The sequence below is a fragment of the Magnolia sinica genome, chromosome 8, assembly GCF_029962835.1.
Source record: "Magnolia sinica isolate HGM2019 chromosome 8, MsV1, whole genome shotgun sequence".
In the NCBI taxonomy this organism is placed as follows: domain Eukaryota; kingdom Viridiplantae; phylum Streptophyta; class Magnoliopsida; order Magnoliales; family Magnoliaceae; genus Magnolia; species Magnolia sinica.
Genome location: NC_080580.1, coordinates 23,748,865 through 23,820,953, shown reverse-complemented (window position 1 = coordinate 23,820,953; position 72,089 = coordinate 23,748,865). Strand labels below are relative to the sequence as shown.

At 40.4% G+C, this 72,089-nt stretch overlaps 1 protein-coding gene and 4 long non-coding RNA genes across 31 annotated transcripts; 1 reads left to right on the top strand and 4 right to left on the bottom strand.

Annotated features, from left to right (window-relative positions):
• Positions 1-7,967: 7,967 nt before the first annotated feature.
• On the bottom strand, positions 7,968-9,404 carry LOC131253095 (uncharacterized). Its single transcript, XR_009174908.1, has 2 exons — positions 9,218-9,404; positions 7,968-9,141 (listed from the first exon to the last, which is right to left on the bottom strand). It is a non-coding gene; the product is annotated as an uncharacterized LOC131253095 (long non-coding RNA).
• Positions 9,405-10,185: 781 nt separating this feature from the next.
• On the bottom strand, positions 10,186-15,559 carry LOC131253096 (uncharacterized). The gene is made up of 2 exons (XR_009174909.1): positions 11,527-15,559; positions 10,186-10,424 (listed from the first exon to the last, which is right to left on the bottom strand). It is a non-coding gene; the product is annotated as an uncharacterized LOC131253096 (long non-coding RNA).
• A 26,867-nt stretch (positions 15,560-42,426) lies between these two features.
• On the bottom strand, positions 42,427-69,835 carry LOC131253092 (uncharacterized). 27 transcript variants are annotated; one of them, XR_009174884.1, is made up of 7 exons: positions 63,812-65,775; positions 60,539-63,565; positions 55,634-57,804; positions 53,703-53,749; positions 50,738-53,580; positions 45,348-45,978; positions 44,488-45,265 (listed from the first exon to the last, which is right to left on the bottom strand). XR_009174884.1 is itself a non-coding variant. In XM_058253925.1 (4 exons), exons 1-4 carry the CDS (start codon positions 56,519-56,521, stop codon positions 53,460-53,462), a joined length of 453 nt encoding a protein of 150 aa, XP_058109908.1. In that variant the 5' UTR covers positions 56,522-57,782; the 3' UTR covers positions 52,020-53,459. The 27 variants fall into 27 exon arrangements, 2 of the variants coding, with proteins under 2 accessions (XP_058109909.1, XP_058109908.1); XR_009174881.1 differs by having other exon boundaries at positions 50,738-53,930; XR_009174882.1 differs by having other exon boundaries at positions 50,738-53,749.
• Positions 46,336-46,803, bottom strand: LOC131253093 (uncharacterized). Its single transcript, XR_009174906.1, has 2 exons — positions 46,505-46,803; positions 46,336-46,396 (listed from the first exon to the last, which is right to left on the bottom strand). It is a non-coding gene; the product is annotated as an uncharacterized LOC131253093 (long non-coding RNA).
• On the top strand, positions 59,506-59,858 carry LOC131253094 (uncharacterized). Its single transcript, XR_009174907.1, has 2 exons — positions 59,506-59,635; positions 59,681-59,858. It is a non-coding gene; the product is annotated as an uncharacterized LOC131253094 (long non-coding RNA).
• Positions 69,836-72,089: the final 2,254 nt, after the last annotated feature.

Here is a 72,089-nt window from a genome sequence, read left to right as displayed (position 1 = left end):
TTTGTGTGATTGGCTTTAATATTTTCATATCTGAATATCTAAGATCACACCTCACACATATACACAGTCATATCCATCATAAACTAGTTTGCGTATGGTTCACTTATTAAATAGTTTGTGATTGGATCCTCTACCGGGCTTGGAAGCTAGTAGAGTTACTTTTGAGTAATCCTAATATGAGCTTGTTGTTAGGATTAGTGCAATAAAATTTTAAATAAACCATAAAAACTTTAAAAGTTCTATTCACCATCCCTCTAGGACATATTGGCATATTCCTACTTTAACTAAAGCGGTCTTTACCGCAATTTCAGGAAGAGCAGATCTTCATGAAGCAACCAGAGGGCTATGAAGTTAAAGGGGTAAAGAAAAAAGTTTGCAGGTTAATGAAGTCGTTGTATGACCTGAAATAGTTGCTTGGCAGTGGTATAAAAAAGTTGATTCTTTCATGTTAAATAAGAAATTTACTCAGAGTGAATACGATCACTGTGTCTATTACAAGACACTAAGTGATGAAAAATTCATCATCCTAGTATTGCATGTTAATGATATGTTGATCGCTTGTCATGATATGTCTGAAATCAATGTACTGAAGACTCAGTTATCAGGGACATTCGAGATGGAAGATTTGGGGGCTGCAAAAAGGGTTCTCGGCATCGATATTCATAGAAACAGGAAAAGGAGTAGGCTTTCGTTATCACAGGTAGAATACCTTGAAAAGGTGCTGATCAAGTATGGGATGGACCAGACAAAGCCAGTGAGCGTTCCCCATGTGGCTCACTTCAAGCTTTCCTCAGAACAATATCCTAAATCGAATGAGAAAAAATAGGTTATGTCTCATGTGCCTTATTAGAATATTGTTGGCAGTTTAATGTATGTCGTAATCTGTACGAGACCAGATATTTCATAGGCAGTCGGTGTTGTGAGCAGATACATGTCAAACCCCGGCAAGCAACATTGGGAAGCAGTGAAATGGTTACTTCAATACATTGGAGGTACAAAAGACTTCGTCTTAACTTTTAAGAAGACAGGGGCAAAGTTGGTAGGTTATGTGGATTTAGACTACGCAGGCAATGTGGATCCAGAAAGTCAACTTTAGGTTACTCATTTGTATTAGCAGGTGGACTAATTAGTTGGATGTAAAAACTTCAGTCCATGGTGGCTCTTTTCATGACCGAAGAAGAATATATGGTAGTGACAGAAGCGTTTACGGTGTTTAGTTAAGAGGCATAATAAATCGGTTGGGGCTTCAGTAGGAGACTGTGCCGGTTAATTGTGATAGCGAGAGTGCTATCAATTTGGCTAAAAATTCTGTTTTATCACTCACGTACTAAACACATTGATGTTCGTCACCATTTTATCCGATAAATGCTTAAGGAAGGAGGTGTAACACTAGAGAAGATTCACATTAGCATAAATTCGGCAAACATGCTTACCAAGGTCGTTCCTATAGAGAAGTTCAAGTTTTGTGCAACTTCTTTGGGCTTAGCGATGGTGTAAAAGGAGGATGGAGTGTGCACGAGAAGCATTGAACTTCATTTGTTATCTTGGGTGAGCTCATGTCAAGTAGAGCTTGAATTTTGTCGGGGTTCTCCTTGATTCCTCTCTGATTGACCAAGAATCTAAGGAATTTCCCTAAGCTGACGCCAAAGGCGCACTTGCTTGGATTCAATTTCATTTTATACTCTTATAGGATTATAAACATTTCTTTGAGGTCAGAGATGTGATCAACAGCCTTAATGCTCTTGACAAGCATGTCGTCGACATAAACTTCCATGGAGCATCCGATTTGGCTGGCAAACATCTTGTTGACGAGCCTTTAGTGTGTAGCTCCAGCGTTCTTCAGTCCGAAAGCCATGTCCTTGTAGCAGTGGAGTCCTTTGTCTGTAACGAGGGTCATCTTCTGCTTGTCATATGGGTGCACAACAATTTGATTGTAGCCTGAGTATGTGTCCATAAAGCTAAGGATTTCATGTCCAGCCGTGTTGTTGATATGCCGGTTGATCCTGGGGAGAGAAAAGATGTCTTTGGGGTAGGCTTTGTTCAGGTTGGTGTAATCAACACAGACCCACTACCTCCCATTGGGCATTTTAACTAAGATGACATTGGCTATCCAGTCCGGAAAGTAGATCTCCTCAATGAAGTCGACCTTGAGGAGTTTTTCAACTTCGTCTCCAATTATGGCGTATCGTTCGGGCTCGAATGCTCTTCGCTTCTGTCAGACTAGTTGATAGTTAGGATCGACGTTCAACTCATGGACTATACTTTCGAGCTGATGAGACTACTAGAATACATCGGCATATCATTGGAGGAGGCCCATAACTTCGTCTCATAATGGTGGTGTCAGGGACGACCCGATATGCACTATTCAGGTTGGGTCAGAGTTGTCAAGTGGGACGAGTATGAGGTCTTCCATCAGGTGCCCTCTCTCAGTTGAGTCTTCTCGAGGATTGAGGGAGGTGATGGCCATTGCTTAGTGTTGGGTCCTTAATGCCATAGAATAGCATTACTGAGCTTCTTATTGGTCTCCCCTGACTAGTCTGGCACCATGCTCGGTAGGGAACTTCATTGCGAGATGATATGTTGACACGACAGCCCAAAGAGCTTTGAGTGAGGGTCGTCCGAGAATGACATCGTAGACGGAAGGACAATCTACCACTAGGAAATTGATCATGGTCATCGTCTATTTTTACCCTTCTCCAAGATGACTGGGAGCTGAATTGATCCTTCTGATGTAACCTTATCTCCTGCAAATCCGAGCAAGGGAGTTTTGACAGCTTGGAGTCGAGGTAGTCCGACTCCCATTTTGTCGAACGCTTCGATGAAGAGGATATCGGCCGAGCTTCCAGTGTCCACCAAGATCCGGAACACTTTGCAGTTAGCTATATATAGTCATAATAACCACAAGTGCATCGTCATGGGGATGGTGAACTCCTCGGGCGTCCTCTTCGATGCAGGTTAGATCGCAAGGCATTACCTTCTGCTCTTTCGAGGGTTTGCTGGTGACACGGATCTGATGTTCCGAGTTAGAGTGACTGATACTTCGGGCATGAGCTCTTCGAGCTCGATTCGAGTCTCCTTCCCCGGCAGGTCCTTTGAAAATCGTGCGGATTTCCCCGGTAGGTTCATTATTGATGGGTTGCTCATTCTTCGGATCAGCTCGCTCTTCCCTTTTGTTGACATATTCACACAGGTGCCCATTGCGGTTGAGGGCTTCAATTTCCTCTTTAAGGTCAAAACAGTGAGTAATTGAGTAGTTGTGGTCTCAGTGTAAGCGACAGTGTTTTCGCTTATCTCACCTGTCGGTATCGGATTTCATCTTGTTCGGCCATTTGAGGATCAGTTTGTCTCGTACTGCCATGAGGACCTACTCAGATGTCGTGTTGAGAGGGGTGTAGGAACTGAACCTGTTGTCAGGTCATCTGTTCGGGTGTTGGCTCCTTGGTGGCTCATTGTCTTTTCTTTTCTTGCTGTCGTTGGCGGATGTGGGTTCCTCCTTAGGTAATCTTTCTCTGGCCGAGCTTCTCTTATTTCGAGCAGCTTTCTGTAGGTTGAAGAGTTCTTTGGTGTTAGAGTACTCTGGAGCTCTATTGAGGAGGTCGGTCATCGTCGTTGGAACGTTTTTATCAAGTGAGAATAGGAACCTTCCTTCTCTTAGGCCTCCCATCATAGCAGTTAGAGAAATTTCTTCTAAATGCGCTTGTTCTTGCATCGTTTCTAGATTGAAATGCTTGATATAATCCTTCAACAGCTCGCCTTCTTTCTGAACAATATTGAGGAGGTGGAAAGCCGGTTTGAGGCTTTCTTTCCTTCTAATGAAGTTAGTGATGAAGGCTTTACTAAGCTACATGAAAGAACTAATCGATTGTGGCTTCAATTGTCAGAACCACTTTTGAGCTACTCTTACCAGGGTTAACAAAAATGCATGGCACATGACTGCGATTGATGCGCTGTGCAACTCCATCCAAGCCCTGAAGGATTTCAGGTGCTCAGTTGGATTAGTAGTTCGAGCGGTAGGCCCGCCGTATGTTGCCAATCTGACCTCGCAGGTCATTGGGCTCGGCTTCCCATGGGTCACCACTTTTAGTCATAGCCTCGACCATTGTTTTGGGTGTTATGCCGTGCTTCTTTCTATCTAACTCATGGCGCAAGTCGGAAGCGGCCAGCGCGGAGTGCTAGAGACATGAGAAGGTGTCAGCCTTAACATTCCGAGTTGTCGGCTCCTACGGGAGGTAGTAGGAACGTCGGATGGTTTAGGGAGCTCTTGAATCGTTGGTTCTGCCACTTGCCCAGCCCCCAATGCGGGACGGGGCTATAGCTGTTCCAACATCTGCTTGATGGAGTTCAGATTGTTGTTCAACATTTCAACTTGTTGTTTGAGGGATATAAGTCGTCCTCCTTGATTCCGGGATCGTTGCATCGGCCCCACGAGCATGAAATCAGCCTGCAGCTGGGAATAAGATCTCGGTAGCTGGCAGACTATTCCGGTGGTAAGAGGTCAAGTGCAATAGAAGAGACTGGAGCTTTCTTCTTCCCTTTCGCCATTGTTGAACCACGGTGAGATGAGAATGACTTTCGATGTTGTTCCTAAAGACGACGCCAAACTTTTGATGCATAAATCTGGTAAGCCCTCCTTGGGCCCATGAACCTGCACAAAGAACAAGCAAAGAAGACCCTGGCTCGTGCAGGGGATCCTCCGATGCCTAAGTCAAGTATGGATATGGGTTTAGTCGGATAAGGGGTTTTGGGCCAGAGATTGTGTACCTTTCACCGCTGGGGGTGCTCCTATTTATGGATGAAGAGAGACGGTAGCATAGGAGAGATTTTCCTATTTGGTAGGATATCTTGTAATAAGATTACAATCCTATCGGGAGCCGTAATAACCGCCTTAGATTCTCAGCTGAGATCTCGGGCGAATTCGTATCGCGATAGGGTTCCTACATCTTTGGCTAGGATCTTGGGCGGACAAGGTCGGATTTTGATAGGATGCGGTCCGTGCTGACCTGAAGTGTATTAATCGGGATGTGTTGACTTGGGTCTTACCAAGCTGGGGCATTCCGAGCTGTCTCCTTAGTTGAGTATTCGTATTCCCTTCATTGAGGTTTGTGATCCCTCCAGCTTGTTGGTAAGGCGTCAAGCTCGACCTCGTCTCCTTCTTGGCTTTGGAGTTAGAGGTCGGTTCTAGGATTTTTTGCATGACTCGGTCGAGCGTATAAGGTTCCGACCTGACCTATTCCCATTGGTCGGCTCGTTTTTCATGGTGACTATGGATCATTGCTTCTCACTAAAGCATGTAGTTCAAAATTTGATTGATAGTCGAAAGATTAACATCTCGACACCCGAGACTCCTGCTCTAGCAAACATTCTCCAAAATTCTCTGCCACAACATCAAGCAAACCCAACTCATCAAGCAGCACCGCCATTAATAACATCAAGGAGGAGTGTCCTGAACACTTCTTATCTCCCATACATCCATACACACCATCATGTACAACTTGACAAATGTGCCACCAGTCCTGTAAGGGGCACCTGTAACCCCTCCCACCATGAATTGTGGAAAAACAAACCTCCAAACTTGTGATATCTTAAAGTGTGGGAGTGCCTAGCAAAGGTAGGGCTACCTTTACCCAAGAAAATAAAATTAGGGGATAAAACGCTTAATTGTGTTGTTATGGGGAAAAACAGACCGACCAATGGGAATAGGTCAGGTCGAAACCTTATGCGTTCGATCGAGACGTATAAAAAAAATCCCAAAACTGACCTCCAGCTCCGAAGCCAAGTAAGAGATGAGGTCAAGTTCGACGCTACCACAAACCTCAATGAAAGGAATCCGCAGACTTGACTGAGGAGACAGGTCGGCATGCCCCAACTCGACATGCCCCAGCTTGATAGGCCCTTGGTTAGCATGTCCCAAATCGATACACTTCAGGTCAGCACGAACCTCTCTTATCAAAATCTGACCTTGCCCACCCGAGATCCTAACCGAAGATCTAGGAACCTTATTGTGATACGGATTTGCCGGAGTTCTCAGCTGAGAATCTAGGGCAGTCATTACAGCTCCCAATAAGATTGTAATCCTACTTCGAGATATCCTACAAAATAGGAAAATCTCTCCTATGCCACCGCCTCTCCTCATCCATAAATAGGAGCACCCCCAGTCATGAAAGGTACGCACAATCTCTGGCGCAAAACCCCTTATCCAACTGGACCCAGATCCATACCTGAATTAGGCATCGGAGGATCCCTTACATGAGCCAACGTCTTCTTTGCTTGTTATTTATGCCAGAGTGGCTCATTACACCATGTACGAAGACATTTTATATAAAAAAAGAATTCTCTCTCCCCTACCTCAAATGTCTCCGACCTGAGGAAGTCGAGTACGTCCTAAGAGAAACTCATGATGTTATTTGTGCCAAAGCGGCTCACTACACCATGGTCAGAGACATTTTGTATCAAAAACAATTCTCTCTCCCCCACCTCAAATGTCTCTGACTTGAGGAAGTCGAGTACGTCCTAAGAGAAACTCATGAAGGCATTTGTGGAAACCACTCTGGCGTTCAAGCCCTCGCCTACAAAATCATCCGACAAGGATACTTCTAGCCGACCATCCAAATGGACGCTCGACGATACACTCAAAAATGTGACAAGTGTCAACGATTCACGACAATACCTCGACAGCCTCCCGAGCAATTAACTCCTATGGCCGGACCATGGCCGTTCACCCAATGAGAATCAACATCATCGGCCCTTTACCAACTGGCAAAGGGCAGACTAAATTCGCATTTGTCGTAGTTGATAATTTCACCAAATGGGTCGAGGCTGAAGATTATGGACTTCATCTGGAAGAACATTGTATGCTGGTATGGAATCCCCCCCACAAGATCATCTTAGACAATGGGAAACAGTTGGACAATAACCAATTCTGAGGCATGTGTGAAAACCTCAGAATCTGGAATGTTTACTCATCACCTCGGCACTCGCAGGCTAGCGGACAAGTCAAAGCAATTAACAAGATCATCAAAAATCATCTCCAAACGAAGCTCGAGAAGGCCAAAGGATCCTGGGCAGAAGAGGTCCCCCACGTCCTTGGGCATACCGGACTACTGCCCGAACGGCTACAGGAGAAACCCCTCTCTCCCTATCCTTCGGCGTTGAAGCCATTATCCCAGTCGAGATCGGGCTACCGACAGCTCGAACTCGCTTCTACGACGAACAACAGAATGCCGAACAAATGGCACTAGATCTCAACCTGATCGAAGAAAGAAGGGAACAAGCCCGGCTTAAGGTCGCAGTTCGGCAATAGCAAGTCACCTGTTTCTACAATTCTATGGTAAATAGGAGGAGGTTCCAAGCTGGAGATCTAGTCCTCTACAGAACCTTCTAAAACACCAAGGAACTCGGCTCAGGAACTTTGGGACCGAACTGGGAAGGACCTTACGTAGTAACAAGTATGAGCCAACCAGGGTCATACCGACTCGAGGACTTGGAAGGACGACTCTTGCCACACCCATGGAATACCGAGCATCTAAAAATCTACTACGCATAGGGACCGGCCTGGCTTAAGCGCAAAGTCTACTTTCTTGTTGTTTTTAATTTACAATGTTGGGACCATTGCAATAAAAATTCGGAGGTCGGGACAAGTTTGCTCCCTACTTCCATGTCTACAAACTTTCCGCCTACTAAAAGTCTACTAAGGGCTTCTCGCAATACAAGGGAAGAATAACCTTCACGAATGGGCCGACCCTTCAAGAAGAGGTCGGGCCATGAGCTATCGCCGCTATTAGAATCGCACGACTTGCAGTAAGGACAATACTTTTAAAAATACAAAAGTATCCAACCTACGAAAGCACTCGACCAAGAATTATATATTCGCAAAATAAAACAGCTAAGGGTAAAAGCTCGGCACAACCTAAGGAATGTCGACCTACCCATCACAAGACCGACTAAACTACCTAAGACAACCATTGCAAAAAAAAAGATCTTTTCATTAAAAACAAATGAAGAGCACATTGCAAAAACATAAATTACAACAAAAGGGTAAGAGGAAGAAATTACGACGCCGAAGAAGGCGGTTTGGGAGGTGAGTCTTTGAGAGGCGCCTCGGAATCAAAGTCGACCTCCTCAAAGGCTAAGAGGTCGAGCTTGGGATGCGCCCCTTTAACGTCCTCAAGGCACTTCTCATACCCGAGGCCATACAGAGCATCCCTACCCTCCATGTACTCCTTGGAGGACTTGAACACTTCCACAGCTGCCGCCCGAGCCGAAGAGATAGCCGCCTGGGCCTCCATCTTCACATCATGGGAGTGCTTCAGCTCCCTCAGGTTTGACTTCCACCGAGTGCCTCTCTCCAAGGCATCGGCAAGCATCTTCTTCAACACCTCCAGCTCGGCCGTCGACCCATCTTCCTAAGCTTTCAGGGCAACATTTTGAGAACGAAGCTGGATGACCTTCTCACGAAGTTGCCCAGCTTTAGCACAAAACCGCCCGATTTCGATATGAAACCGCTCAGCCTCGGCCCCCTTCTGCAGTAGTGTCGCCTCCGCTTCCTTGCATTCCGCCTAGAAGTGCAGCATCTCATGATGCACGTTAAGAAGGGAGGGGGTGTACGGCAAAAATAATAGTATCAAACCAAGCCAAAAATAGTAATAAGGCTATGAGGAGCCTACCATCTCAAGTAAGATAAACTTACCCCAAAGAAAAGCCTCGCCAGCTGGCCCACAACTCCATCTTGCAGCGAGTCCATTGTACTGGTGAATTCGGCATCGAGGACATGTCGATCCACCCAAGGCAGAAGGCCCTTTATTGTGGCATAAGCCGACATGAGAGGCATCTAACCTTCACTACCGCAACCGCTAGCTGGACCCCCCACCTGAGGTGAGGGGAGTTCGGTCTCTATATCCGCGACCGCTCGGGCCCTAGCAGCCTGAGCTTCGGTAAGAGAAGCTACCCCAACGACCACCTCGGCTGTATCGGAAATGGTGGCAGTAGGAGTCGAGGCAGGCATCTCATCCACGACCTTCCGGCCTACAGAGGACGAAGGGTCGACCTTCCTTTTGCTCTTGGAGATCAGTTTTTTCTTCTTCTTCTAAGCAACCTCAGTAGTAGGAGGTGCCTTGCGCTTAGAAGGTCTCGACTTTGGCTTGTCTGCACGAGAAAAAGGAGTTAACAAAATACAGCAAAATAAATGAAATTCCTGAGTAACCTACAGAAAGAGCCATACCTGTCAAGACTAGATCAAGACATGATTTAAGCAGAAGCTCGGGCGTGATAAGCTCCCTCCAAGATCTCAGGTCGGCCTCCACCGATCTAGCCCCAGCAATCCGAGCAAGAGCTTCTACACGGATACTTGGGAACAATTGCTAAAGAACGCATGTCAGACTAGAAGTAACGATTAAGCAAAAAAAAAAAAAAAACTCCAAGTTTCGATATACCGACCTTGCATAGAGAAAGAGGTCAGAACGCATGAACGTAGCCTGAAAATTCCTAGTGCCTCCCACTCTCCTGACACTCAAAACCACTAGTTCTTCTAGTTTTTATTCAAATTCGGGATGTCCGTGATTAGGGCCTTGCCAGTTCCCTGCCAGGAAGAAAAATAATACCAACCCTCATGAAGAGGGTTGGCTTTTACCTGATATAGGTGGAGAAACTCATCCACGGTCAGCTCGGGCTGGTCAAGCTCAGACCAGAAGATGAATGACCCCACCAACGCCCTCCAGGCATTTGGGATCAACTGCCCGGGAGCTAACCCTAAGTGCGCAAGCACCCGCCTCACTATCCTCTAAAGGGGAAGCTTAAGGCTGCACTGAAGGGAGACGTGGAAGATGACCACAGGAGGCTTATTAGGAAGCTCGCTTGGTGAGGGAGTTCAGAGTATTACAGAATCTAGAATGTGATACCTCGACCTGATCCACGTCAGGTCGGCTTCCGTCAGCATGGACCCAATTAGCCCCCTCTCCTCTGCCTTGACGAGGACTCGCTAGTCTCCTCTATCGCCAGGAAAGTACCCTTCGCCTCCTCTGACCACTCCGCCGGGGACCGCACATGTAACGCCCCGACTTTTCAGGACCCGAGTATGTGACCCATTTCTCAAAAAACCCGAGTGTTAACTTATAAAGAGCCAAATCCCATATATAATATTTTTTTTCTTCAATAGAGTTAACAGATAAGCGTAGAATGGACAAGTCAGCATAACAGAAAATTTGTATTTTATTTAGAATGTACAAGAGGTTGCCCATAATGACTTATACAAACCAATGTCTCAACATTAACAATTACAAGATTTACATACATGAGAGATAACAGAAAACATCAAAATGTAAGCCGCAAGACCGCGTGGCTCCTCTTAGCAATATAACCGTGCATCCCTGGCACTTGTATCCGACTCCTCATCGGTTTAAACCTGACATCACTTAAGCCACCTGTGCTACCTGTATGGGTATATATTTGATGGATGAGTGGTCAACTCAGTGTGAATTTTCCTCAAGATTTCACACCGCCACATTAGGTAAGCATAGTTATAAAAACATACAAGGCATACAAAACAATACATGATGCAGTCTTATTAAATGTATAGATGTATGAGTGCACATCAATTGGGGATGCTCATCCAGTTGGCTTTTGGGCAAAATCCATGCAATGTAGCCGGTTACCAGCGAAAGTACGTAGTACATGCATAGTACCAAACTCACCAAAAGTGAGCCGATAGTCGGTGGTCTAGGAGCTAGCGAAACGATACCCCAACTAAATCCTATTAGGTACGTGCTACAACATCTAGAATTAGCCACCCGTCATCGCCCATATGCTATGAATGAATGATTAGCTCATCCGTTATTAATCCATTTACAATCAGCCAGTTTAATAAGCTCAAAGGTCACTACGAGGGGTTCATCACCCAGTGTAGGCCAACAGCTCGGGTATAGGTCACATACCACCATCCCCGGCTCATGAGGCTACCACTTTAGGATGTTTAATGGAAACCTGTCGACTAGTGGCTAATCATATTTTAGTATATGGGGCTTACCATCGCATGGTTGCACAAAGTAAAACATCGAACCCATCTAGGGCAAATACCAAAACAAAACCACCTGGGGTGAATTTCAAAATTAAGCCACATAGGGCCGATATCAAACCATGCGATAAAAGACCATCATTAAAAACCACTTAGACACAACAACCCCTAGATGGTAGGCCCACATCAATATTCAATTTAAACTATCATTCAATAACCATTAAATCGAAGGTCCATTACAATCAAAATCGGTCAAGTTACATCCTAAGTATGGGTGTACATTTATAGGTGGGGGTTTCCCACTAATGTACCAGTTTAAGTCCCACAAGCAATCCACAAATAATCTACAGTCATGAAATAAATATGCAAGATAAATTCTAAGCATGTAATATAATAATTTAAGTTCAACAATTAACACATGTTATTACAAAATGAAGATGACAATTATCAATCATAATTAAAACAAAAACTATCACTTAAGCTAATGGGAAAATGGAAAGCTCAAGGGGAAGAATGATCACCTCATAGTTCACATTATCTACCAACATCGCTATGAAATACGTGTTCCCTTAAAATCAAATCCTACCATAAATCAGGATATACAATTAGATCCAAGTTCTACATACTACCTAGGGTTTAAGATAATAGGCTAGGGTTATCTTTTAGGGTTTTAGTGTGGAATTTAGGGTTTTCATCCTAGGGTTTAGCCCTAGACTTAGATTTTAGGATTTAAATTGTAGTTAGTGTAAAATAAGTCACAATGTCGATTTAATAGTTAGAAAATAATTATTATCCTTAATGTTACGATTGATATTAGCACGCATAATAATGATAATCATTATGATAATAATAAATACCTTGACCTACCATGAATTATGAAATTTTACGATTAGATCCAAATCTTAACACACTATTTAAGGTTAAGGTCTTAACCTAGGGTTTATATCTAGGCTAGATTTTTAGGATTTGGACTCTAGTCGGTGTATTAGTTATAATTTAAACTTAATAGTTACAAGATAATTATTAGCGTTAGTATTATACTTCATATTAGCTAACATGCTAATGATAATCATTATGACGATAATTAAGTTTTGATCTAAAGAGTGATAAAACAGTATACCAGCATTTAGTAATGATATTATTTTATATGTAATAACTAATATCGGTATAGCTAACTTACCAATGGCTATTCATTCCTAATATTAAAAATCCTAATGATCGTAGGGACGGTAACCATGTTGATAGTGTTAATAATTGTAAAATCGTCATTAAACTAGCAATGAAATTTTTATTTAGCTAACTTGACAACCTTAACCCTTTTGAGGATAATAAATATTATGATATACTATTAATGATAATGTTTGAGGGAAATAGATAAAATACTCCTAGTTAGTAATTGCAACTCTGTCTATAATAACTAGTTTTAGCATAGGTTATCCACTAATGGTTAAACATACCTAATGTTAGAAATCCTTATAATAAGAGTGGTAACAATTAGTGTGATCTACTATCAATGAGAGTATTTAGGAATGATAAGTAGATACTAATGTCTCATATCTAACAGTTGTAGTTTTATTCATAATAACTAAGATACGTAACTTGCTAACGGCTAATCGTATTTAATAATCACGATAATTATGGTAACATCGATTTTTATACTAAATCAACTATTTGCTTTGGCAGAGGAGGCTTACTCACATTAGTCGGCTTATCAGCGAGTCAGTCTTCCAAACCCGACCCGTCTCCAACAGCCCATAACTGCGACTCAGGCGAGTTGACCCGGCAACTCATGCTCTCTTCTTCTTTCTTTCTCTTCCTTTCCTTCTCCCTTTTCTTTCTCTTTTCTTCCTTCCTCTCCTACTGTGTTGGAATATTCAGCAATGCTCGAACCATGCCCAACCTGATTGGGACAGGCCCAACTCAGACTTGGCAGCCTAGCGAGTGCAAGGGCTGCACTCATTCCCTCTCTCTTTCTCTTTCCTTTCTCTCCTCCCTTCCTTCTCTCTTTCTCTCTCCTTCTCTTTTCTCTCCCTTTTGATTTCCTTTCTCTTCTACCTCACTCAAACCTGCACCAGCAGGCTTGCTGGACCAAACTAGGCCCGGCCTTACCCAACGCAGCTCGACTCGGTTCGAGTCAGCAGCCCAGTCGGGTCGGCTCGGAGGGTGCAACCACCCAACTGCCTCTCTCTCTCTCTTCTTTCTCTATTCCCCTTTTTTTCTTTCTTTCAACCCTGACCAACAACAGCCCAACTCGACTAGGACTCGTTTCGAATCGACGCGACTCGGTGTGGTGCGACTCGAGGAAGATGCTCAGGCTTTAATGGCGGATCTCGAACAACAGCTCATTCCTTCAAAATGAAGTCGGTGGACTGCCTCCGAACTGCCAAAAAAGCTTGGGAAATCAACAGATCAGAGCTTTGCATCAGTTTCCTCGTGGTTCAAACGAGAGAAGGTTTCGGGCGTTTTTCTATGGGTTGGCGCTGGAGGCTGCGAAGAGGCGCAGCTGTCCGAAAATTTCTCTCTTTTATCTCGAAACCTAGCTCTCCTGCACTGTTGGATGAGCAATGAACGGATGGGATTTGGTTTACCTTGCAACAGCCTAAAATACCACCGGTAAGACTCAAACCGGCCGTGGTTTTGGTTTTCTATGGGCGGAAACCTTCTCCCACATGGAGAGCCACTGGATGGCTGGGATTTCCCCTTAATGAATGGCCAAGAATTGAGGATGAGGACGCATGCGGATTGCCAAGCTGGCAGCAGTATGGCAGTTTCCGTTTTTGGAAATTTTTGTGCGCAAGTCCTATTTGGCCGAGAATCGTGTGCCCATATGTATAGAGGAACCCGAGAAATAACTTGGGTTTTGGTCGAGCCCACTTTCTGAATCATTTGGACGGTTTGGATTGGATCTAGGTGGCCCACATTGATCTTAACGGATTAGTTTTGGCGTGCCCGGAAACACATCTTTGCTTGTGCGCCAGACCGTTTACGTCTACTATTGTATGCATACACATGTGCGTGGGGCTTTACAAGCACTTGGTTTAGATCATCTTCGACGGGCGCACACGATGGACAGCTCCGATCATCTTGATGATCGATCATAATGGCCTACCAATCCGACGCACGGACGGCCCTATTTCAAACAACCTGAAGGCGGGAAAGAAAGAGAGGATTCTCTCTTTTTCGGAAAGCCTCGAGCCAAACAACGTTTGACCGAGCTGGCGGTCCGGTGTACGTCTGGTGCAACAATACCAGTGTGCACACCACTCCTGTTTGGAGTCCACTGAGGTGCCTGGACGAAATCCACTCCGTTCGTTCGATTCCTCTACTCCTAACAAATCATCATACAAATTTCCAGCCAGACGCAGCGACCCGGTGGGCCATGAACTTGGATTTTCATCTTTAAATTGTAAGTTTTCATCGATCTGCTGGCCAGATTGCGTTCAATCTGATCATCCACTGTTTTAAGGGTCTTGGGGCCTACCTAGATAAGATTCAACGGGTGAAGTGGTGGCCTGATAGCCTAGGTCCATTGATCAGGTGGCGGGACCTCAATTGTTGGGCTACGTCAATCTAACGGTCAGATTCTATCAATTTTTTTTACCACCAATGGTTCTAGAATTTGTGGGTTAGGTGGTCACTTAGTGCATATCATCTAATGGTTCGTTATGAGCCTAATGGACGGATCAGATTAATTCCAAAACGATCATTTGATGATTCCCAGGATTCTTAGCCCAGCTTAGGTGAAAATCACCATTAGGTCTAGTGATCAAGTCGCCTAAAATAGTTTTCTCTAACGATGTGGTGGTCCATCTCGAATAATAACGGATGGACTGTTTAATATATAAGTGGGGATTTCATTCAACGGTTGGATGTTATCAAGTTTAATCATTGCTGACAAAGGTTCCTAGTGCGTGTTTTAAGTGAAGTCCCGATAGTCGATTAGTGTGTCCCAAGTGTTTTAGGCCCTGATGAATGGTGGATCTTGCGTCCTAAGATTGATGATAACCTAATGGCTAACTTATTCAATTAAATGACTATTCGTCCCATTAGAGTCGTGGATCTGACCATGATGTGCGGTGATTAATCCAATGTTTCCCCTAATGGTGTAGTGGTTCATGGATGAAGATTATGATGAATAATTTAAATGGATGGGCTGACCTTGATGTTGATTGCATGACTGGCCTTATTGTATGGTTATGATGAAAATTGTTTGCATTGATGTAGGGCCAAACTCGATTTGAGGCATTTTAGGTGCGATGTCATGCACCTCGATTGCGAGTCGAATGATCATTAATGGCACAATCTCCTGCTGAGAAGTCAAGGGCCATTCAAGGGAAGGTTGAGCTCGAATGAGCTGGTTAAGGAGGGCGAATCATGGGTAAGTAAGCGATGTGTGGATTATGATTTTTTCTTTTCTTTTTATGTTCTTACACGTGCTTGTGCTAAATTTGATTTAAGTGGTAACACCCGAGTATTAAAAAGTACGGGGTGTTACAGCTCAACCACCCGCAACGCATGGGAAGCCCGAAAATCCCTGTTGCTCATCATCATCAAAGGTGAACCACCATCACGACTAGGGGTCCCCTCTCGCTGACTTGAAGTTTCCGGCATGGTTGTGGGCCCAAAAGATGCCAAAAACTTAGAAGAAAAGAATAAAAAGACGAAGAGGGAACTGAGGAGCAATGCTCACCCCAAGAGATAGCCCGCCTAAGAAAACGTCGGAGAAATGACCGGGAATGCGCTGACAATCGCCAGACGCCAGCGGGAGAAGAATGCAGTAAGAACAAAGGGGTAAATAACCCCACCCAACATTAAGGTGCCCCCTTTTATAGCCAAGTCATCCATATAGCATTCAATGTCACCTTCAATGCAGCAATCAGGACGGCTCCTCGACGCCCGCACCTGAACACGTGGAGCCTTATCATTCGTCGCACGACTCGGTGACCAAAGCGCATGCCACGTGTTATCACCCCATTGGTCGGACGCCGAAAAAATGTTCTAATAGCGCATGTGACCTCGACCTGCTACCATACCATCTCTATAAAGCCTGTATCCTTGATAGTACTGTTTCGTAGACTCTCGCGATTCTCCCCATCAAATTTTGGCAACCTGCGATCTGTATATAGCGTTAACGCGTGACCTTGAGTCGCATCCCATATATCTGAGTCGACTCGACCTAAGACTTGTACCCTAGCGACCGTGCTATCGTCGCGGTTCTAACGTTGCGTCTTACACACCGATGCGATACCTAGGCCAGGAGATATAGGCCCGCGTTTATCTTGAAGAAACGCTGCGCATTTATAATCCCGAGAGAATCTCTACAACCCATCCCATCAATCAATCAAGTCGAGTTAAGTACACATCCCATCTCTAGCCCATGCTTTTTTCTCCCCAAGGCAAGCAACCTACCTAAGTCAACTCTCAAGTCAAATACATCCATCACTCACACCCATCACCTTTCTCTTACAACCACCCTCTCTCTCTCTCTACTCATTTTCCCATGCACCAAGAGAGGTGGACGTCCAAGCCATTCCTAAGGAGAGAAAGAGCCAAGTGTGGCCCACTTCCCATCCTCTCATCTCCCATCTTAACCCTCCAACCTTGATCAACCTCCATTAAAGAGAGAGCCAAGGAGTTTGGTATTCCATCGGACCAAGAAGATCCAACGGTGGGTGTTTATAGGATTAGTTTTGTATTTTTTATGATGGGCTAAGTGGGGCTTACCTATCGATGGTATGGATCTCACCTTGGACTCTAGGTGTGGCCGATGGCCCACCATGACTCATATGTTCATTCCATGATGGGGCCATTCTCCATGGACCCCATCATGATGTTTATTTTCCTAGTATGTAAAAGGTCATCTAGACCTTGCATTTTGGTGGAGAAGAAATCTCCACCGTTGATTTTGGTTGGTGGGCCCACATGTAATGGGACCCACTTGATGTATGTTGTAATGCATGAAAGGGAGGGCCCATAGTGCCTGGGTCCCTCCATCGCAAGCCGTCTCTCTCTCTCTCTCTCTCTCTCTCTCTCTCTCTCTCTCTTCCCTATTTTGCGACCCACCATGATGAATGTATTTTATTCATGTTGTCCACCAAGTGAGCCTACTTGGTAGTCCGTTTGGACGGGCCTAATTGGAGGAAAAACACAAATATCAGCTCTATTCAAGGATGGTGGGTCCCACACGTGTGGGCCCACCTATGATGTATATGTTTCATCCATGCCATCCACCGTCCAGACCCTGGACGATGGAGCTACCTTGATGTATCTGTTTTATATCCACACCATCCAGCGTTCCTGGACGGTGGGAACCATCTAACCGTGGTACGTGGCCCCCTCAATGATGTATGTGTGGCGTCCACACCGTCCAAACCTTGGACGGTGGGACCCACCTAAGATGCATGTATCTTGCATCTACACCTGTAACGCCCTGAAAATCGGAGGTCGAGCAGAAGCTCACCTCCCGAGTTCCAACGCATCACTTATGCAACATAGATAATGATGATTGAATGTTGTTCATATTAGTGCATTAAACATGAGTGGAATTATACCAAAACAGCATATCATACTCCAGAGACAATTAACTTTCGCAAGCGGAAGACTGTGATAAATATATAAAATATATAAACTGTTGTAAGTCTCTAGAGTGTGAACATGATTCCAGGTTAAATATATACATGTATACTCCAAAAATGAACAAAATAAAGATACATGGGTGTTCCAAAGGTGCAAAATAGCAAGTGTAATGGCATCTAATCAGCATCTCTGTAACCCCGTCAATCAGAACATGGTCTACATAGACCCGCCTGATAGCTGCATATAGGAGAAACCCTCCTCATCATCATAAAAGTCCGGTTCCGCTTTGTAAACATCGCCATCATCTGAAACTAAAATAGGGTCTGGTTGGTATTTAAAACACCGTCCCGTAACGTGGGAGTGGGTGATCAACTCAATGGAACAATAAAGCAAAGGTTAACATGTTATCAATTTAGTCAAGCAGTAATGATAACACAATACAACAATCAGGTCCTAAGTACTCTTGTTAATGCAAGAATGATATGAAATAATGATGCATGCCCTTGCCTGCGCTCCCTCAGTGACTTCATCTCACGATCGCGGCATGAAACACTTCCTCAGTGTTTGACCTACTACGCCAAAGGCACACGTAATGTGGTGCATGAGCGTACTTACTAAGTTCTTATTAGTCTTTTTCATACAGCAGGATTGGGAAGCTAAGGTACCTCCCTTATATCAATTCCCAAATAATGATCCATTCTAGGGTCGTCAGTCCTAGCAAATCTCATACGATGTTGCGGTTCTAGGTCACTACAAAGGGCTCGTCACCTGATCAATGTAGGCCTAGTTTATACTCTAGTTGATACGGAAAGACTCCTCGCCTCTGCGCAGTCTTAGAGTATGCTCGAGGTCACTACGAATGGCTCGTCACCTAGACGTAGGCCGACAGCTCGAATACAGTATCTCATACCACCGTATTTGGTTCACGAGTTTGGGTTGCTCACTGGTCACTACGAGGAGGCTCGTCACCCCAGCGTAGGCCAACAGCTCGACCACGGTGTCCCATACCACCCTTCCCGGCTTATGAGTCTTAGCGGATCTAGGTACCAAGGTTAAAGGGGTTTTTCACTGGTGAGTTTGGTACCTTAGATTTAAGCAGTAGCGTCCATACATAGTGAACATACATCGAGTCAATCGGGTTACTTGATGAGCTCGACTGGTACGAGTGCACGTTGACTTGATTGACATGGAGTGCGTAAGCATTCCGTATGGTCTAACCACTGCCATCAAATGACGTACGACTCAGATTCGTCGAACGTATCCATCGTGGCTAAATCAATTCAGCCACCCATCGTAAACCATTACTGATTGCTTGGACTACATCGAAGCCCCACTCACATTCCAAACAATCGCACTTACATATAATAATCCAAAACAACATGTGACAACTAGTGTAAATATAAATCTTACTTAAGCAATTAAACAACCACATCATACACATGTTATCACACATAAGCTTTTCATCTATAATCACATAGAGAAAGATAGGCTTCACACAGGAAGCTGTAACTACGTATGAGGGGATCGAAAATCCTATCTCAACACCCTCATTAGATACATTACATCAAGCATTTTCTCATTCAAGCATTTTATTAAACACTTAGACTACACATATTACATAATGTAATATATTAGTTATAACACATATTATAGCAAATCCTTCTATATAGGATTTGCCATATGTACAACAATCAAGTATTCCCAATCAGAAATCATGACAAGCACAAATCATAATTCCATACTCATTCAGACATTTCAACAAACACATGAACTGTATTTAAAATCAACATAGTTCACATATATGTGTATTATACGGAAACCCTCGTATCTAAGCACATGTGATAGCAATCAAACCAGTCATAAATCATTACTGACATTGAAAGCCTTGAAAACCATAACCTAAACATTTATAGTCTGTACCTTACGCCGGTAAACGTGTAACGGATTCGTTTTAGACACTTAGTCTTCGTCAACGGCAGAATGGCAACCTATAGCATGAATTAGGTTAGCTATTTCACCACCAACACTATATGATACCCTAAAATAGATTTGGGTTAGGTTTTCTTACCTAAGAACGGAATTGAAATCGCCTGTATAGCGATAAAGGAATGGTGGTTAAGCACGTGGAGCGGCGGGAAGAATCCTAGGAACGAACTCCAACTCTCACCCTCACTTTCTCTCTCTTTCCTTCTCTTTTCTCTCTTCTCTCCCTTAGGGTTTTCCAAATTCGTATGAAATACGAGAGAGAGGGTTTAAGCCCTTTATATAGGCTCAGAAGTGATGGGAATGACCTCAGGGCCAAGGTATACTTAGGTTACAGCTAAATAATGTCTGTTCTGATCCAACGGAGCACTTCTGGATGCCCCTTTGCTGAATGCGGTCGGACTTAAGCTCCCTCACTATGGATCTAGATCAGGCTAAGTTTTCGGTCCGATCGGGTTTGCAGATAGACCGTAGCGGACCAGTTTCAGTTGGACGGTCACCGATACTCGATCAGGGCCACAAGTACTCTGACCTGTGTTGGCAATTTTTTCTGATCCGAGGGTGTAATTGGGTCAGATTCTGACGGTCAGAATCCTTAAATTTGGCTTGCAAGCGAATCGACTCAATTCACTTAAGTTTCAGTACATTTCATAATGATATTCATGTTTCTGACACACTTCGCTCCGGGCTCAAGTTGTGCGCTTCTAGGTACTATTAGGACTTGATTTCCGAGGTGGTTGTCAAGTCTAGGAAGGCGGTCATAATCGTATAGTTTTGGGGTAATCGGACTTTTGACGTGCGGTCCAGGTCCGATACGGAGTTTCATGATGCTCTCGAGAGCAACTGGGTTTTGAGATTGATCCTATATTTTTAAGTAATATTGAGTTAGTGATTCTACTAGTTTTGAGTCTTGCAGTTCGTATAGAAAGTGGTTCAAGCTAAATCCATCGATTGTTTAGTTTAGTACTTAACCAAACTCCGCCCTAATTATGACAGAATAAGGTCCTAGGGCAGTTCTATGCCCCCTTTTTGGCACTTCTAGTTAGTATATTATTTTAATTATTTTTTAATAGTAAATCATCAAGTTTACTTCGTCTCCACCAAATTTCATGAGATTTCGTGTTGTAGAAAAATTCTAAAAATTCCAGAAACAGCAGCTGTCCAACGAATGATTTTCAGACAGTTGTCACAACGACCTACTTTTAACTATATTAAATATTTTATTAAACTAGACTCATTTAGCTTCAATCTGGCTTTTGAATCACCTAAATCGGAGTTATAATGAGAGAGATATGATTTTTTGAAGTTGAACAAAAAATGCAGAAAAAAGGCAGAAAACGGGTCGCCCGATGCGCTGCGGTTAGTGGTGTGCAAAATGGGTCCGATCCGGCGAATCCAATCCGATTCGCCCCGATCCGCCCCGATTCGAACAGGATCGGTAGGCTGGATCGGTTAGGTTTAGGTACAAAGGGGCAAATCCAAATGCAATTCGGATCGGATTCGGATAAGCAACAAAACCGATCGACCCGAACCGAAATCCGATCCGTTTGGGTCCGAGCTGATTCAAACCTGACAGGACCGGGTATAAATTGACAAGTTTGCCCCTCCCCTATATATATCTCTTTTACCCCTTTTTGTTTTTTTACCCTACCTACCCGCCGCTCTCTCCCCACACCCGAACCCTAAAATCCCTCAAACCCTTCTTCTCCGCCGCCCCTACCAGAACGTTGGTGACTCGCAATCCTCATCCGGTCATTCACAACCGTTCATTAAGTAGGTGGATCCACTCAGCCACTATTTTTTTATTTTTTTTTGTAAGAGATGGCTCGCTCATCAGCCAGCCATGGCCGCTGCCCGTTGGTGATCCGACCACCTAGGATCGTCGGCCACAGTTTGAGATTATTGATCCAGACAATGTTAGTTAGAAGTAGAGTCGAATTAGCAGGAAAAAGAAGAGAAAAATGGAAAACTTAAGAACGAGAGAGAACTTACCCGGAGCTTAAGCTTGTTAGCAAAGGGCCTTGGAGTAATCTGAATGATTCAGATAGCAAGACGGAAGCTAGTTATATATAGCTGGCACATGAGCTTGAGATCCAAGCTATCCATCAGGTGGGACCCACTCGGTACTATCTGAAGATGAAAACAGGGCATGTCGAATGGGAAGGGTTAAAAATAAAAAATCTTGTGCAGGACTCTTGTTTAGTAACATGGGGTTCCCATCCACCTGATGAGCAACCAGGCCTGACTTTTTTTTAGGAAAAATAGTCTCTTTGACGTTTTTCTTGCCACCAGCCACAGTATATATTACATTCATGTTCCCAATGCAAGACGTCCAAATAATGGCCCCATGCGAATGGCCAGAAGTTTTCAGCAGAGCAGATTAGGTGGGCCCCACCTCTTAGAAGACAGTGTGGCCCTTACCGTGGGTCCACCTCAATTATCTATTCTATATCCATTATATTTATTTGTTTTTTCCATCATTTTTGGGCATGGCCAAAACATGAAGTAGATCCAAATCTCAGGTGGGCCGTACTAGAGGAATCAGTTGTGATTGAACACTCCATTAAAAACTTCCTAGGGCCAACGTAATGTTTATTTTCCATCAAAACTGTTGATGAGGTCACACAAACATAGATGAAGGGGCAAAAAGAAATATTAGCCTAATCAAAAACTTATGTGGCCAATAAGAAGTTTTTAATGGTCTATCAGCACTGCTAGCTCCATATGAAATGATCCACTTCAGATATGGATTCGCTTCATGTTAGGATCATATAATCAAATTAAACGGATGGACCAGTCAAGTCACCATCTCCTCTTAAGTGTATTTCATTATTTTATCATATAGTGATATAAGCTGTGTACTCCTTCATTTCAGTTATTAAAAAATAAAAATAAACACACACACACACGCACACACACACTCACACACACACACACACACACACACACACACACACACACACACACACACACACACTCTTTCAGAACTTAAAGGGATCACGTGAATAAGTGACATTCTATTTCTTTTAAAAACTGTATATCTCTATCATTTTGTTCATACAAATATCTCTATCTTAAATATCCACTACCTTAAGGTTAGGAATGTAGATTAAAATATTTAGAGCCCTAGCCACTGACTAAAAAGCTGGGCCATGATGTGAATGTACTGGCCTTGAATCATTCATACTATATGTTCTTTGAATGTATTAGCCTTGAATCATTCATACCATACTAAAAAGCTGAGCCCTAGTCATGTAAATGCTCATTCCATGTTAGCCTGACCACACCAAATGTGGATTAAATCCATCAATTGGATAGTTAGGATTGCATTTTAAATTAAGATGCCATCATTTGATCATTTTAACTTTGGTGAGTCTGCAGGTCAGTCCGGTCACATTCGGTGAGTCTATCGCACACGATTATTCATTTACTGGACGGAAATCTCAACTTACACTACCACTGATGAAGATTATATAACTGATTTGAGGAATTTCAAAGAAGCATGAAACCTAATAATGCCCTAAGTAGACCATGGGACTGGTTTGTTAATTATTTTACTAATTTTTGCATGTGTGATGAGAACATGGATTCAGGTAGATAACTACCTCAGTACAGGCTGCTACAATCTCAGGTCAGTGTGCTGGTTTTGTGCAAACAAGTAATGAGATGGCTCTTGGCACCGTTGTAATACCCATTTCCATCTATGGTGGGAAGCAATTCTCCCTATCCATTCACATATACAACTGTTAAGGTCCAACCTGTGGACAACTTCCAACCATTCATGTATATATGACATCCAACAAATCCATGAGTATATAGGGCTGACCTTTGGTCCTTTACATAAGGAAATCCTCATGGTGGAGCCAACCTTTCGGTTGGACTTGAGATCTCATACATATGTTGGCAATATTAATGGCAGGTTGATTGTCATGGTAGAGAGGAGTGCGGGCCTCAATTTCTGTTTCTTGCAAAAGAGATTGAAGCCATGTGATCTCACAAGTTGTTTTAGTCATTTCCCTATACTTAGCTTCATCAAATGAACCACAGTCTACTTCTGGCTTTTTCATATCACCAGATTTCCTCTTATGGAGGTGTAGATGTGTAGTAGCTGTTGTTTGACCTCCTGCCATTTCAAAGAGTAGTTTTGGGTGCATTTGGATGTCTGCATAACAGAAGTGTTTGCATCAACCCATGATTGAAATGGTATGGTCTTGTGGGCGGCATTGAAAGTGCGATTACCTTTCCGTTTTTCCTGCCTGAAATTGATGCGCAACTCATTTCATGCAAGATGTGAGATGAGTGGGGCATTAGTTGTGGGCGGGGATCAGTTCTACCCGACCACTGCATTTTCAAGGCACCCAAACACACCATTAGCTGAGAAGAAAATGTGTAAAGACTCATATGAAGTGCAATTTCCTTAGGACCTATTTGGTAGACACATTTTAGTTCATCTCTAATTATGTATTAGAGATTATGATGGTTGGTTATCATTTATCAAGATTATTTTGCCAAAAAGAAATATGATCCCTAATACATAATTACAATGAACTAAAATGAGATGAACTCATTGTTAGGTGTCTTCCAAACAGGCAGTTTTCAAATTGAGAGACTTGACTCTGGATATGGATTGTGATTTTCATACTTTCAAGAATTCAATTTCCTAGTTTTTATTTTTTATTTATTTATTTTATATTATGGAAATTGTTGATTTTTCTCCATTCCAAGTCAAGACTACCTGATGGCAGGATATTAACTTTCAAAGAAGTTATTTGATACTCTAGCAGAGAATGGCAATCCATGCATCTATTGGAAAAGTACAATTTTCTCATTGTTATGCAAATTAATGCAGGTTTTCCCTTTGATGATGCAGTGTCTCTCTTTCAAAGAACATGCTTTGTTCATCTGGCAATTCATGTGCAGCATTCCTATTATTTTGTTGGAGGATTTTCAGCCATGGATGATATCCTACCTTTCTGTGGATGAACAGGCTAATATTGTGCATTGTTTGATAAGTTTCAGCCTTCTTTTGATCCAACTCCTAATTGTTGATAAGTTTCAGTCCACCTGTGAAGGTGGTAAATTCCTGGCTTGGTTAGAAGATCCAAACTTTTTATGGGACCTACAATGCAAGACAAAAAGAAAATGAAGCTTCACCCTCAAACTTTTTCATCTCCTAATGATGGCCATCTTCGTCTTCATTTTACATTTATATTTTGCATATGAATTATTTCTTTTTCTTTTTTTCTTTTTGTAGTAGAAGACAATAAATCTACCTGAGTAACTTTCTCATCTTACGATACTGTGGACAAGGCCCAACTATGTTATATGCAGGTACCTACAGTCTCTTATATATTTGTTGTATATGATTACTTGGAACTGAATGTGCAAGGCTTCATTACTAGTTGTAGTTGCTAGATTCATCTAATCAATGACTGAATGGAATGATTTATTTGAATGTAAAACTGTCATGATATGTTCGTGTGATGTGTGGACAGTCTCTTTAGGTATTTCCCACCCTTTTTTGATACAAGTTGAAGGCTTCTCTTCTTTTTAGTATATCTGCATGTAAGTCTGTCATGTTGAGAGTTCATTGATTGCTTGGAATTTCTTATTGCTAGACACTGATTGTCAACCTTTCGGTAAGGGTCGCACTGTATTGTGTGGGGTCGGGGCGACATCAAATCCACTATGCCTATTCAGAGACCGTCTCCATCAATCATTTCATGCGCTGATGTATAGGAGATTGTATGGAAATGCAGGTCGGACTGTACATGGGGCCGTTTATGACAAATCCACTCTGTCCATTTCTTACGGCTCATTTTAGAGGACGAGCCCACAAATTAGGCAAACTTGAATCTCAAGTAAGCCACACAATAGAAAAAGTGAGATTCTAGCTATGTTGTTGAGACATGTTGGGGCCATTGCCAGGCTAATATTCAACTTCTGATCTTTCTCATATTTAATTCCATGCCCTAAAATGAGCTAGGACGGGTAAATTTCCAAAAGCCATCAATCGTGGGTTGTCACTACAATCAATGTCATCAATTCATGGGAGACTTTTAAACTCAGGTTTGGTGGACATTTAAATCAAAAGATGAAAGTTGATTAACTTAGGTGGAGCCCACCATGATATTTGTGACAAATCCAATTCATACGTTTTTTGAAAAATTTTAAAATTAATTCTGGACCAAATCCGAACCGGGTCAAATCCGATCCGACTCGGTTTTGCTGACCGAGTCGGTCTCGGATCAGATAATTCAATGCACTGTTCGGATCTGATCGGATCAGGTGACTCGGATCTGTTCCCGGATCGGATTGGATTCGGGTCAGGATACCCAAATTTTGGATCAGATCGGATCAGTCCCAATCCGATCCGACTTGGACCGATGCCCAGCTCTAGCTGCGGCCCGCCAGACCCGGTGGCCGGCGAGGGCATCACCGCTCTCTGGACCCTGGGGCGATGCCATCCCCCATCCCCCCCGGGGTTGCCGGGAATGTGCAAAACCCACCTCGGGTCCCCCCGATTTGTGTCGTTTGGGCCCCCGACTCCGTTTGATGTGGTTTCGCCGATCCAAGATATGAAACAGTTGCATCTTTCAATCTGGAATGGGTTACGCGACATGCAATATATGATTTTGAGGTAGGAGAAGCTAATCTATCCAAATAACCTATTTATATTGTGAGATTCCAAAAAAGTTAATGGTCAAAAGCCCATTTTATTTATGTATTTACCATTTATAGTAAGTTTTAGTTTAAGTATTGTTCTTCATCATTTAAACTTTAGGATTAGTATCTAATATGAAAATACTTGGAAAAATTTGAAGAATAAGGTGGTGAAAGGTGAGATTTTTGAAGGAAATGGGTTGAAAGGAGATTTGAGGCTTTAGGATTGAGTTCTGAGAAGTCAATTAAGGTGTTATGATCGACTCAATGCCCAAGGACGTCTAATTTCAGGTTGGGAAAAATCCGGGGTGTTACAACACCGTACGTCAGACGTCCAGGGCCTGGACACTGGAGTGCTTAAAAGAAAATTTATATATATATATATATATATATATATATATATATATATATATATATGTATGTATGTATGTATGTATGTATATCTGGGGGCCCCACGTGGGATCCCACCATGATATATGTATTTTATCTCAACCATCCACCTGGACGGTGGGGACCCCACCTAGCTGTGGTATTGACGTCAGCAAGTTGTGTGAGTTTGATCCACATCGTCCATCTGCATGGACCCCACGTGTTGTGTGGGTGTTATCCACACCGTCCATTTATGGATCCCACCTGCAGCAGAAAGTTGTTGAAGACGTCAGCAAGTTCTGTGGGACCCATGCAGCTGATAGCTGCTGTAGACGCCAGCAAGTTCTATGGGTCCCACGCATGAGGTATGTGATTCATCTGCACCGTCCATCCCAACTCCCTGGTGAGATAGATTCAAATATCAGGTGGAGCACACCACCATACAAAAATGTGGTAGATCCAAATATCTAGTGGGCCACGTGTGTGGGACCCACTGTGATATATGTATTTTGTATTCCCCCACTTCCCACCTGTTTTGTATCCACACCGTTCATCCACCTGTGAGCTCGTCTTAAGGCTTAAGAAGAACAATGAGGCAAATCTGTGTATCAGGTGGACCGCACTGCAGAAAACAATGGAGGATTGAACGCCTACCATTGAAACCCATTTGGGATTCCAGAGGTTTTGGATCAATATGAAATTCATTTTCCTCTTAATTCAGGTCTTTGAGACCTTATGAATAGATTGGATAGAAAATCAACGTTATGGTGGGCCCTGTGTATTGTTAACAGTGGAAATCATTATCTCCACTGCTATTTGTGGTTTGGTCCAGATGATCTTTCGATATGATTCTTTTTTTGGGAATGTATGAAGTCCATTGTTGAGGCCCATGTGTTGCGGCCCATCTGGATGTTATGAGGCCCATTGTCGTGGCCCACCTTGATGTATATGAGGCTCATTGTTGTGACCCATTATGATGTATATACGGCCCATGGGATGTGGCTTATTGTGATGTGCATGAGGCTCATAGATGTGTGAGACTCAAATGTAATGTATGTGAGGCCTGAGGCCCATGAGTAAGGCCCAATATGATTTATATTAGGCCCTTGAGTGAGCCATGGGCCCCACTATACGTTTGACTCTATGTGGGCCATTCCTTGGGAGCAATGTTGGTTAGATGTCTACATTGATGGGCAATGATGGTTAAATGTCTACATTGTGACCTTCCCTTAGGCCTTTGTTAGGCCCATTCTCATCCTTCTCTAAGTGGGTTGACCCTAATCATTAAGCCCTATTGATAATTGCATGATCCATCTATTCTTATTGGGTTAACCCAAATCATTGGGCCTCACTGCTGTTGCATGGTCCATCATTGCCGTAGACGGATGGATCCGTGCTATCGGATTTGGTATATCCACAGTTGAGGGCCGATCCTTATGATATAGATTGGTTGTTCATCTATGGACACCCGCCTTACATATAAGCCGATTATCAATACCAAATATCGATGTCGATTATGAGTATGTGACAGCATAGCATCATGATACATGCCCATACGCATCATCTGTATGATTGTTATCAGATGTGCTTGACCATTGCATATGCCATATGACAGGTTGTTTATGAGACTCCTTGATAGGCAGAGTCATCCCACATGAGCGCATGATATGTGCAGGATTGATGCATGATTGGACTGTGTGACTTATGCATTTTGCATTGTGTGATTATGATTATTGTACGCCCTAACGACATCAGGGCTGTAGCCTCCGCAGGCATAGCACGGATGGCAAAGTTGGATAGCGAAAATCTTTTCTCTACATGGGGTGCTATAGATGCCCCTGAGTGAAATTCTCTAAACCCTTGTGGTACTAGGAGGTCGCTCCAATGTCTAGACCGAGTGGATGTATGAGTGCTAAGTGCCGATACCAGGAGCTGCGCTTCCCACTGTGTTGTGGTCAGTTGGAAGGGGGTGCGGCCTTACCCGCCCGAGAGGAGGGGCCAAAGCTAGGCTGAGTTTAACCAGCTCGAGGAATGGGTCCGCTATCGATGAGCCGAGCCTGATATTGGCAGGCGAATAGTAAGGTCTCTTCCACTCACCTTGTTGCGTGCGATGTGGCGGCAATGTGGTTTGGAGTGTACTAGACCCCGGTGATTATCCAGAGAGAACTGTACTAATATATGATGCTCCATAGATGAGCTAGTTAGATATGTGGATTGGTATGCTTAAGCTGCATCTTGCACATGATATTAGCTATGTAGGCCTTGCATTACATCACATGGCCTTGGTGTGGCTGACAACATTCATGCCTTGCATCGCGTAGCCTTGATACGGCTGACAGTATTCATGGAATCGCAAGCATATTCCGCATTACTCTAATATTGCATACTTGCATTGCTACCTTGCGCACACACTTTTACCACCCTCTAAGCTTTCTATAAGCTTATGCACGATTGATGTGTGCAGGTGACGCTAGGTTTTAGCTGAGCAGGAGCAGGAGTGTGCCGCAGAGCTTCTGGAGTTTATATCATTATTATCTTTGTATTTCCCTTTATATGCTTTGTACTTAAAGTTTTGATTATAGTAAATATGTGGTGATGTTTCTGGTTGTTGTTTGTGTGTTATGCTTATGGTTATGCTTCTTGCGAGATAAATGTAGGTAAAAAATCCTCATAGGATCCCAGGATCAGAATCTGGCATATGGGCGTTGGGAGCTGAGAATGGGGTACTACGGAGGCTATCGACGCCGGATTCGGCGATCGGAAATTTTGTGAGCCTGGTTTCCAAGTTTGAGGTGTGACAATCTCGATGACTGCGCATCATGATTACAGGCACGCTTTGAGTCCTACGCACACCGCCTAAACTCGACATCCCAGAAAGCAACAACCCGACCTGACTGGGTCCAACCTACTTCCCAGGCTTACTTCGCAAACTTAGAAGTAGGGGGCTTACTATTATGGAGAAAAACGGACCGACTAATGGGAATAGGTCGGGTCGGAACCTTACGTGCTCGACCGAGCTATGCAAAAAATCCCAAAATCTACCTCCAGCTCCGAAGTCAAGTAGGAGACAAGGTTGAGCTCGACGCCCCGCCAACAAGTTAGAGGGACCACAAAACTCAATGAAAGGAATCTGCAGACTCAACTAAGGAGACGAGTCGGCATGCCCCAGCTCGGTAAGACCATGTTGAGAGGCCCTAAGTCAGCATGTCCCGAATTGATACACTTCAGGTCAGCACAGACCGCTTCTTATCAAAATCCAACCATGCCCGCCCGAGATCGTAGCTGAAGATCTAGGAACCCTATCACGATACGAATTCGTCCAAGATCTCAGTCAAGAATCTAGGGTGGTCATTACAGCTCCAAATAAGATTGTAATCCTATTACGAGATATCCTACCAAATAGGAAAATCTCTCTTACGCCACCGCCTCTCCTCATCCATAAATAGGAGCACCCCGAGCGGTGAAAGGTATGCACAATCTCTGACCTAAAACCCCTTATCCGAATGGACCCAGATCCATACCTGACTTAGGCATCGGAGGGTCCCCTGCACGAGCCAGGGTCTTCTTTGCTTGTTCTTTGTGCAGGTTCTCGGGCCTAGGGAGGGCTAACCAAATTTCTCCATCAACACATAATACTCATTCTCATTGTAATTTTAAGGAAAAGGGTTTGGGGGAGGCCTAAGTTGTAGAGAGGTGAGAAGTTACTTTTTCACTAACGTAGTCATGATGTGCTTGTACAGTTTTATTAGCGGGGTAAACTTCCTAGGTTCCCTTGCTATCATTGGCCTGTTCTGGTATGATTATTGTGTATTACCCCTAGGTTGTTGTTGCTGCTACTACTGTTGTGGTTATGGTGGATGTGGTTGTGAATGTGGTGGATTCAGTTGATATCTTTGTGGATTTTATTGAGGCTGGTACTATTGGATCTTGAGCAGATGCAATGATATTGTTGACTGTTGTTAGGTGTTGGGCATAACCATTTCTATTCCCATTCTTATACATTGCGGGTCATCCTTCAACCTTGCTCTGTTTCTTTGGGGTGGTCTAATGAGGCCAAGGGGAGATCGTTCCCACTCTTATTCCGACTTCAACTTGTTCCCTAATATGGATAAGTTGAGTGAAATTCAAATAAGGATATGAAATTAGGTATCCAAAGATACTCAAGTTTACCGAGTGGATGATCATGGAGATCTATTCCTTGTCGTCGATGAGAGTTCTCATTTTGGTAGCCATGGCTCACTAATGTTTGACATAAGTAGACAGCGTCTCATCATTTCTTTGCCTTAGGGCTTACGAGTCTACTCTCCTAGGTGCCATATTGATATTATATGTGAATCAGTCCACAAAGTCCTGAGACAGTCGTTCCCAGGTCTTGATTTGGTGATAATTGAGTGATTTATACTAGTCCAAAGTGTCACCCTTTAAATCTTTTTAAAACAGGCAGATGAGGGCTCTGTCATTCCCTACCACGATATTGAGTTCCCAGCGGAACGCTCTGAGAAGAGCTATGGGGTAGTCGTTGCCATCATGTCTTTTGAACTTAGGAACCTCAAAGTTTTGAGGTACCAGTGCATCTGGGAAGGGACAAAGTCCCTGAATTTTGTTGAGGGACAAGTCAGTTCTACATGGCTTCAAGTTACTGTTGCAACTCGTCCATTTTTTATCTGCTCGTTTAAAGGACCAACGTCCTTCACGGCAAGACTTGCTCCACTTCTTTGACATAGTGGTCAATGTCTTCGACCCTATGTCTCCCATGAAGAGGAACTTGTTGAAATGTAATTGGATTCTCGGATGTGGGAGTTTACTGGAATTAAAAATTGCTCCTAATCAAGGGAGGCTCTTAATCAAGGGAGGCTGAGAGACTGGTAAGTGGCCCCCCGTTGTGGGTATTTGCCACTATATGTTGATTGAATTGGGCTCAGAATTGACTCCCGCTGAGGGCATCCACTAGAACCAGCCCTTGGCTTCGATTAGGGAAGTTGTTGTTGTTTGAAATTGACTAGGAATCATGGCCGTGGGATTGGATTGAGATTGACTCCCATTTGCGAGAGGGTAATAAAAGAAATGCCCTGAGGTTGAGGGTTGTGCATGTTGGTGTCAAAGGTCATGGATGGACTCCAACTACTACGATTGAATTGAACTGGATGCTGGAAAAAAAAGGCGAGAGCGAGTGGTTGTTGTTGTTGCTGTGATGGGCCAACTTGATTAGTGGGCAAAGTGGATTGAGCTTGTATGGACTGGAGGAACACCTCCTTATTGTTTTCACTACTTGTGCTAGCTCTTGTATGCAGGCAACTGACACTATTTTTGCAACTTGTGGTTGTCGAGGATGGGCCTCTGGCATGTTAAGAGTAGGGAAAGGAAGAACTTCTTCTTCTTGATTGGCTATGGTGGCTCGAGATGTGGTTTAGACTAGACTACAAAAGAATGAGTAGGTTTGAGGGCGTTGAGCTTGAATGAGCGCAATGGTGTCAGATATTTTAGGATATTTTTCTCTTTTTCAAGTATTTTTCGAAGATAAAGATGAATGCAAATGCAAGTGTGCAAGAACTGTAATCCTTTATGGCTTCTAAGATCCTGTTTTTCAAGTCGGGTCATGACTAGTGGGACTAGTACTTCTCCAGTAGAGTTGTCATTTTGTGGATGTTGGATCGCAGGTGGATCGCGCTCACATGTGCCTTTTTTAGGAAGCGCGTGTGATTTTATTGGGGTGATATGTTTAACTAGAGTCACCACTAGCCAGTTACTCCGCTTCCACGGTCAGCTAGACTCGCAGGTGAATCGTGCTCACGTGTGCCTTTTTTAGGAAGCGCATGTGATTTATTGGGGTGATATGTCTAACTGGAGTCACCACTAGCTAGTCACTCCACTTTCACAATTAGCTAGACCCTGTAAAAATGTTATGAAGAAGAATCTGAAGGTTCACTATCCTAAGATGACTCATTGATCTGCTATCGAAGATTCGAGGTAAGGGACCTCGATTACAAAGAAGGGACTTGTTAGGCACCTTCTCTGCTCGTACGATGTACGATCTCTACTCCAGAGGAGTATACAAGTTATTAAAGATTGGAATTAGTTCTTACACACGAAGGATGCAAAGTGTGTGTAATAGCGTGTAATGTTGTGTCAATGCACTATCATTGTCAAGTGGCAACCTAGCTAGATAAATCTACCCTAACTCACCTACTTGTCGAAGTGGTAAAATAATCAATCAATCCGAGCTTGTTATAGGTAGGATCCAACAAATTGGCAAGCCATAAAGCACACACTCAAGTCGGCTGGGTGTGGAAATGATATACATGCTTATGGATGTGATGAGCAAGTGGGTTAAGAAGGCAATGGATATTTCCTAATGCTAATATAGTTTAGATGAAATTGATCAAAGCTGGGCGAAAGGATGAACAATTTTATCACAAGGATCAAATTGAATTGCTTGGATTAGGATTCTGGTTGCTCAAGTGACTTAAGGTTGGACTACGCTAGGCTAACTTGGGCTGGATTCTCTCCTTTTATTCTCACTTCTCCTTGGTGGAGGGATAGCTTGGGAAGATGGTAAGGCTTGGAAATTGAAAAATGTGACTGTTTGGAATTTTTTAGGATGCTTAGAAATGAGGGAGAGGAGCCTATTTATAGCCTCTTGACCTGGTTTTTCTGTAATTTCTGGGAAGGCTAGAGTTAAACAGTGGTTAATGACCAGTATTTGAGATTGCCATGTGGCATAATCTCGATGATAAGATTTCTTAGTAAGATTGTAATTTTGGCATAAGGGGAAGACATCAAAGTCATTTCTCCTCTTCACATGCTTATGATTGGATTCATAGTCACTACACATGATTTGCACCCTCTCGTACCAAGGTAGGAGAGTTGCCACATAGCAGGTGCCACCTAGGGTGCTGCCCACCACCCGGGTTACTCCCTACCTTCATAGGGGGTCTTGGGATGGTGAGAAGTCTCCTTCTTTTCTTTTTCTTTTTCTTTTTGTTTCTAGTTTTGGTCCACGGTGGTCCTAAAGGTTGATAGATCAAGGTTTGGGCTCATTCTAGGTTTGGATTTAGACTGGAATGAGGTTTGGTTTTGGACAGATTTTGGGTTTAAACCGGCTTTGAGGCTAGGTTGACTGGGTGAGTTGACTAGGTGATCTGATCTAGTTGGGTTTGACTGGGTGAGTTGATTGGGTAATCCAATTTAACTGGGTTTGACTGGGCAAGTTGACTGGGTGAATTAACTAGGTGATTACATCAGCTCGTCGGCCTCTGGTGGGGTGTCTAGATATGATTAGATACATAATGCAAAAAAATTACTAAAACCTTCTAAAAGTCTTAAAATTTGTAGAGTAGATACCACACATTGTGCGGGTAGAAGAGGGTGTCCTAACCCCTTCCTCTTCTATTATCGAGACCCTCAAAATCTATGGTCACAAATCAACTGCAATATTATGGTTCCTCAACCTGTAAGCGATTCTACGGTTTCTAACTAGCAATAAATTATAAGTTTCATATGACTAGTGGCAACTCCAAAAATCAAACGCATTTTTTTTTTGTCTGAGTCAATTCCACACCCTATCTACACAATTGAAAGCAAAGATGGAGCCACCGCTTGTGGTGGGAGCATTCACAGTCATCTATACCCTTCATAAGGTCATTCCTATTGGGATGAATTGAAAACACAAAAATAGTAACTTGATCTAGAACTTCTATGGCCCCACGAGTGGTGGACGTTTAATCCTCAATGTTTCCTATTGTGCATCCCACTTGAGTTTTGGATCTATCTTATTTTTTGCCCATGTCCTAACTTGACAGATGGGGTGGATTTCTCACAAGCATCACAATGGGACCCACCTAGCTTAGTTTTGATAAAAGGCTTTCTCAAGCAATCAGCTGCGTCCATTCTGTAAGGGAGTGGATTACGTGTTACCCTAATAACATGGTGTTTTCCTGATCATGGGCCACCTTGTGTATGTGTTGTATGTTGGGACTCGCGAAAGCACACAGAGTGTGGAATCAAACAAAACAATCAAAATCGCACAAAGCAAATCCAATAGAGAACACTCCGAATTTATGTGGAAAAACCCTTGTGGGAAAAACCACCGCACAAATCGATAATACATTATGAATAACGAATAACAAAGTTAAAAGAGATGGAACCTTACCAATTCAAAGCCCTAAGAGAAAACCCAAGCTTTTTCTCTTTAAAACCCCCAAGCTTTTTCTCTTTAAAACCCCCAATTCAAAGCCTTTTTTCTAAACCCATATATTTAAGGTAAAATATAAATAAAAACAAATCATGCAAAATCTTGCCCTTCTATAATAATAATACCAGTTGTTCGCCTTCTCATGCCCCCTGCAAAAATCTTTGCCTTCTCTGAAGAACAAAGGCACCAAGAGATAGACATAGCGTACATGCCACAAAAAGGCTTTCAAAAGTAAAATCCAGAATGGTTGAACATCCCATAAAAACTCTATGTTAGATCAATCAAGACCAAGCTCAAATATATATCACAGAGTAAAAAATCACCAGTGAACCAGTGAGAAGCTTTATTGTGGCTTTTGAAATAAATTGTAAATTGTCTTCATTTTCTCGCATTAATTTTGTTTGTTCAACCATTTTGATTACATAATTTAAGGTTTTTTTTTTTTTGAACAGTCCATTATTATAAATTTCTTTTATTACAACTTTTGGAATTCTCCAGTCTTGGATAGATTTTACAATATTATTATATACAATTTTTTTAGAATTTTTAATGAGGATGATATTAATAGTTCCTAAAGGGGATGTGAGAGAATAAACTCATCCCTCAAGTACTTAATAAGTTTAGACATCTTTAAATAAATTTCGATCAATAATCAAGATTGAATAATAGCCTATCAACAAATTATGCCAACAAGTTAGGCCAAAGTATGCATCTTCAAAATATTCGGTTGTCAAAAGCATGTTTTCTCAATATACATTCATTCCATTCATAATAGCCAAAAGAGACCGTGAAGGCCATTTTAATAATGGCCAAAAGAGACTGTGAAGGCATTTTATAACAATCTTTTACTTTTATTTGTATTTGTCAAAAACCTCAATTGAGATCGAATTTAAGAATGTATTTGCATTCTAACAATCTCTTATAGCTATTTGGTATCAACTAATGCTGCCTATAACAGCCATATTTATTTAAAATTATTATGTATTTTGAATAGTTTTGTTGTCAAAAGTATATATTTTCAATATGCATACATTCCATCATAATATCCAAAAGAGAGTGTGAAGGCCATTTTATAACGATCTTCTACTTTTACTTGCTTTTTCCCAAAAGCCTGATTCGAGATAGAATTTAAGAATATATTTGCATTCTCGTTATCTCCTGTAACTAAATGATATCAACTAATATTGCTTATAACAGCCATATTTATTTAAAATTATTATGTATTTAGAATAGTTCTGTTGTCAAAACTATGTATTTTGAAAATATATACATTCCATTCATAATAGCCAAAAGAGACTACGAAGGCCATTTTATAACAATCTTCTACTTTTTTATGTTTTTACCAAAAACCTGATTTGAGATCAAATTTAAGAATATATTTGCATTCTAACCATCTCTTATAACTAAAGGGTATCGACTAATACTACCTATAACAGCCATATTTATTTAAAAATAATAATAATAACTGATGAAAATCTAGTAAGATGTTATGGATGTCTGTATTTGATAGTATCACAGGCCATTCTTTGGTTGCAATGTCAACTCACGACCAAGTAGTCCGTAATCAAACACAAATCAAGCATAATTTGGTGGACAGAAGTTCGCTACATATAAAATCATTCATCCAAATTTGATCAAAAAATTCAATGAATCGAAGCTGAGTGTTGTCTACCTTGGGAAATATCAGGGGGGAAAAAAAGGTAAACAGTCAGTTTTTCATTTTTATATCTTTTCACTATAATTATATGTAAAATTACTTGTAGTTATATGTAATAGGCCCTCAACAAAAGCATCACACAAGCGCATACATAAATCATAGTAGGGAAACCTCATTAAGGCTATAAAATCACATTGCTGCTTACTAATTACTAATTTCAAATCTAGCCCCACATGATTTTTTAAAAAAAAAAAAAAGACGAACAAAGGCACCCAACATACATGCAGAAGCTAGTCAATCATCTCTTAGAGGTAAAAAGCTCTCTTGTTTAGATCAATCAAAACTGAAACAATAATGAACAAGGTAGAATCTCCGGCAACCATCAATTATAAATGAACCCATTAAAATTAGAAGGATTTGCTTAGATAAAGCTTTTGCCTGAAAGTCAAAAGATACAATAATCGACTCAAGTGCTAAACATACACTATGAATCGATTTAATCATACAATCAATATTGTCATATAAAAAAGTTATGCCCCGAAGCTAAAGAACTAAAATTATAGAGAAAGACAAGGACGATATGATAGAGAAAAGAAAGACGACCCTCGGGAACAAACACTGCTCTTCTCAATTCTAAACAAAACAAGAATCTGCAACAACCAAATACAAAATACACATCCTACTATGCATAGTACCAACAGCTGTAGCAAATGGATAAAAGTAATTTAAGAATTTAGACCAATGACCCACCAACTAGCTTTGATAGATCATGACCGCCTAATTCTTTGAAAAAAATCAAGGATAGAGATTCACTAGCCCGTGGAAGCTAAAAGCACCGAGAAAAAATAAAAAATAAAAAATCTCAACAGTCGATTTTTCCTTGAAAGCAAGAAAGAATGTAGACATGGTAATGGCAGTATATTTTGTTTTTAACCATGAAAGAAACAGAACTAATTGTGTTGAGTAACTAATAGAAAAACAACTCCAACACACAGATAACCAGAACTAATTCTGTTGAGTAACTCATAAAAAAACAACTCCAACACAAGGATACCTCGTCTTATGTCCCACACACTCCTAGCCTGTCTACCATGACATGTCACTGAATCATGTCAATTCCTAGCTATTTGGAAGTAGGCATCTTCAATTTGTTTGGAAATCTTGCCCTTCGATAATAAATCCACTTGCAACATGAAAATCAAAAGATACAAGCATGGACTCAAGCACCAAACCTACACTATGAATCGATTTCATCATACAATCAATATTGTTATATGAAAAAGTAATGCCCCAAAATTGAAGAAGTAAAATTATAGAGAAAGACAAGAATGAGATAACAGAAAAAAGAAAGACGATGCTCAAGAGCATACACTTATCTTCTCGATTCTAAACAAAGCAAAAATCTGCAACAACCAAAGACAAAATAAACATCTTGCTATGCTAGTACCAACAGTTGCAGCAAATGAATGAGATTAATTTAAGAATTTGGACCAATAACTGATGAGGTTCATAACGCGATCGTTCAAGAACTTCATCGCCAAGTAATAGATTGTGCACATGGCGCGAGTTTTGGGGTATAGGATTTTCCCTATAAATAGGCACCCCTTGTAGTTCTTTTGATTCATTCAAGTTTGATAAAAATTCCTACAAGTTTTTTTTACTCTTTGAGTTTCTGAGTCGTGAAAATTTTCAAGTGGGTGCGAAGCCCTCCCTTTTCGAATGGCTAAATTCAAGTGGGTGCAAAGCCTTCCCTTTTCGAAGGGCTAACTACCGTGGTGCGAAGCCACGTTTATCTCAATCCGCCCCTCCATCTTCTTTCATCCATCATTCGATCATCTTCGCCTCGAATCCACTTGTTTTGCAGTCGTTTGTCTTTCTACAGCCAGTTTTCAAAATCTAGCCCTGCAGGAGGGCCGAAACTTTGACGGAGCACCATGCCTCAACCGTATGTCGGATCGCCATCAAATTTGGAGAGTTTGAAGACCCCCCTAGCTGACTAAGGCCAAGAAGTCCCTCTTAGGATTTGGGCTTCCTCCACACGAGCCCTCGACTGCGCACGTGCACTGGTACCCTGCCCCGCTGTCAACACGCAGGATCTGTTCCAGGATCAAGATTTTCTTTTCTTTTTTTTTCATTTTTCTTACCTAGTTTCATAACCCTAGTCCTAGTTTGCATTATCCATAATTTGTTTCCCCTTTTTTCTCATCCTAAGGTTCCTCGAATTGAAATTGGGAAATCCCTTGGATTAGGGGCTGATTACTATGCATGTGTGGCTGAATTATATTTCTCTTTGCGTATCGTTTGGCTTATAATTTTTATTGTTCCAACCCTAGCCTGTGTAGTCCTGGACCTGCATAGATTCTCCTTAATTGAATGTTTGGACTTTCACGTGGGATATGGAATTTGTGTAGTTGTTTCTGAACTAATGTGATCTTAAGCCTGAATTCTTGCACATCATATTTGAATTTCATATCCTGCATCAATAACCCACCAACTGGCTTTGACAAATCATATGGCCATCTAATTCTCTAAAAACATCAAGGACAGATTAGTTAGCCTCTGGAAGCTAAAAGAACCGGAAAAAATTCTACACAGTTGATTTCACCTAGAAGCGAGAAAGAAAGTAGACCTGATAATCATAGTATTTTATTTTATTTTTATTTTTTTGAAACCATGAATGAACCAAAACTAATTTGTATTGAGTAACTCAAAATAAGCAACTCCAACACAGGGACCCCTTATCTCATGTCCCACACACTCCTGGCCCGTCTACCATTACGTGTCGCTAAAGCATGTCAATTCCTAGCTATTTGGAAGTTGGCATCTTCCACTTGTTGGGAAATCCTGTTCTTCTATAATAATAACACCAGTTGTTTGCCTTCTCCTGCCCGTTGCATAAATTTTTGCCTTCCCTAAAGAACAAAGGCACCAAGAGATAGATAAAGCATACACACCACAAAAAGGCTTCCGAAAGCAAAATTTGAAATTGTTTAACATGAAATTACATGTGGTGAGCCCACGAGCTATGCACAGAAACTTGACAGTGCCAAGGAATGATGGCCATGTCTTAAAGGAGGGGTAATTAGGACCAAATAAAATTCATGCATTTTAAACATAATAGCATACTAAAACTAATATGAAATTTAAACCAAGGCAATTGATTCTAAAACTTCCAAGTCATTAGAGGGCACAATCACATAGACTAAAAAGGATGTGGCAATTACGTAACTAATCTATAAACATGATAGTGTACATGTATGTGAGATGTGCTTCGTATCAACTCCTAGCATTCATCTAATCATATATACATATAATTAAACATTCATCGCATAAACATAATTAATCAAGTGCTTAAAGACAATCACAAACACATGTATAGTAATTCAATTTTCCTACTCCACTCCCAGCAGACGCACTCAACCCATAAGTGCATCGGATTTCACTATCAGAGATTTTAAATCAAGTTCACCTCTAATCTTTACAATCCCACACAATGACCGGCTCCCGCAAGAGACGACGTGGTTTTCTATAGGATCGCCACAAACCTCGGTCGCATAAAAGAATCTATTGATGTACACTCCTGATGGAGGCTCCCACAAGAGACTTGAGTTGGTTTTCTATTAACTAACCAACAAGCTCGATCCTAGTTCAAGGACATACATTTACTCTCACTAGAAGATTTCACGGAGACTAACATGTACAGACCTGCGTCTGGTGAATCTGATCTTACATAAGAACTCTTACCCTTCATCCTACAGAAGAAAAGAGAGTATGGACTCACTCAATGACACTTGTCGAATTAAGCCTCATTGATGTGTTGTTCTTGAGTCACTTCTTTAAAGCTCTCGCATACTTGAATCTGCTCCTCAATTGCTCCCCCATTCATAATGGCAATACATTGCCAATGCCTCAACTCCAAGGTCAAATACATTGCATGTGATGCTTCGATGCGATGACCAAGGTGATGGGAGGTTAGGTAGAATCTCATAAAACTAATGAGAAGTTATAATGCCTAGGGGATTCACCAAGATGGGTATTCTAGAGAGTTTAGACAAAGATTCAACGATTGGTTCAAGTCTAATTTTAAATATGGTGGAAAACAAATTCATCTTCATCATCGAGGATGGAATCCTCTTTCAACTGATAAATCACAAGGAATATAACTTAGTTCTCATAGACTAAGAGGCTTAGGATGAGGGACATGATCATGTAATCATCTAAGCCTCTATTACACTAAAACCCATCAAAATACCCAAGAACCAAATGCCTTTTATAATAAATCAATCTACAACGACTATAAAATGACTAGTTAACGGCTCTTTTGATGGGATAGAAAGGCCATTCGATATGATATAAGGAGCTTCGATGGGATCGAACCTTGTGTTGATCTCATCGAGAAAATCCAGATAGATCTCCATATGGTTGTTGGGCTCTTTCTTTGATCTAATCGAGTGGTCTTCAATGGGATCGAGGAGGCCCTTCGATGTCATTGAAGGTTCCTCGATTCTATCAAGAAACTCAGATAAAAAAAAATAAAAAAAAAATCATATCTTGCTGTACAGATATGATGAAATTAAGACTCTCATATAAAAATCAATATTATCATATGAAAAAGTTATACCACGAAACTGAACTAAAATTATAAAGAAAGACAAGGACAAGATGACAAAAAAAAAAAAGAAAGAAAGACAAGGACAAGATGACAAAAAAAAAAAAGACGATACTCAGGAGCATACATTGATCTTCTCAATTTTGATCAAAGCAAAGAATATGCAACAGCCAAAGATAAAATAAACAACCTACTATGCACAGTAGCAATAGTTGCAACAAATGGATAAGAGTAATTTAAGAATCTAGACCAATAACCCACCAACTAGCTTTAATATATCTTGATCGTCTAATTCTCTAAAAACATCAAGCATGGAGAACTAGCTTTTCAAAGCTAAAAGCACTTCTGGAGAAAAAAAAAATCTCGATCATCGATTTCCCATTGAAGCAAGAAAGTAGACATGATAATGGCAATATTTTTTTTTATTTTTTTTTAACCATGAAAGAAGCGGAACTAATTCTGTTGAGTAACTCACAAAAAAGCATCTCCAGCACAGGGACTCCTTATCTCATGTCCCACACATTCCTGGCCCGTCTACCATTACGTTTTACTAAATCATGTCTATTTCTAGTTATTTGGAAGTTGACATCTTTCATTAGTTTGGAAATCTTGCCCTTCTACAAACTAAGACAACACATTGACAGCCCTGATCATAACTCACATGTTGGATCGTCAACCATTACTTCCATCCAGTTCAGCCTAATGAGTTGACAATGATTTGACACCAACCTTAAAAAGCCAAACACATCCATACGTTTCACAAAAACCTGACAACATGAACCACTAACAAAGAATAAAAACTCAGTAATGAAACCCCCTTTTAGCAAGCAATAGCCATGTTGTCAAGTATAGCCCTGAATAGAAGAATCTTCTTTTATAGTTTTTTTTTTTTTTTTTTAAAAAAAAAAAAAAAGAAAAAAAGAAAAAAAGAGAGAGAGTATTGTCCATGCATCATATCGCTAATGTATCACTAATATTTTCAACCGTGTAAATTTCAGGTGTCGCTTGTATTGTCAATATATCAGTGATAACAACACAAATGCATCAATATATATATATATAATCCATTTCAATTTTTTAAAGGGCACATGGTTATATACAATATTCAAATTATCGACAATAATATCAATCATGTCGCAATATTATTGTTATCTTAACACAGGCAACAATCTTTCATACAGATCTTACCTATAATATTGTAGGAGATATCTCTAATCAGCTACCAACAGGGCCGGATATACAGGCCCATAGAGTTGTGTATACAAGCCCCAACAGTATCCACAGTAATTGAGACCGTTTGGGTTATGATCTTACCTATAATATTGTAGGTGTCTCTAACCAGCTACCATTAGGGGCCCATCACCCGTGCACATGCCTCTTCGATCAGTACATTATGTATTGGATCTCTCTCTCTCTCTCTCTCTCTCTCTCTCTCTCTCTGCGCAAAAGAAAAAAGGCAACGCATAGAACCAAAACTGGGGACCTTACAAAGTGCATAGGAAAAAGGAACCATGCCCCGATCCTGCACTGTGAAGAAACTCAATTTCGTTATCCAAAAGAAGTGCCTCCAAAACTCAACTTGATTAAAATTAAAATTAATACACAAACAGGCATTTCCAAGTGCAAACACCAATTGTCTCCATTAAAACTTATAAACGGTCAATATCTTCTCAATTCCAAATCCCTAGAAACTCAACAAGTCTGCACCACAGCCAGAAAGGACACAAATAAACATCCAGAATACATAATTTTGGAGCCCTGAGATTCAAAACAGAGAAAAACCAACAAATCAAATGTAGAAGACAAACAAGCAACATAACACAAGCATAACTGAAGCACATTTATAAGAACATTAAGACAACACATTGAATGCGTCCTACAGGTGAGCAACATAACACAAGCAAAACGAAAGTACATTCATCAGAAAACACTGAGATAGAGAACCCTCATATTAGCATTTGATAGATCATTGCCATCTCATTCTTTGAAGTGATCAAGAACCAAATTGACAAGGATCATGGAGGTTTAATTATCTGGAACCGTAAAAGAACCAAAAAAGATAGATCATGACCATCCAGTTCCCTAAAAAGCATGAAGCAATTCATAGCACCATTCCTTTGAAACCCTCCATATACATATACATATACACATGCATGTGTATGTGTACACATGTATGAAAGGTGATGGTAATTTTACTGAAAAAAAGGGGCCAAGATGGTGCAAAAGCTACAGCACAAAGAAAGGAATATACAAGAGGCTCATTCCACTACATAAAACTTTGCCAGCTAGAGACCCGCTCCACCAAGTCAACTACATCGGTCTATAAATTGGAAACATGAAAGAACCAAAACCAGTCACCTTATAAGCTAATCAAGCAGAGCAACTCTAATAATGAAAGATTATTTCCAGTTATTTCCTATTTTATAGGACTTTACCCTAGTGTGGGAGATATCATCAACCGCTACCAGCTAGGGCAGTGCATTCGTCCATTTGCCCATCCACACGTGCTAGTTCTAGTAGTCCAAAGGCATTGGGAATTTGTCCATTAATTTGGGTAGCCTATTTTCCATAAATCAAGCTTAATGGATTGAATATAAAAAGGGATATTATCACAAAACTCATAAGTATAGGGAAACTTTCAATTGGTGAGTTGATACATCTCTTTATTCTTTGGTGATTTCTTTGGGTCTACAGATTGGTAAGGTAGGCTTTCAATTTTCTGCAAACTAGTCATCTTCCTGTCCTAGTTTTACATTAGGACCCACTGAGTGAGAAACATGCTAAATGAATACAGTCAAGCAGAAGCCAAAACGCACGATGGAAGCAAATTTCTAGGGAACCCCCTTAAGACAATGATGCCCTACCATCACCAGCTTCACAAATCTTGCCTGCCTAAAGAAAAGGGAACTAACAGAGACACTCAACATGCCAATCCAACTTAGCTACCAAAAGAAAAAATTCAAAAAATAAAAATAAAAATAAAGTTAACAGATCTTAAAGAAACCCCTCTTTTGCCATTATCAGAACATGTTCAAAAGGCTAATTCCATAATTGAAATTCATATCAATAATCTGCCACAGCATACAGAAAACCAAATCAAATGAGAGAGGGAAAAAAGTACGATTACCTGTTAAAAAAATTATCAGGATCTTCAGAACTCGAAGGCCTTGTCTATCACAAATGAGCCAGACCAATACAACACAAAGCAGGTAAGGTAAAGAATGTCCAAAAAACTGAACAAAAATAGAGACCAAGTAGAAAGTAAAAAACAATCGAAACATCCAAGTGGAAACAAGAATCTTCTAATTTCCAAACTCTTTAAAAAATTCAGAAGAACAACTCGATTCCAAACTCCTAAACATTCAGCAAGTCTCCATCACAAGCCAGAGGATGTAAAAAACATCTAGAATACATACTAATCAGAAGAATAGCAGTGTGAGACTTCTTTTTTGAAAGAGCTATGAATGTAATTTTATTAAAAATCAGACCAGCATAAGCCAGCCAAAAAACAAAATAGAGGATATTAATTTAACAGAATAGAGCGAGATAAATTCAAGTCAATGTTCAGAAGAACCGCGGCCCACTCAAAAGGCATCTCATCCCATGAATTGTGGGCATCGTCGAAACACCATGCATTAAATTCTCCCCAAATATTCCACAGACTAGCAAGCAGGCATAACCTTCAAATTGTGGGCATTGTTCTCCCCAAATATTCCAGTCTAGCAAGCAGGCATAACCTCCAAGTTGTGGGCATTGTCAAAACACCAAGCGTTATGTTCACGAACATTCCACAGACTACCAAGCAGGCATAGCCTCCAAATTGTGGGTGTTGTCGAAACACCACGCATCATGTTCTCCCCAAATATTCCACAGACTAGCAAGCAGGCATGACCTCCACACGGACAACTTGACCTTTGTTGAGATGCACTCCCAGCCACGCCCATAACAGTTGCAGCACTGACTAAGGGCAGCACCATTGCACTGTCGAAACACCAAGCATCATGGTTCTCCCCAAATATTCCACAGACTAGCAAGCAGGCATAACCTACACATGGACAGCTTGACCTTTGGTAAGATGCACTCCCAGCCACGCCCATAATAGTTGCAGCACTGACTAAGGGCAGCACCATTGCACTTAAAAGATCTCAAAAACTGGAACCAAATCTGGCTAGTATATGGGCAATGCAAGATATGGACTACGGATTCGGTGCCCTGCATGCAAAGGAGACGGATGTTGGGAAGACGTATACCCATCTTTTGCAGATTATCCAAGGTTAGGATTCAGAAGACATACCTCTCACTGGATATTGGAAGTGGAGAATCTAGACCAAGAACCCAGAAGATTTATCATTGATAAAGACCATGACCATCTGTTTCTCTGAAGACGTTAAGGAAAATTTTGACAAGCATCTTGGCCATCTATTTCTCTGGGGGCATTGTCAAAACACCAAGTGTTATGTTCTCGAACATTCCACAGACTACCAAGTAGGCATAGCTTCCAAATTGTGGGCGTTGTCGAAACACAAAGCATCATGTTCTCCCCAAATATTCCACAGACGAGCAAGCAGGCATAACCTCCACATGGACAGCTTGACCTTTGGTAAGATGCACTTCGAGCCAAGCCCATAATAGTTGCAGCACTGACTATGGGCAGCACCATTGCACTTAAAAGTTCTCAAAATCTGGAATCAAATCTGGCTAGTTTATGGGCAATGCAAGAGATGGTCTATGGATTCAGTGCCCTGAATGCAAAGGAGACGGATGTTGGGAAGACACATACCCCTCTTTTGCAGATTATCCAAGGTTAGGATTCGGAAGACACATACCTTTCACTGGATATTGGAAGTGGAGAATCTAGACCAAGAACCCGGAAGACTTATCCTTGATAAGGAAAAATTTGACAAGCATCTTGGCCATCTATTTCTCTGGAACCATAAAACAACCAAACAATATAAATTGTGACCATCTTGTTCTAATCTTTACCCCTTGAACCATGAAAGAACAAACTAATTGCAAAAGGCATATCTAGCATAATTGAGTTTCTAAGCCGGCAGCTCATAATTCATCAATATATAGATATCTTGTCCCACACACTGGATCCTCAACTATTCCACGGCTTCTTTATGTTGTTTAGAAGTTCGCATCTTACTGTCATCGATAATTCATTGCTATTGCCAATGACAACCTGAAGGACCAAACATGGCACGTAATTTCACAAAAAATTGACAAAAGAAACGGACAAACGGAATCACAGAGGAGAAATTCCGCAATCAAAACCCCAATTATCGATAAACCATGCTGCAAATCCGATATTAATTGATGGATAAAGACGATTCCATAGCCCTGAGATGCAAATCAAAACAACTTACAAATTCCTACATACTGAATGCATAAAAAACGAGCAACACAAAATAAGCACGGCCAAAGAACATTTATAGGAGTAGAAAAAACCCCTTCTACAATCATAGGAAAGGTTGCAGTCTCCTAATGCAGGCCCCACAAATCTTGCTCTCCCTGAAGAATGAAGAAACCAACAGAGGTACTCAACATAGATTCACGAAACATGTGAGCTACCAAAAGAGAAATCCAGATTTAGCAAAACTCATCAAAGAAACCCCCTTATTAGATAAAACAAGGCAGTGGTTGAATCTGTTGCAATCAACAGCTCCGAGTGGATCTTGTTAAAACGGACTAATATTTCTTCCTCCAAGGCGGCAGTTGAATATCCGATGCAATCAACAACTACCATATGTTCTGGGAGTTGAGCGTCTTCTCTCTCTTTTCATCGATAAAGCTTTTTTATCTTTTTATTTTCCATTCTTTACAGGTAAGATGGATAAAGCTTTAGGGTCTGCAATAATCAATCACAAGCCTAAACCTGAAAAGCCAAGCATACACGTAGATTTCACAAAATCTGACAATATAAACAAACCATAGAAATGAAGAATAGAAGAAACTCTGCAATGAGACACCCCCTTTTGCAAGCAATAAACCACGTTGCCAGTAGTGTGCTCATCAATAGATGGTCCAACTACAGAGCGCCCTGAGATCCAAATCAGACCAGCCCCACTGAGAAAACTCAGCATATCAAATGTACACAACATAACACGAGCATAACCAAAATAAATTCCTAAGAAACCCTGTTCTACAATATCGAGACCAATTGCCGCCTACTTCCAACTTCCGAGTGCAAACAGGAAACTTCTTAAGTCCAAATTCCTAAAAACTCAACAAGTCTGCAACACAGCCAAGATGGACCCAAACAAACACGTCCAGATTACATAATGATCACAGTAGTTGCAGTAAAAGATGATCATTTGATTCTTTAAAGACATTGACGACCAAATTGACTGAGGATTTTGGCTGTCCAACAAAAAAGAACTAAAATATTTCTCCTCCTTTGTTTTCTCCTCTTTTGAATTATTATTATTATTTTTTTTGTGGAGAGAAAGAGGCTATGGATATGACCGTCTAGTTCTGTAAAGGCACTCTAAAGGCACAAAAGTGACCAGAGTGGGGGATATTAACTTTAAAACCAAGAAAAAACCAAAACTACTCAATAAATGAGTTGTTCACAAAGAGCAACTCCAGCAAAGGCACACCCCTTCATGCTAATGGTGGTTCAGTTTCAAAGGTGCAGCTCATAATTAACGAGTGTCATCCCCCGCATTCTAGATCCTCAACCGCTCCATGTTCTCTTCCATAACACGTACCAGCTGTACACTGTTTGGGTGCTGGCATTGTCTATTTGCTGGGATGAAGCTTTTGAAGTCGGCAATAATCCATCGCCAACCTGAAAAGCCAAACACAAATAGATTTCACAACCATCTGAAATAACCACCACCTGAATCAAAGAATCGAAGCACTGTAACGAGACCCCCTTGTAGCAAGCAGCAAGCCAATGCTGCCAATTTTGTACTCATTAGTCGATGGAACACACTCGCATCCCTGAGATCCAAATAAGAACCATTATGACAACATATTAAATGCATACACTAGATAAGCAACATAACACAAGCATAAAGAAAGAACGTTCATTGCAAAAACCCCTTCTCCAATAATGAGACAAGGTGCCGCCAACTTTCCCAGTGCAAATCTTCCCAATTCCATATTCCTAGACATGTCTGCATCACAGACGGAGAGGACCTAAATACATAATGATCGCAATAATTGTGCAGTAAAGGAACAGAGAGTTGAAGTTGTGAATCTAGACAAAGAACCCTCGATATTAGCGTTTCATTCTCCGAAGCGATCAAGAACCAAAACGACAAGGATCTTGCAGGTCCATCTATCTGGAACCATGAAAGAAGCAACAAAGATAAATAGATTTCAAAAACATCTAAAATAACAACCAACAGGATCAAAGAATCAAAACACCGCAACAAGACCCCCTTATAGCAAGCACCAAGCCATGCCTGCCAATCTTGTACTCGTTATTCGATGGAACACACTCACATCCCTAAGATCCAAAATAAGAACCACTATGACAACATATTAAATGAATACACCAGATGAGCAACATAACACAAGCATAAAGAAATTCATTGCAAAACCCCCTTCTACAATAGTGAGAAATTGTTACCTACTTTCCAAGTGCAAATCTTCCCAATTCCATATTCCTAGACAAGTCTGGATCACAGACAGAGAGGAGCTAAAGACATAATGATCGCAATAATTGCAGTAAAGGAACAGAATCAAAGTTGTGAATTTAGACAAAGAACCATCCATATTAGCGTTGACAGATCATCACCATCTCATTCTCTGAGGCGATCAAGAACCATAACGACAGGCATCTTGCAGGTATATATCTATCTGGAACCATGAAAGAACCAAAAAAGATAGATCATGACCATATAGTCCCCTAAAAAGCATGAAACAATTCAGTTCCCTAAAAAACATGAAACAATTCATGAATAAATATCTCGATCCTCAACCATTCCATGTTCTATGGCAACCCTATGCTGATTTGGGAGTTGGCATCTTCTGTTTACTGGGACAAAGCTTTAAAGTCGGCAAATAATTGCATGCCAATCTGAAAAGACAAACATACAGATTTCACAAACAACTGACAACATAAAACACAATAAGAAATAAAGAATTGAAACTCCGCAATGAAATCCCCTTTTAGCAAGCAGAAAAAACATGTTGTCAATCTTGTCCTCATTAATGGATCGAACAATTGACCAGGATATTCCTTATATGGCAGCATAAACACAATGGTAAGGGTATATGCAGGATATTCCTCATATGGCAGAATATACACAATGGTAAGGATATATACATGTTCAGCTATATACACAACAATATAACTGTGTATTGAGCCCCAATACACAGCCCCAAGAGAGTACACAGCATATTTTAAGAATAATTTGAGTTATTTCCTATTTTATAGAGTTTTATCAATATTGTGGGAGATATCCTCACCGCTACTATTTAGGGCAAGTGCATTTGCACTTTTGCTAATCCACACATGCTAGTTCTAGCAGATTAAAGGCAAATGGGAGTAGTCCATAAATTTTGGGTAGCCTAGTTTTGCATAAATCAAGGGAATGGTTTGAATATAAAAAGGGATATTTGTACACAACTTACATGAATAGGAAAACTTTCTATTGGTGAGTCGATACATCAGTTTATTCTTTGGTAATTTCTTTGGGACTACAAATCGGTAGGTAGCCTTTCAATTTTATGCAAACTAGTCAACTTCCCATGATATTTTTACATTAGGACCCCCTTAAGACAGATTGATGCCTACCATCACCACCTCCGCAAATCTTGCCTGCCTAAAGAAAAGGAAACTGACAGAGAGGCTTAACATGTCAAAACAACTTTAGCTACCTAAATAAATTTATAAAAAATAAAAAAATAAAAAAGAGTAGTTATATATCTCAAATAAACCCCTCTTTTGCCACCATCAGAATATGTTGAGGCTAATATAAATCGATCAATGAAATTCAGATCGGATCTGCCACAGCATATTCAGAGAACTAAATCAAACAAGAGGGGGGAAGAAAAGAACGATTGCCTATAAGCAACTATCAGAAGCTTCACAAAACAAAGGCCTTGTCTATCACAAAAGAGCCAGACCATTACAAGGCAAAGCAGGAAAGGTAATGAATTTCCAAAAATTTAACAAAAATAGAAACCAAATAGAAAGTAAAAACAAGTGAAACCACTGAAACATTCAAGTAGGAACACTAATCTTCTCATTTCTAAACTCTGAAAAAAATCAGAAAACCACCTCAATTCCAAACTCCTAAACATTCAGCAAGTCTGCATCACAGCCAGAGGGTGCAAATAAGCATCTAGAATACATACCGATCATAAGAATGGCAGTACCGAATATTGGAAGTTGAGAATCTAGACCAAGAACCCAGTAAGATAATCATTCGATAAGATCATGACCATCCCTTTCTCTGAAGCCATTAAGGAAAAAAAATTGGCAAGCAGCTGGGCCATCTATTTCTATGGAACCATACAATGACCAAAATGCCTCCTAAATCATGAAAGAACAAAGTGATTGCAAAAAGCAAATCAAGCATTATTGAGTTTCAACAGCGTCAGCTCATAATTTATCAAATATAGAAATAATCATGTCCCATATGCTCGATCCTCAACCATTCCATCTTTCTTCCCTAAAGAGAAATGAAACAGCTTCCTCATGTTGTTTGGAAGTTCACAACTAACAGTTTCGCATCTTACAGTCATCGACAATCCATTGCCATTGCTAACAACAACCTGAAAGGCCAAACACGGCACGTAGTTTCACGAAAATTTGAGAAAACACGCCAACGGAACCAAAGAGAAGAAATTCTGCAATGAAACCCCCCTTAGCGATAAACCATGTTGCCGAATCCAGTTCTAATTGATGGATAAAGACGATTCCACAGCCCTGGGATCCAAATCAGAGAAACTTAGAAATTCCTGCATGCTGAATACATACAGAAACGAGCAACAGAAAATAAGCACAGCCAAAGAACACTCAACCTTCTACAATCATAGGAAAGGTTGCAGTCTCCTATTGCAGGCCCCACAAATCTTGCTCTCCCTGAAGAATGAAGAAACCAACGGAGGTACTCAACGTAGATTCACCAAACATGTGAGCTACCAAAAGAGATCCAGATTTAGCAAAACTCATCAAAGAAACCCCCTTTCTTAGATAAAACAAGGCAGTGGCTGAATCTGTTGCAATCAACAGCTCCGAGCGGATATTGTTAAAAAAGGACTAATATTTCTTCCTCCAAGGCGGCAGTTGAATATCTGCTGCAATCAACTACTACCATATGTTGTGGGACTTGGGCCTCTTCTCTCTCTTTCCATCGATAAAGCTTTTTTCTCTCTTTATTTCTTTTGCTTTTTCTTTTTTTTTTTCAGGTAAGATGGATAAAGCTTTAGGGTCTGCAATAATCAATCGCAAGCCTAAACCTGAAAAGCCAAGCATACACGTAGATTTCACGAAATCTGATGATATAAACGAACCATACAAATGAAGAATAGAAGAAACTCTGCAATGACACGCCCCCTTTCGCAAGCAATAAACCATGTTGCCAGTTGTGTGCTCATCAATAGATAGTCCAATTATATAGCGCCCCAAGATCCAAATCAGACTAGACCCACTGAGAAAACTCACCACATCAAATGTGCACAACATAACACGAGCATAACCGAAGTAAATTTCTAAGAAACCCTGTTCTACAGTATTGAGACCAATTGCCGCCTACTTCCAACTTTCGAGTGCAAACAGGAATCTTCTCAAGTCCAAATTCCTAAAAACTCAACAAGTCTGCAACACAGCCAAGAGGCCAAACAAACACATCCAGATTACATAATGATCACAGTAGTTGCAGTAAAAGATGATCATTTGATTCTTCAAAAGACATTGAGGACCAAATTGACCGAGGATTTTGGCTGTCCAACACTTTCCAACAATAAAAAAGAACTAAAATAATTTCTCCTCTTTTGTTTTCTCCCTTTTTCATTTTTTTTTTTTTTTTGGTGGAGAGATAGAGGCTATGGATATGACCGTCTAGTTCTCTAAAGGCACAAAACTGACCAGAGGGGTATCTGCTTTAAAACCATGACAGAACCAAAACTACTCAATAAATGAGTTGTTCACAAAGAGCTACTCCAGCAAAGGCACACCCCTTCATGCTAATGGCGGTTCAGTTTCAAAGGTGCGGCTCATAATTAACGAGTATCATCCCCCACATTCTAGATCCTCAACCGCTCCATGTTCTCTTCCCTAACACGTACCAGCCCTTCATTGTTTGGGACTTGGCATTGTCTATTTGCTGGGACGAAGCTTTTGAAGTCGGCAATAATCCATCGCCAACCTGAAAAGCCAAACACAAAATAGATTTCACAAACATCTGAAATAACCACCAACAGAATCAAAGAATCGAAGCACTGTAACTAGACCCCCTTGTAGCAAGCAGCAAGCCAATGCTGCCAATCTTGTACTGGTTAGTCGATGGAACACACTCGCATCCCTGAGATCCAAATAAGAACCATTATGACAACAGATTAAATGCATACACCAGATGAGCAACATAACACAAGCATAAAGAAAGAACGTTCACTGCAAAAACCCCGTCTCCAATAATGAGACAAATTGCCGCCAACTTTCCAAGTGCAAATCTTCGCAATTCCATATTCCTAGACAAGTCTGCATCACAGACGGAGAGGACCTAAAGACATAATGATCGCAATAATTGCAGTAAAGGAACAGAGAGTTGAAGTCGTGAATCTAGACAAAGAACCCTTGATATTATCGTTTGAAAGATCATCGCCATCTCATTCTCCGAAGCGATCAAGAACCAAAATGACAAGGATCTTGCAGGTCCATCTATCTGGAACCATGAAACAAGCAACAGGGATAAATAGATTTCACAAACTTCTGAAATAACCACCAACAAAATCAAAGAATCAAAACACTGCAACAAGACGCCCTTATAGCAAAGGAAAAGTCATGCTGCCAATCTTGTACTTATTACTCAATGGAACACTTGCATCCCTGAGATCCAAATAAGAACCACTATGACAACATATTGGATGCATACACCAGATGAGCAACATAACACATGCATAAAGAAATAACATTCTTTGGAAAACCCCTTCTCCAATAATGAGACAAATTGCCGCCTACTTTCCAAGTGCAAATCTTCCCAATTCCATATTCCTAGACAAGTCTGCATCACAGATAGAGGTGATCTGGATAGATAATGAGCGCAATAATTGCAGTAAAGGAACAAAGAGTTGAAGTTGTGAATCTGGACAAAGAACCCTTGATATTAGCATTCGATAGAACATCGCCATCTCATTCTTCGAAGCGATCAACAACCAAAATGACAAGGACCACGCCGGTCTATTCATCTGGAACCATGAAAGAAGCAAAAAAGATAAATAGATTTCACAAACATCTGAAATAACCACCAACAGAATCAAAACACTGCAACGAGACCCCTTTATAGTAAGCACCAAGCCATGCTACCAATCTTGTACTCGTTACTCGATGGAACACACTCGCATCCCTGAGATCCAAATAAGAACCACTATGACAACATATTAAATGAATACACTGGATGAGCAACATAACACAAGCATAAAGAAATTCATTGCAAAACCCCCTTCTACAATTATGAGAAATTGTTACCTACTTTCTGAGTAAAAATCTTCCCAATTCCATATTACTAGGCAAGTCTGCATCACAGACAGAGAGGAGCTAAAGACATAATGATCGCAATAATTGCAGTAAAGGAACAGAGTCGAAGTTGTGAATTTAGACAAAGAACCATCCATATTAGCGTTGACATATCATCACCGTCTCATTCTCTGAGGCGATCAAGAACCAAAATGGCAAGCATCTTGCAGGTATATCTATCTGGAACCATGAAAGAACCAAAAAAGTCCTATATATACGCTCCAATGGAATCTAATGATGGATTCCACCAAAGTCCTATATATACTGATTCTACGTTTTCTTCATGTTACTCCCTAGAGCATGTCTATCTTTGTGCACAAATAAAACAATCACGTTGATGGTATATATGCAGGATATTCCTTATATGGCAGCATAAACACAATGGTAAGGGTACATGTAGGATCTTCCTCATATGGCAAAATATACACAATGGTAAGGATATATACATGTTCAGCAATATATACAACAATATGACTGTGTATTGAGCCCCAATACACAGCCCCAAGAGAGTACACAGCATATTTTGATAATAATTTGAGTTATTTCCTATTTTATAGAGTTTTATCAATATTGTGGGAGATATCCTCACCGCTACTATTTAGAGCAAGTGCATTTGCACTTTTGCTAATCCACACAAGCTAGTTCTAGCAGTTCAAAGGCAATGGGAGTTGTCCATAAATTTTGGGTAGCTTAGTTTTGCATAAATCAATGGAAATGGTTTGAATATAAAAAGGGATATTGGTACACAACTTACATGAATAGGGAAACTTTCTATTGGTGAGTTGATACATCAGTTTATTCTTTGGTAATTTCTTTGGGGCTACAAATCGGTAGGTAGCCTTTCAATTTTCTGCAAACTAGTCAACTTCCCATGATAGTTTTACATTAGGAACCCCTTAAGACAGATTGATGCCTACCCTCACCACCTCCACAAATCTTGCCTGCCTAAAGAAAAGGAAACTGACAGAGAGGCTTAACATGTCAAAACAACTTAGCTACCTAAAGCAAAAAAAAAAAAGAAAAAGGGGGGAGAGAGAGAGAGAGAGAGAGAGAGAGAGAGAGAGAGAGAGAGTAGTTAAATATCTCAAATAAACCCCTCTTTTGCCACCATCAGAATATGTTGAGGCTGATATAAATCCATTAATGAAATTCAGATCGGATCGGCCACAGCATATTCAGAGAACTAAATCAAATGAGAGGGGGGAAGAAAAGAACAATTGCCTATAAGCAACTATCAGAAGCTTCACAAAACAAAGGCCTCGTCTTTCACAAAAGAGCCAGACCATTAAGAGACAAAGCAGGTAAGGTAAAGAATTTCCAAAAATTTTAACAAAAATAGAAACCAAGTTGAAAGCAAAAACAAGCGAAACCACCGAAACATCCAAGTAGGAACACTAATCTTCTCATTTCTAAACTCTGAAAAAAATCAGAAAACCACCTCAATTCCAAACTCCTAAACATTCAGCACTTCTGCATCACAGCCAGAGGGTGCAAATAAACATCTAGAATACATATTGATCATAAGAATGGCAGTACCGAATATTGGAAGTTGAGAATCTAGACCAAGAACCCAGCAAGATAATCATTCGATAAGATCATGACCATCCCTTTCTCTGAAGCCATTAAGGAAAAAAATTGGCAAGCAGCTGGGCCATCTATTTCTATGGAACCATACAATGACCAAATTCCCTCCTAAATCATGAAAGAACAAAGTGACTGCAAAAAGCAAATCAAGCATTATTGAGTTTCAACAGCATCAGCTCATTATTTATCAAATATAGAAATAATCATGTCCCATATGCTCGATCCTCAACCATTCCCTCTTTCTTCCCTAGAGAGAAATGAAACAGCTTCCTCATGTTGTTTGGAAGTTCACAACTTACAGTTTCGCATCTTACAGTCGTCAACAATCCACTGCCATTGCCAACAACAACCTGAAAGGCCAAACACGGCACGTAGTTTCATGAAAATTTGACAAAACACACCAACGGAACCAAAGAGAAGAAATTCTGCAATGAAACCCCCCTTAGCGATAAACCATGTAGCCGAATCCAGTTCTAATTGATGGATAAAGATGATTCCACAGCCCTGAGATCCAAATCAGAGCAACTTAGAAATTCCTACATACTGAATACATACAGAAACGAGCAACAGATAAGCACAGCCAAAGAACACTTATAGGAGTAGAAAAAACCCCTTCTACAATCATAGGAAAGGTTGCACTCTCCTATTGCAGGCCCCACAAATCTTGCTCTCCCTGAAGAACGAAGAAACCAACAGAGGTACTCAACGTAGATTCACCAAACATGTGAGCTACCAAAAGAGATCCAGATTTAGCAAAACTCATCAAAGAAACCCCCTTTCTTAGATAAAACAAGGCAGTGGCTGAATCTGTTGCAATCAACAGCTCCGAGCGGATCTTGTTAAAAAAGGACTAATATTTCTTCCTCCAAGGCGGCAGTTGAATATCTGCTGCAATCAACTACTACCATATGTTGTGGGACTTGGGCCTCTTCTCTCTCTTTTCATCAATAAAGCTTTTTTCTCTCTTTATTTCTTTTGCTTTTTCTTTTTTTTTTCAGGTAAGATGGATAAAGCTTTAGGGTCTGCAATAATCAATCGCAAGCCTAAACCTGAAAAGCCAAGCATACACGTAGATTTCACGAAATCTGATGATATAAACGAACCATACAAATGAAGAATAGAAGAAACTCTGCAATGACATGCCCCCTTTCGCAAGCAATAAACCATGTTGCCAGTTGTGTGCTCATCAATAGATAGTCCAATTATATAGCACCCCGAGATCCAAATCAGACCAGACCCACTGAGAAAACTCACCACATCAAATGTGCACAACATAACACGAGCATAACCGAAGTAAATTTCTAAGAAACCCTGTTCTACAATATTGAGACCAATTGCCGCCTACTTCCAACTTCCGAGTGCAAACAGGAATCTTCTCAAGTCCAAATTCCTAAAAACTCAACAAGTCTGCAACACAGCCAAGAGGCCAAACAAACACATCCAGATTACATAATGATCACAGTAGTTGCAGTAAAAGATGATCATTTGATTCTTCAAAGACATTGAGGACCAAATTGACCGAGGATTTTGGCTGTCCAACACTTTCCAACAATAAAAAAGAACTAAAATAAATTCTCCTCTTTTGTTTTCTCCTTTTTTTTTTTTTTTTTTTTTGGTGGAGAGATAGAGGCTATGGATATGACCGTCTAGTTCTCTAAAGGCACAAAACTGACCAGAGGGGTATCTGCTTTAAAACCATGACAGAACCAAAACTACTCAATAAATGAGTTGTTCACAAAGAGCAACTCCAGCAAAGGCACAACCCTTCATGCTAATGGCGGTTCAGTTTCAAAGGTGCGGCTCATAATTAACGAGTATCATCCCCCACATTCTAGATCCTCAACCGCTCCATGTTCTCTTCCCTAAACACGTACCAGCCCTACATTGTTTGGGACTTGGCATCGTCTATTTGCTGGGACGAAGCTTTTGAAGTCGGCAATAATCCATCGCCAACCTGAAAAGCCAAACACAAAATAGATTTCACAAACATCTGAAGTAACCACCAACAGAATCAAAGAATCGAAGCACTATAACGAGACCCCCTTGTAGCAAGCAGCAAGCCAATGCTGCCAATCTTGTACTGGTTAGTCGATGGAACACACTCGCATCCCTGAGATCCAAATAAGAACCATTATGACAACAGATTAAATGCATACACCAGATGAGCAACATAACACAAGCATAAAGAAAGAACGTTCACTGCAAAAACCCCGTCTCCAATAATGAGACAAATTGCCGCCAACTTTCCCAGTGCGAATCTTCCCAATTCCATGATCCTAGACACGTCTGCATCACTGACGGAGAGGACCTAAATACATAATGATCGCAATAATTGCAGTAAAGGAACAGAGAGTTGAAGTCGTGAATCTAGACAAAGAACCCTTGATATTATCGTTTGAAAGATCATCGCCATCTCATTCTCCGAAGCGATCAAGAACCAAAATGACAAGGATCTTGCAGGTCCATCTATCTGGAACCATGAAACAAGCAACAGGGATAAATAGATTTCACAAACTTCTGAAATAACCACCAACAAAATCAAAGAATCAAAACACTGCAACAAGACGCCCTTATAGCAAAGGAAAAGTCATGCTGCCAATCTTGTACTTATTACTCAATGGAACACTTGCATCCCTGAGATCCAAATAAGAACCACTATGACAACATATTGGATGCATACACCAGATGAGCAACATAACACATGCATAAAGAAATAACATTCTTTGGAAAACCCCCTTCTCCAATAACGAGACAAATTGCCACCTACTTTCCAAGTGCAAATCTTCCCAATTCCAGATTCCTAGACAAGTCTGCATCACAGATAGAGGTGATCTGGATAGATAATGAGCGCAATAATTGCAGTAAAGGAACAAAGAGTTGAAGTTGTGAATCTGGACAAAGAACCCTTGATATTAGCATTCGATAGAACATCGCCATCTCATTCTTCGAAGCGATCAACAACCAAAATGACAAGGACCACGCCGGTCTATTCATCTGGAACCATGAAAGAAGCAAAAAAGATAAATAGATTTCACAAACATCTGAAATAACCACCAACAGAATCAAAACACTGCAACGAGACCCCTTTATAGTAAGCACCAAGCCATGCTACCAATCTTGTACTCGTTACTCGATGGAACACACTCGCATCCCTGAGATCCAAATAAGAACCACTATGACAACATATTAAATGAATACACTGGATGAGCAACATAACACAAGCATAAAGAAATTCATTGCAAAACCCCCTTCTACAATTATGAGAAATTGTTACCTACTTTCTGAGTAAAAATCTTCCCAATTCCATATTACTAGGCAAGTCTGCATCACAGACAGAGAGGAGCTAAAGACATAATGATCGCAATAATTGCAGTAAAGGAACAGAGTCGAAGTTGTGAATTTAGACAAAGAACCATCCATATTAGCGTTGACAGATCATCACCGTCTCATTCTCTAAGTGATCAAGAACCAAAACGACAAGCATCTTGCAGGTATATCTATCTGGAACCATGAAAGAACCAAAAAAGTCCTATATATACGCTCCAATGGAATCTAATGATGGATTCCACCAAAGTCCTATATATACTGATTCTACGTTTTCTTCATGTTACTCCCTAGAGCATGTCTATCTTTGTGCACAAATAAAACAATCACGTTGATGGTATATATGCAGGATATTCCTTATATGGCAGCATAAACACAATGGTAAGGGTACATGTAGGATCTTCCTCATATGGCAAAATATACACAATGGTAAGGATATATACATGTTCAGCAATATATACAACAATATGACTGTGTATTGAGCCCCAATACACAGCCCCAAGAGAGTACACAGCATATTTTGATAATAATTTGAGTTATTTCCTATTTTATAGAGTTTTATCAATATTGTGGGAGATATCCTCACCGCTACTATTTAGAGCAAGTGCATTTGCACTTTTGCTAATCCACACAAGCTAGTTCTAGCAGTTCAAAGGCAATGGGAGTTGTCCATAAATTTTGGGTAGCTTAGTTTTGCATAAATCAATGGAAATGGTTTGAATATAAAAAGGGATATTGGTACACAACTTACATGAATAGGGAAACTTTCTATTGGTGAGTTGATACATCAGTTTATTCTTTGGTAATTTCTTTGGGGCTACAAATCGGTAGGTAGCCTTCCAATTTTCTGCAAACTAGTCAACTTCCCATGATAGTTTTACATTAGGAACCCCTTAAGACAGATTGATGCCTACCCTCACCACCTCCACAAATCTTGCCTGCCTAAAGAAAAGGAAACTGACAGAGAGGCTTAACATGTCAAAACAACTTAGCTACCTAAAGCAAAAAAAAAAAAGAAAAAGGGGGGAGAGAGAGAGAGAGAGAGAGAGAGAGAGAGAGAGAGAGAGAGTAGTTAAATATCTCAAATAAACCCCTCTTTTGCCACCATCAGAATATGTTGAGGCTGATATAAATCCATTAATGAAATTCAGATCGGATCGGCCACAGCATATTCAGAGAACTAAATCAAATGAGAGGGGGGAAGAAAAGAACAATTGCCTATAAGCAACTATCAGAAGCTTCACAAAACAAAGGCCTCGTCTTTCACAAAAGAGCCAGACCATTAAGAGACAAAGCAGGTAAGGTAAAGAATTTCCAAAAATTTTAACAAAAATAGAAACCAAGTTGAAAGCAAAAACAAGCGAAACCACCGAAACATCCAAGTAGGAACACTAATCTTCTCATTTCTAAACTCTGAAAAAAATCAGAAAACCACCTCAATTCCAAACTCCTAAACATTCAGCACTTCTGCATCACAGCCAGAGGGTGCAAATAAACATCTAGAATACATATTGATCATAAGAATGGCAGTACCGAATATTGGAAGTTGAGAATCTAGACCAAGAACCCAGCAAGATAATCATTCGATAAGATCATGACCATCCCTTTCTCTGAAGCCATTAAGGAAAAAAATTGGCAAGCAGCTGGGCCATCTATTTCTATGGAACCATACAATGACCAAATTCCCTCCTAAATCATGAAAGAACAAAGTGACTGCAAAAAGCAAATCAAGCATTATTGAGTTTCAACAGCATCAGCTCATTATTTATCAAATATAGAAATAATCATGTCCCATATGCTCGATCCTCAACCATTCCCTCTTTCTTCCCTAGAGAGAAATGAAACAGCTTCCTCATGTTGTTTGGAAGTTCACAACTTACAGTTTCGCATCTTACAGTCGTCAACAATCCACTGCCATTGCCAACAACAACCTGAAAGGCCAAACACGGCACGTAGTTTCATGAAAATTTGACAAAACACACCAACGGAACCAAAGAGAAGAAATTCTGCAATGAAACCCCCCTTAGCGATAAACCATGTAGCCGAATCCAGTTCTAATTGATGGATAAAGATGATTCCACAGCCCTGAGATCCAAATCAGAGCAACTTAGAAATTCCTACATACTGAATACATACAGAAACGAGCAACAGATAAGCACAGCCAAAGAACACTTATAGGAGTAGAAAAAACCCCTTCTACAATCATAGGAAAGGTTGCACTCTCCTATTGCAGGCCCCACAAATCTTGCTCTCCCTGAAGAACGAAGAAACCAACAGAGGTACTCAACGTAGATTCACCAAACATGTGAGCTACCAAAAGAGATCCAGATTTAGCAAAACTCATCAAAGAAACCCCCTTTCTTAGATAAAACAAGGCAGTGGCTGAATCTGTTGCAATCAACAGCTCCGAGCGGATCTTGTTAAAAAAGGACTAATATTTCTTCCTCCAAGGCGGCAGTTGAATATCTGCTGCAATCAACAACTACCATATGTTCTGGGAGTTGAGCGTCTTCTCTCTCTTTTCATCGATAAAGCTTTTTTATCTTTTTATTTTCCATTCTTTACAGGTAAGATGGATAAAGCTTTAGGGTCTGCAATAATCAATCGCAAGCCTAAACCTGAAAAGCCAAGCATACACGTAGATTTCACGAAATCTGATGATATAAACGAACCATACAAATGAAGAATAGAAGAAACTCTGCAATGACACGCCCCCTTTCGCAAGCAATAAACCATGTTGCCAGTTGTGTGCTCATCAATAGATAGTCCAATTATATAGCGCCCCAAGATCCAAATCAGACTAGACCCACTGAGAAAACTCACCACATCAAATGTGCACAACATAACACGAGCATAACCGAAGTAAATTTCTAAGAAACCCTGTTCTACAGTATTGAGACCAATTGCCGCCTACTTCCAACTTTCGAGTGCAAACAGGAATCTTCTCAAGTCCAAATTCCTAAAAACTCAACAAGTCTGCAACACAGCCAAGAGGCCAAACAAACACATCCAGATTACATAATGATCACAGTAGTTGCAGTAAAAGATGATCATTTGATTCTTCAAAAGACATTGAGGACCAAATTGACCGAGGATTTTGGCTGTCCAACACTTTCCAACAATAAAAAAGAACTAAAATAATTTCTCCTCTTTTGTTTTCTCCCTTTTTCATTTTTTTTTTTTTTTTGGTGGAGAGATAGAGGCTATGGATATGACCGTCTAGTTCTCTAAAGGCACAAAACTGACCAGAGGGGTATCTGCTTTAAAACCATGACAGAACCAAAACTACTCAATAAATGAGTTGTTCACAAAGAGCAACTCCAGCAAAGGCACAACCCTTCATGCTAATGGCGGTTCAGTTTCAAAGGTGCGGCTCATAATTAACGAGTATCATCCCCCACATTCTAGATCCTCAACCGCTCCATGTTCTCTTCCCTAAACACGTACCAGCCCTACATTGTTTGGGACTTGGCATCGTCTATTTGCTGGGACGAAGCTTTTGAAGTCGGCAATAATCCATCGCCAACCTGAAAAGCCAAACACAAAATAGATTTCACAAACATCTGAAGTAACCACCAACAGAATCAAAGAATCGAAGCACTATAACGAGACCCCCTTGTAGCAAGCAGCAAGCCAATGCTGCCAATCTTGTACTCATTAGTCGATGGAACACACTCGCATCCCTGAGATCCAAATAAGAACCATTATGACAACAAATTAAATGCATACACCAGATGAGCAACATAACACAAGCATAAAGAAAGAACGTTCATTGCAAAAACCCCGTCTCCAATAATGAGACAAATTGCGTATCCAATAATTAGACAAATTGCCGCCGACTTTCCCAGTGTGAATCTTCCCAATTCCATATTCCTAGACACGTCTGCATCACAAACAGAGAGGACCTAAATACATAATGATCGCAATAATTGCAGTAAAGGAACAGAGAGTTGAAGTTCTGAATCTAGACAAAGAACCCTCGATATTAGCGTTTGATAGATCATCACCATCTCATTCTCCGAAGCGATCAAGAACCAAAATGAGAAGGATCTTGCAGGTCCATCTATCGAAAGAAGCAACAGAGATAAATAGATTTCACAAACTTCTGAAATAACCACCAACAAAATCAAAGAATCAAAACACTGCAACGAGACGCCCTTATAGCAAGGGCCAAGCCATGCTGCCAATATTGTACTCATTACTCAATGGAACACTTGCATCCCTGAGATCCAAATAAGAACCACTATGACAACATATTGGATGCATACACCAGATGAGCAAAACATAACACATGCATAAAGAAAGAACATTCTTTGGAAAACCCCCTTCTCCAATAATGAGACAAATTGTCGCCTACTTTCCAAGTGCAAATCTTCCCAATTCCATATTCCTAGACAAGTCTGCATCACAGACAGGTGATCGGGATAGATAATGATCGCAATGATTGCATTAAAGGAACAAAGAGTTGAAGTTGTGAATCTGGACAAAGAACCCTCGATATTAGCAATTGATAGATCATCGCCATCTCATTCTCCGAAGCGATCAACAACCAAAATGACAAGGACCTTGCAGGTCTATCATCTGGAACCATGAAAGAAGCAAAAAAGATAAATAGATTGCACAAACATTTGAAATAACAACCAACAAAATCAAAACACTGCAACAAGACCCCCTTATAGCAAGCACCAAGCCATGCTGCCAATCTTGTACTCGTTACTCGATGGAACACACTCGCATCCCTGAGATCCAAATAAGAACCATTATGACAACATATTAAATGCATACACAGATGAGCAACATAACACAAGCATAAAGAAATTCATTGCAAAACCCCCTTCTAAAATAATGAGAAATTGTTGCCTACTTTCCACGTGCAAATCTTCCTGATTCCATATTCCTAGACAAGTCTGCATCATAGACAGAGAGGACCTAAATACATAAGGATCGCAATAATGGCAATAAAGGAACAATAAGTTGAAGTTGTGAATCTAGACAAAGAACCCTCGATATTAGCGTTTGATAGATCATCGCCATCTCATTCTACGAAGCTATCAAGAACCAACATGACAAGGATCTTGCAGGATCTATCTGGAAGAATGAACGAAGCAAAAAAAAAAAAAAAAAGAAGAAGAAGATAAATAGATTTCACAAACATCTGAAATAACCACCAACAGAATCAAAGAATCAAAACACTGCAATGAGACCCCCTTTTAACAAGCACCAAGCCATGCTGCCAATCTTGTACTCATTACTCAATGGAACACTTGCATCCCTGAGATCCAAATAAGAACCACTATGACAACATATTGGATGCATACACCAGATGAGCAACATAACAAATGCATAGAGAAAGTTCTTTGGAAAACCCCCTTCTCCAATAATGAAACAAATTGCCGCCTACTTTCCAAGTGCAACTCTTCCCAATTCCATACTCCTAGACACGTCTGCATCACAGACAGAGGTGACTTAAATAGATAATGATCACAATAATTGCAGTAAAGGAACAGAGAGTTGAAGTTGTGAATCTAGACAAAGAACCCTCGATGTTAGCATTCGATAGATCATTGCCATCTCAATCTCTGAAGCAATCAAGAACCAAAATGACAAGGACCTTGTAGGTCTATCCATTTGGAAACATGAAGGAAGCAAAAAAGATGAATAGATTTCACAAACATCTAAAATAACCACCAATAGAATCAAAGAATCAAAAAACGGCAACGAGACCCCCTTATAGCAAGCACCAAGCCATGCTGCCAATCTTATACTTGTTACTCGATGGAACACACTTGCATCCCTGAGATCCAAATAAGAACCACTATGACAACATATTAAATGCATACACTAAATGAGCAACATAACACAAGCATAAAGAAATTCATTGCAAAACCCCCTTTTAAAATAATGAGACATTGTTGCCTACTTTCCAAGTGCAAATCTTCCCAATTCCATATTCCTAGACAAGTCTGCATCATAGACAGAGAGGACCTAAATACATAATGATCGCAATAATGGCAGTACAGGAATAGTAAGTTGAAGTTGTGAATCTAGACAAAGAACCCTCGATATTAGCGTTTGATTGATCATCGCCATCTCATTCTCCGAAGCTATCAAGAACCAAAATGACAAGGAGCTTGCAGGTCTATCTATCTGGAACAATGAAAGAAGCAAAAAAATATAAATAGATTTCACAAACATCTGAAATAACCACCAACAGAATCAAAGAATCAAAACAATGCAACGAGACCCCCTTTTAGCAAGCACCAAGCCATGCTGCCAATCATGTACTCGTTACTCGATGGACACACTCGCATCCCTGAGATCCACATAAGAACCACTTTGACAACATATTAAATGCATACACCAGATGAGCAACATAACACAAGCATAAAGACATTCATTGTAAAACCCCCTTCTAAAATAATGAGAAATTGTTGCCTACTTTCCAAGTGCAAATCTTCCCAATTCCATATTCCTAGACAAGTCTGCATCATAGACAGAGAGGACCTAAATACATAATGATCGCAATAATGGCAGTAAAGGAATAGTAAGTTGAAGTTGTGAATCTAGACAAAGAACCCTCGATATTAGCGTTTGATAGATCATCGCCATCTCATTCTCCGAAGCTATCAAGAACCAAAATGACAAGGATCTTGCAGGTCTATCTATCTGGAACAATGAAAGAAGCAAAAAAAGATAGATAGATTTCACAAACATCTGAAATAACCACCAACAGAATCAGAGAATCAAAACACTGCAACGAGACCCCCTTTTAGTAAGCACCAAGCCATGCTGCCAATCTTGTACTCGTTACTCGATGGAACACACTCGCATCCCTGAGATCCAAATAAGAACCACTATGACAACATATTAAATGCATACAGAGATGAGAAACATAATGCAAGCATAAAGAAATTCATTGCAAAACCCCCTTCTACAATAACGAGACATTGTTGCCTACTTTCCAAGTGTAAATTTTCCCAATTCCATATCCTTAGACAAGTCTGCATCACAGACAGAGGGGAGCTAAAGACATAATGATCGCAATAATTGCAGTAAAGGAACAGAGTCGAAGTTGTGAATTTAGACAAAGAACCATCCATATTAGCGTTGACAAGATCATCACCGTCTCATTCTCTAAGGCGATCAAGAACCAAAATGACAAGCATCTTGCACCCTAAAAAGCATGAAACAATTCATGAATAAATATCATGTTTAAAGTCGGCAAATAATTGCACAACAATCTGAAAAGACAAACACACAGATTTCACAAACAATTGACAACATAAACCACAATCAGAATTAAAGAATTGAAGCTTTGCAATGAAACCGCCTTTTAGCAAGCAGAAAACATGTTGTCAATCTTGTCCTCATTAATGGATTGAACAATTGACCAGGATCTTGGCATCTATTTCTCTGGGACCATTTAAAAAAATATCATGACCGTCTATTTTTGAAACCATGACAGAAACACAACAAACATGATCGCAACAGTGTGTGTGTGTGTGTGTGTGTGTGTGTGATCACAATGGTGTACATGGGTATATCACACACACATATGCATACACACATATATGTATGTATTAGTGTTCGAAATACTTTTAAATCATAACATTTCAAAAAAGAAGTGCACATAATAGGTTTTTATTGTATAGGGTCCTAAGTTATGCATTGTCTAACTGAACTAGTGCAATTATATTCAAATTGAATGCATAACATTTAGAGTGTATGTGATGATCATTTCATCAAACATCAACCACTCCTAAATACTTTGAAATTATCATTAAATCAAACATCAACCACCCCTAAAAACTTTGAAATTAGTCTCGATTGACAACTGGTTGAAGGGAAATTTAAAATATATATATATATATATATATATATATATATATTATTTTATTAATTTTTATTAAAAGTTGACAAGGATTTGACTAATCAGTAGATCAGCCCTCATAGATGTTTGTTAAAGGAAATTTTCGGAAAAATAAAAATAAAAAATGGAGAACATGAAGAACCAATGGATATTGTTATCAAAACTCAAACTCCATTATTTGTCATGCAAAACATGAAGAACTAATGGATTTGCAACCATTTGACACTGATTTAACATAATTTCAACAGAAAAGGGGGATCAAAAATTGAAAATGCTCACCGAATTGAACATGTAGTATATATATATCGGCAACACTTGTGTGTTTCGAATCGCACAAGTGGGATACATATATACACACAGAGAGAGAGAACACGCATGTATATGTGTGTGTGTGTGTCTATATATATATATATATATATATATATATAGACACACACACACAGACACATAAGAAAAGGCCAAGATGGTGCAAAAGCTACAACCCAAAGAAAGGAATATTACACACGTATACGTATATGTATATATACACAAATCATATGTGTATGAAAGGATGGCAATTTTATTGGGAAAAAAATATATATATATATATATATATATATTCTACATTTTCTTCATGTTACTCCCTAGAGCATGTCTCTCTCTGTGTACAAATAAAACAATCATGCTTATGGTATATATGCAGGATATTCCTTATTATGGAATAATATACACAATGGATATTCTACATTTTCTTTATGTTACTCCCTAGAGCATGTCTCTCTCTGTGTACAAATAAAACAATCATGCTTATGGTATATATGCAGGATATTCCTTATTATGGCAGAATATACACAATGGTAAGGGTGTATGCAGGATATTCCTCATATGGAAGAATATACACAATGGTAAGGATATAGAGTTTTATCCATCACAGGCTATGGTAGTTATGCATAAATTTTGGGTAGCCTAGTTTTGCATAAATCAAGGGAATGGTTTGAATATAAAAAAGGATATTTGTACACAACTTATATGTATAGGGAAACTTTCTATTGGTGAGCCGATACATCACTTTATTCTTTGGTGATTTCTTTGGGGCTACAAATCGGTAGGTAGGCTTTGAATTTTCTGCAAACTAGTTATCTTCCCATGATAGTTTTACATTAGGACCACTTAAGACAGATTGATGCATACCATAACCACCTCCACAAATCTTGCCTGCCTAAAGAAAAGGAAACTAACGCTTAACATGTCAAAACAACTTAAGCTACTTAGAGCGAAATTTTTATAAATATATATATATATATATACAAAAAAAGAGTAGGAAAAGTTTACATATCTCAAAGGAACCCCTCTTTTGCCACCATCAGAATTTGTTGACACTAATATAAATCCATCAATGAAATTCATATCAAATATGCCACAGCACACAAAGAACTAAATCAAATGAGGGAGGGAAAAGAAAAGAACAATTATCTATAAGCAACTATCAGAATCTTCACAAAACAAAGGCCTTGTCTATCACAAAAGAGCCGGAAAAATTTAACAAGAATAGAAACTAAGTACAAAGTAAAAACAAGCGTAACATCCAAGTGGGAACACGAATCTTCTCATTTCCAAACTCTTAAAAATTTCAGAAGACCGCGTCAATTCCAAACTCTTCAGCAAGTCTGCATCACATGCTGATCATAAGAATGGCAGTATATGACCAGATATTGGAAGTTGAGAAACTAAACCAAGAACCCAGCGAAATTATCATTGACAAGATCATGTCCATCCATTTCACTGAAGACACTAAGGAAAAAGTTGACAAGCATATCGGCCATCTATTTCTCTGGAACCTAACACAACCAAAAAATATGGTTTGTGATCATCTATTTCTCTTAAGGCATGAAACCAATCACATCAGCCTTTTTTCCTCTTAAACCATTAAAGAACAAAGTTATTCCAAAAAGCATATCTAGCATTATTGAGTTTCAAAGCTGACAGCTCATAATTCATCAACATATAGATATCATCATATACCACAAGTTGGATCCTCGATCATTCCATGTTCTTCCCTAAAAAGGAAAGGGCTTCCTTATGTTGTTTGGAAGTTCACAACTTACAGTTGGCATCTTATACTTGTCGATTATCCATTGCCAACGCAACCTGAAAAGCCAAACATGGCACTTAGTTTCACAATTTTGACATAAAAACACACCAACAGAACCAAAGACAAAATTTTCAGCAATGAAACCCCCTTTGACGATAAAGGATGTTGCAAATTGCTGTATTAGTTGATGGATAAAGATAATTCCACAGCCCTGAGATCCAAATCAGAGCCATTTAGAAATTCCAACATACTGAACGCATACAGAAACGAGCAACACAAAATAAGCAATGCCAAAGCACATTTATAAGATTAGAAAGAACCCCTTTTACAATAATAGGGAAGGTCGCTGTCTCCTAATGCGGGCCCCAACGAATCTTGCTCTCCCTGAAGAATGAATATACCAACAGAGGCACTCAACATAGATTCACCAAAAAAGTGAGGTACGAAAAGAAAAATCCAGATGAAGCAAAACTCCTCAAGAAGACCCCCTTTCTTAGATAAAACAAGGCCGTGGTTGAATATCGGTTGCAATCAACAACTCCGAGCAGATCTTGTTAACGAAGGACTAATATTTCCTCCTCCAATGGAAGCCATATCAGATCTGCCGCAACATCATTGAAAGAAAAACTACAGAACATAAATGAAGCCATGAAAGAGAAAGAAAGACCTTCAGGAAGAACGGATACCCAAGATATAAGGAAATAAAAACATATAGATAGAGAGAGCAAGACAGGCATAGGAAATAAAAGCAACATCGATCATCTCGACTCCAAAATCTCAAAGAACCGTCTCAATTCCGCGATCTAAAAGGATCCATCATCTCAATTCCAAACCCTCGAGAACCAAAAAAAAAATGTAGATAGAGAGAGCAAGACGGCGTAGAAGATAAAAACAACATCGATAAACTCAACTCCAAAATATCATAGAATCGTCTCAATTCCATAATCTAAAGGATCGATCGTCTCAATTCCAAACCCTCAAGAACCAAAAAAATCCCAAATATATATAACTGACCACAAGATTGGATGGCAATCTCAGCAAAACAGGAGATTGAAAAATCAATTCTCATGCACGGATCACTACCGCAGAAGCCGAAAGAATCATCAACAGAGAGATCGCGAAAATTTAAAAAAAAAAAAAACCTAGAATTCCTGAGAAACTCAGTAAAGGACCTCGAAATCTCGAAATCGGGCGATCAAAAACCTAGTAAGGAGCTGATACCTGCTTTGGAGAACGTCTAGGGAGGAGATTCTTCGGCTTTATTTATAGGCAAGCGGTGAACAGATGACGGGGGTGATAGGCAGTTTAAAAAAGATGGACGGCCGTATTAGACAGGCTGTTTCTTGAGGCGGTCGGAAATGGCTACTGGGCCCCACCATGATGTATGTGTTTCATCCATGCCGTTCATCTATTTTTATAGATCCTTTTATGATATTTTAAAAAGAATGAGGTATGTCGCAGTCTCAAGTGGACCACATTACAGGAAACCGTGTTGAATTAACGATGACCATTAAAAACGTTTTGGGACCATAAAAGTTTTGGATCAAGCTGATATTTATTTTTTCCCTTCATCTGCTTCTCTATGACGTAATCAATAGATTGGATGTCAAATAAGCAGTACAGTGGGCCTTAGGAGGATTTTAATGGTGGATATCCAGTCATTATTGTTTTTCTTTGGTGTGGTCCAACTAAGATTTATATCCCTATAATTTTTTTTATCAAGCCCAAAATTGATCTCTAAAAATAGTTGAACAGAATGGATAAAACACATACATCATGGTGGAGCCCACGGAGCACCGACCACCAGCCACGGGGCTAGTGTCAGGGGGAGTAGCCAATCCGTCTCCGAGGCGATCGGTCGTGGGATAAGGATGCTGGAGGCGCCACGTAATTCGTATGCGTGATTCCAACGCGGTAGACGGTCGGCGTGTGGTGGAACGAAGAATGAGTCTTCAAAGAGGAAGCGGATTTCGCGTTCGCAGAAGTTCCTGCCATTTTAGGTGGGGCCACCGTCATGTTTGCGAGAAATCTATCTCATTCACCGGAAACGGATTGGCTACTCCCCCTGACACCAGCCCTGGAGCTGGTGGTCGGTTCTCTGTGGGCCCATCATGATGTATATGTTTCATCCATTCCGTTCCTCTATTTTTCTACATCAATTTATGGTAATATACAAAAAATGAGATATATCCCAGTCTCAAGTGGACCACATTATACGAAACAGTGTTGAATGAACTTCGACTGTTAAAAACTTTTTGGAGGCCATAAAAGTATTGGATCAAGTTGATATTTGTTTTCTCCCTTCATCTGCGTCTTTATGACCTAATCAACGGATTGGATGTCAAATAAACAGTTCATCGAGCCTTAGGAGGATTTAAATGATAGATATCCAATCACTATTGTTTTCCTGTGGTGTGATCCACTTGAGATTTATATCCCTCTCATTTTTGGGATAAAGACATAAAATGATATTTAAAAATGGATGAAAGGAATGGATGGAACACATACATCATGGTGGGGCCCACAGAGCACCGACCACCAGCTCCGGGGCTGGTGTCAGGGGGAGTAGCCAATCCGTTTCCCTCATTCACCCGTATTGAGAGCTCATTTTCATAGACTTGACCTAAAAGAGGCGGATCCAGAAATAAAATGAGACACATGTGGAAATAACGAGGATTCAGTGATAACCGTTGAAACATTCTTGTGGCCATAAAAGCTTTCCGTCAGCTAAATTTTTTATATTTTCATATAATCATAGTGGTAATGACCTTATAGACAGTTTGGATGGCATATAAACATCAAGGTGGAGCCCAAAAAAGTTTCAATGGTAGGTATTTCTTTCTCAGAATTTTCATCTTATATGGCCTACTTGAGTTTTGGATCCACTTCATTTTTTGCGGCATTTCCTAAAATGAGCTCTCAAAATAGATGAACTGAGTAAATTTCCCACAAACATGGCGGTGGACCCCACCCAAAATCTTTGTGCAGGAACTTAGGAAATCTAAGTACATTCAAAGAAGGGCTGCTCCCGGGAGGGAAACGGATTGGCTGCTCCCTACCACCAGCCAATGGCCGGTGGTCGGTGCTCTATGAGCCCCACCATGATCTATGTGTTTCATCCATGCAGTCCATTTATTTTTCTAGATCATTTTATGATATGAGACAAAAAACGAGGTATATCCCAATCTCAATTAGACCACATTACAGGAAATAGTGTTGAATGAACGTTGACCATTAAAAACTTTTTAGGGGCCGTAAAAGTTTTGGATCAAGCTAATCTTTGTTTTTTCCCTTCATCTAGGTCTCTATGACCTAATAAACAGATTGGATGTCAAATAAACATTACAGTGGGCCTTAGGAGGATTTTACTGGTGGATATCTAATCACTATTGTGTTCCTGTTGTGTGGTCCACCTGAGATTTATATTCCTCTTATTTTTTGAATCAAGCCCTAAAATGATCTGTAAAATTGGATGAACGGATTGGATGAA

Bases quoted from the DNA above. Each gene is read 5' to 3' on its own strand.
- LOC131253092 (XM_058253925.1), bottom strand. From the start codon at position 56,521: ATGAGCACACAACTGGCAACATGGTTTATTGCTTGCGAAAGGGGGCAT. The intron at 53,750-55,633 runs GTAAGTTGTGAA...TCTGTGATGCAG, and splicing joins CGACTGTAAGATGCGAAACT to ACTTGCCTAGTAATATGGAA. The intron at 53,581-53,706 runs GTAGGTAACAAT...TTTGGATCTCAG, and splicing joins GGAAGATTTTTACTCAGAAA to GGATGCGAGTGTGTTCCATC.